The 72,089-nt window shown below is 37.4% G+C and overlaps 2 protein-coding genes across 2 annotated transcripts; both read left to right on the top strand.

Moving 5' to 3' along the window:
- Nucleotides 1-51,979: 51,979 nt before the first annotated feature.
- Nucleotides 51,980-53,469, top strand: LOC149265951 (toll/interleukin-1 receptor-like protein). The gene is made up of 2 exons (XM_089429884.1): nt 51,980-52,794; nt 53,142-53,469. Exons 1-2 carry the CDS (start codon nt 52,244-52,246, stop codon nt 53,467-53,469), a joined length of 879 nt encoding a protein of 292 aa, XP_089286010.1. The 5' UTR covers nt 51,980-52,243.
- LOC149265952 (uncharacterized) lies at nt 53,451-56,757 on the top strand. Its single transcript, XM_089429879.1, has 3 exons — nt 53,451-54,251; nt 54,361-54,711; nt 54,822-56,757. The coding sequence occupies exons 1-3, from the start codon at nt 53,451-53,453 to the stop codon at nt 56,538-56,540; spliced, it is 2,871 nt and encodes a 956-aa protein (XP_089286005.1). The 3' UTR covers nt 56,541-56,757.
- The last annotated feature ends 15,332 nt before the right edge of the window (nt 56,758-72,089 follow it).

A 72,089-nucleotide genomic window follows, 5' to 3' on the forward strand; every position in this document is an offset into this window, starting at 1 on the left:
TACGATATTGGCCCTTGGTATTGTAACAAAGTCTAAATTATTATGAACCATGGTGAATATAATTTTTTACACTTTATCGATATGAGTTCTTAACAAAAGCCTAACATTAACCAATGTTCACATGTAACTAGTAGAAATCAAACCCATAACACTCTATATATAGAATTATAAAAAACATATAACTATCATGTGAAATTAAATTGAATTTCTACCAAATACTTTTAATATAATTTTTAACTTGAACATTTGAAAAATGTATTACATTGTTAAAAAAAATTCAACCAAATGAGAGCCTATGTAGAGCTATAGTTATAATGACACATAAAAACAAGAATTAAAAAAAAATAGTAAAAGTAAGTATTTAATACTAAACCAAGACATTTAAAAATAAATACTTCATCATTTAAAAAACATTATGTTGTACATGTTAGAGCTTCTTCAATTCTAAAATTATATATGGTACCATATATTAGTTTCATTAATTTATTGTTGGATGTTTAATATATTATATAGTTTGTATAATTTTATTGATGAAGATATAAAATTTGTTTTAAATAAATCTATTACTTAAAAGTAAGAAAATTTTCTATAAAAAATTGCATTAATAGTGTTTTGTCAAACCATAGTGTGGTTCATCGTCAGGATAAGATGAAGAACAAGATCTTCACATCAAGTTAAATAAATGAAGAGAATTAAATTTGTCTAAATAAATAATATTTTCATATAAAGAAAACAGTTAGACTAAATAAATAATATTTTCAGATAAAGAAAACAGTTAGACTAAATAAATAATATTTTAATATAAAAAAAATATTATAATTAAAATATACTTGTTAATATTGAATTAAGGAAAAAAATTAATCAAAAGGAAAATTTTAATGAAATGAATATCTAAAAAAATAAAAAATAAAAATATTTAGATCAAATATAAATAATCAAAACAATAAAACAACTAATAAAATCAATATAATAATATAATAAAATAAGAATATTAGTTGGGTTAAACTTAAATAATCAAGACAACTAATTCTAAAAAAAAACAAAATAATAAATGATCTCACACCCTGTCAGAACTGCGTGATCCTCAAGGAACCTTGTTCCTTTTGCATGCATGAGTTTTCTTTATAGGAAAACGCATGCAATGGATAGTACATTGTTCTTGACATTTAGCTCAACTGGGTCTTTCTCAGAATAGACATACATGAGTTTCTAATGAGGGAATCTTCACTTAACTAAAGAACACTTGTTGAGTGCATGCATGCATCAACTGACTGTTAACTCTCTATTAGTTCCTCAAATAGTTTGGAACTAATTTAATTGGACTTAACTCAATAAATTGAGCTAACTCATTACAACTCAAATATAACTCAATCTTATCTCCTTAATTAAGGGATAATCTCTCCCGGATGCGGGTGTGTAACATTGCGTTCTGTATGTGGGCGGCTTGGTGGGTTGGTGTGTGGCTTATTACCACAGCCATCCAGCCTCGCATGATGCCAGTCTTTAAGTCTTCTGCTAACATCTTCAATGTTGCGTTAATGCAGCTCGTCCCTCCACACCAGCCTGCAAGTTCATCTGTCATGGCACCCCTCCAAGAATTTATTCATGCTCCTCCCCTGCGCTCGTGTTGTTCCCTTGCTGCCACAGAGCCTCGCTCTCGGACCAACCCAGGGAAACGTTGTGCTCTGGAATGCTGTGTTGATTTATCGCCGGGATTTCATGTTTCACAAAGCCCATTCTGCAAATTCAGTGGTCGCTCATTCTTATTCTTTCCCAGTACTCCTCTGCGAGCTAAAGCTAGGCCCCTTTCAGTCCCCCTTGCCTTCACAGTACTGCTGTGTTTTCAGCACCTCCTGCTCTTTTCATTATGCCTAGATTGCGCCAGAGAATGCGCTACAGGAGGGGAAGTTCCCGTGGGCGAGTTATCCTCCAGCCCTCCTCCTCTACTTCGGACTCCTTGTCTTATTCCTCGGACTTCTGCTCTGATCGCTATCCCATTACCAGGAGTGCTCATGGACGGGGTCGAGGGTAGCATAATTCAGCAGCGCGCTCTCATAATTCTCAATCTCACACCGCTCGTTTTCAGTTCCCCTGTACACTCAATAATTTCTCCTTCATAGCTTCAGTCACCATTGAGCTTCTAAAGGATACTTCTGGTCTAGTTGTTGTGACACCAGGGGTGATTCTGGAGATGAGGGCGAAAGATAAACATGGAACGTCTCATATTGACAACAAGCAGAGTAAGGATCCTGGTGGCACTGCAACCCAGGACATGAACATTCAAGCTGGTCCGAGCGTCCCTACTGGTGGCGGTTCTTCAGGCAAAGAGGGCCATCCCTCTGAGGATGAAGATCCCTACAAATATGGGTGTCGCATCATTGAAGAGTCGCCTTCCACCTCTCATGAAGCTTAATCAGGTCTGCGTTCAATGGTTTTTGATTCTCTGTTGCTCGAAGGTGCTCAATTCCCTCCTGTTTTATAGTCATTATATGCTCTACAGTTCTCATGCTCAGACCTTTTTTCTAAAGTTAAATTGCCAGTTTCCCCTGCGTGGGCGGCATTCTTCTGACTGTGTCTTTGGGTCTCAGTTACGGTTACAGTTGTTTAATGGGTCAGATTTCAGTTTTGAATTGGGCAGCGCTTCCCTGTTTATTTGTATGGGCCCAGTCAACCTGTTTTGGTCTTTGAATTACCTCTGGTCAGTCTTCAGTTTCGATATTGGCATATTCTGTTTCTATGAACTAGTCATGGTCATGGTCCTAGAAGCTCTTCTGGTCAGTCTTCAGCAAGTCTTTTTGGTCAGTGTTCAGCTATGTAATGTGAGCATGCCGCATCTCTGGGCTAGACTTCTCGAGGCCACTGCCTCTTTGTAAAAATATTTTTGTATCAATATAGGAGTAGACAAATTCAGGCAAAAAAAAAGAGGATAATCTCCTTAATTTAAGGGCTAACTCTTGAATGACTTCAGAAAGGCTTCTAACTTGAATTTCTCCAACTCATTGAGTTAAAATAACTTAATTAATTATTTCCAAGCAGCTGGTGAGACTAAATTCGATTTTAATTCACAATTTTAATTCAAGAACAAATTAAAATTGGAATTTATGGATTCTATTTTTATCATTTCTTGTTGCTATTTTCAACAAATAATAATAATAATAATAATTATTATTATTATTATTAATTAAATAATTTAATAATGAAAAGAGTAATTAATAGTATATTAGTAGCTAATATAAAAATCCAAATAAATAATAAAAATTAAAGAATTAGATATGATCTTGATAAGCAACTTAGAATTCTTAAAGATTTGTGCTCTACCATGGGTATGATTCTTAACACTGACAAAACAAAAGTTATGATTATCAAATCCAAGAAGGACACTTAGGCTATATTTATGTATGACAATTGCTATATTTATGTATGTCAATAGTAACTTGGAGGAAGCGTCTTTTTACAAATACTTAGGAATTGATATTCATCACAAGCTCAACTGGAACTATAACATTGAGAAAATGATTAATGTGGGGTCGAAAGCTTATTTTGGTCTTGAAAATAATTGTAAACCCACAAACCTCATAATGTGGGATAGAAAGAAGTTCCTCTTTGAAACTTTAGTCACTCTTGTTATCTTATATGGATGTGAGGTTTGGGGTTGCAGCATCTCTAGAGAATCCTGGAGAAAGAATGAGCAAATCCAAAAGCGTTTTATAACGTATAACCTAAAAATTAAAAGCAATACACCCTATCATATTCTCCTTATAGAAGTGGGTATTTCCCGTATCGAGAGCCTAGCTATGACTAGGCTTCTATTGTACAAACACAAACTCAATAGCATAGGAGACCATAGACTTCCTAAGCTAGCTTTAAATCCCAGCCAAAACCACCTAAGGCTAAAATGAGGTTGGTATAAAGACACCAGGGCCTGGTTAAACCATTGGGAGATCGACAAGAATGTTGCATTGCAAAACATTAATAACATTAAAAATATTGTTACTTCTAAGTTTAAAGAAAAAATGTGGTGTGAGAAAGATTTAGTAGCTAAAAGAAAATTAAGATATTATAAGGAGCTCATCAACCCCACCCTAGAAGATCAAAAGTATCTCTCTGTTTTAACTAGCTCAAAGAAAAAAATTAATATAGCTAAGATTAGAACGAACTCTCATGAGCTCCATAGTGAAACGGGTCATCGAGCAGTTCCTAAAACACCATGGATGGAAAGGTTCTCCCATCTTTGTGAGAATACGAACATCGAGGATGAAAATCACTTCTTCTTAGAGTGCTCTGCGTACAACCACATTAGATCTCGTTTTCAAAATCTTTGTTGCAAAATTGACCTTCCTAGCCTTTTACCTTGTCAAAATTACAATGAGCTCGGGAGGCTTCTCTCCAAGCTTTTTGAGTATAGGAATAAAATCTTAAATCAAACTAAATAATTTGTTTCTTTAGGTCCAAATTACCAAAGTTCAGTCTCAGTAGATGTTAATCATCATCATCATCAACAAATTAAAAGAGACTAAATCATATTTAAATAATAAAAAATTATTATTATTACTACTATTTCATTTTTAATGTAATAAAATTATTATAATTTTTTTATTTTTATGTAAATATTTGACTATTAAAATTTTAAAAAAATATACATATTTAATCTATAACTTTAAAAACAAATACCATTGATTATTATGTTGTTTAAACTATATACATTAAAATAATAAAATCATTATTAAATTGTTTAAACTATATATATTAACATAACAAAATCAATAAATTATAAGCATTTATTTATAATTATATTTTACGAATTTATTTTGAATAAAATAAAATAAATTTACAACTACTAATATTCCTTAATGATTCCCGGCAAAGAATGGTGATTCCAAACACATACATAATAATAATAATAATAATAATAACACACCTTGCTCCAAACACATACATGTATCAATCTAAACACCAACCACAACATGAACACATCAACCCCTTCCCAATCTAATCTTGTGAAGCACCTTCACAACACAAATGTTCAATTTAAAAAAACTAAACCCTGCAACAACATATTGGAATTGCAGCGCATCGATCCATACAAATGTGAAAGGTGGTTTCCATTCTACAAGTGAGTGAGGAGCAGCAGTATTCATGGTTTCGTTTATCGTGGCAACCTGCCCACGCGTCTCCACTTGACTCCGTTATAGAGGTGAGGAGCCCATGTGTTGATGACATCATTGTGGTGACCCTACCACCGCTCAATTCTCCACTTTAATATACAAATTGTAAGAATTGGATTGACTACATTATGGAGGTGAGGACGAAGAAAAAGCTCAATTTCTGTAAAAGAAACGTCTTGGATTTGTACATCTTCCCTTCTTGGAAGGCCAGAAAAATCTAAAGAAAAAGGTGCACATCTTCCCGTGTTGAACGGCAAGTAAAAGGCCAACAGCTTCGCGTGTCTGACCATTGTTGCTTGCTCACACTCTGATACTGTTTACCTGAGCTCAAAGCTTATGCAATACCAGACTTTCTGCTATGCTTCGAGGCAGTCCATTCCCTTTTGTTTGCAAAGACGAAGTATTCCTCTAGAAATCGCTGCTTGTTGGGCCTGCTGCAGTTATTGCAGTAGCTATTATTCCATCAGAAAACGGCACGGAAAAATCTTTGTGAATGGAGATATTAGGTCCTTGAACGTTGTTGGAATCCTTGGGGGAGAGTATAATGATCAGAGCTCCCACAAAGCCATTCAAAACACATACAAATAATAACGCTAATGCCAAAGAGTACAATGCACAACACAACGAATGTGCCTACTCAAAGACACAAGGCCATTCACCCTCTATAGACTTTTTCTCTCATCCTGTGGCACTTCCAAGCTCTGCTCACTTTGATTTGATGGTGTAAGGCGGAAGGGGATTGAGTGATGAGCTTGGGGACCAAACAAAAGTATTTATAACCAAGCTTCCTTTAAGCTTTTGTTGGCTATGTGTCAAATGTTCTACAAAACATGGTAAAGAATTGTAGAGGGAGTAATGGACCACTCCAAGAGCTCCCAACAAAAAATTAATCAATGGCAAATGATTTCTGTAATTATTGGAATCAGTGGCAGATAGTTTCCAAATCATCGACGACTGTAAAGGGAGCTGTAAAGGGAGCTAACATTCTCCCACTTGGTCCATACTTCCAATATAAAGTTTCATCTTAAAACCCATTGGTAATCTGTATTAAGTAATAAATACATGAATCATAGTGATAAGTCCTCTGATAACGAGTATTATCTTCCATGTATTACTATGTATTTATTTCTATTATAATTTATGTGGCAACAATTTCTTAATGAATAAACTTTATGTTTATTCTTGGTCCTACACAGATGAATTCTCTCAAATCAAATTAAGGTGCACATAAATATGAGGAAAACATCATAATAATTAAGGATTTCATTAAAATAACATTGTCTATACAATGAGAAACTACATAATGGAACCAAGTTCCATATTCATTACATGATCCTTGAATTTCAATTGTGGCATGCCCTTAGTCAAAGAATCAGCTATCATCAACTCAGTGCTGACGTGCTCAATGACCATTTTCTTTTCTTTAACATGTTCTCTTATAAGTAAATACGTAATGTCGATGTGTTTATTTCGACTCCCACTTTTGTTGTTTTTAGCGATAAAAACAACAGCTGAATTGTCGCAATACATTCTCAATGTCTTAGAGATAGAATCCATAATTCTAAGCCCATAAATGAAACTCTTAAGCCATACACCATGTAAAGTAGCCTCAAAATAGGAGATGAACTTGGCTTCCAGAGTGGAAGTAGTAATCAAGGTCTGTTTGGCACTCCTCCATGATACAGCTCTACTAGCCATCATAAAAATGTATCTTGATGTTGATTTGCATGAATCAGCACATCCAGCAAAGTCAAAACCTGAGTAGCCAATTACTTCCAAATTGTCTGTCCGTCTATACATAAGCATGTAGTTTTTAGTTCTTTGAATGTACCTCATTACTTTCTTTGCAACTCTCCAGTGGTCTGAACCTGGATCACTTTGATATCGTCCCAACATTCCCACAACAAATGCAATGTTAGGTCTTGTGCAGACCTGAGCATACATTAGGATTCTGATAGCAGAAGCATATGAAATGTTCTTCATTTGTTCCCTTTCAAAGTTGTTCTTCGGGCATTGGTTCAAATTGAACCTATCACCCTTCACAATGGGAGCTACACTTGGTGAACAATCCTTCATCCGAAATCTCTCTAAAATTTTATTAATATAGGTTTCCTGTGTATCAATTTTTAATAATATGACACTTATTCACAGAGATTATCCCGATTATACACTATTGTGGAATACATGCATAATACATAACCTCCTCTACGTTGATCATCAATTTAGCAGCATCAAAAACAATGAAACATCAATAGCATGCACACATTAACACAATATGTAACCCGGGGAAAGGTTACAGCTGAAAACCCCACACTATCTGTATATTAATGATTGAGAACATGTAACAATACATAGTACAATACTCCTCTCAAGTACTCAGCACTATCTCCACCTGTTACACACAAAACTAGATCAGATCCGAACAAGTCACAGGTTCAAATCTTCTTCGCTGCTTTGCCTGCCTCCACTGCACAACCCTGAAAGATAATCACTCACTCTGGAAATCACGTGAGCTCAAGCTATAATACTGGGCAAATACTGCGCAATACTTATTGGCATAACTCAATCCATGCTTGTGCAAAGTCTCATGCACAACTGATAGTCACAACTCACCCTTTCACTTACCTCTAACACCTGTCTCTGTTGAATTGTCCATGCACTGAGTTAACTGATGTATTCTTCAGTTACTTTATGAGTTAATAATTAGTGAATTAATTAAAAATCAATTCACACAACTCATCACTGTGTATTCTCCAGTTACACTGAATATAACTAGTTCAACTGAACACAACTCCATCAACTCCACATCCAACTCCACAGAACTCACATGCATGAGTTCTGACTGAAGTCCTCCATGCAATAGCTCAACTAACACATAAGAAAAACGTATTTCCTTCTATCAGTTGCATGTGCCACATCCGTAGCTCGAACTAAAGTGCTCCAAGAGAATAAGATAAAGTTTATAGTCTAAATATTACTAAGGGCTAATAATATTTGATTGTTTCTATTTTTAGCCTGGTAGTCTAAAAATAGACTTTGATCACTCCTGCTGTGAACCAGAAATAGAAGTCCATCTATTTTTCCCAACATAACCAATCATCCATTAACAGCATTCTACAACTCATAGACCATGATCCATATGTCTAAAAATAGACTTTGCACCGTAATTTGCCTGCGCGCCCACTTAGTGAAGGCGACTCCTTTCCACTAAGCTCCATCATCTTGTTGCATTCTCAACACTCCCTCTCAACAAGATATGGATTATCAACAACCCCTATCCTGCCTCGGTGGTATTCGAATTTTCTCCTGGTGAGCGCCTTCGTCAAGATATCAGCATCCTGATCCTCTGTTGGAATGTATGAAAGTAACATGATTCTCCATTGTACACAATCTCTGATATGATGGTACCTGATGTCAATATGCTTATATCTATCATGAAATACAGGATTAGCCGAGAGTTTAATGCAACTCTGGTTATCACAGTAAATCATAGTAGGCTCCAAGTGAGAACCGAACAAATCGACCAGAATCTTCCTCATCCATATAGCCTCGCATGCAGCCAAACTTGCTACCATATACTCGGCCTCTGCTGAACTGAGTGCCGCGGATCTCTACTTCCTGTTGTACCAAGAAACTATTGTCGACCCGATACTGAAGACCCCTCCTGATGTGCTCTTTCTGTCCGTTGGGCTCCCTGCCCAATCTACATCCGTGAAGCTACATAGCTTCACCTCATCCTCTTGTCTGTACCACAATCCATATCCCGATGTGCCTCTCAAATAACACAATACATGCTTGCCTGCTTCCAGAAGAGCTTGGTAGGCTTAACCATAGCTTGTGAAAGCTGGTTAACAGTATAGCATATATCGGGTCGTGTATTGACCAGATACATAAGCGACCCCACCAACTGTCGATAAACAGTGGCATCCACTTCTTCTACCGAAGTGGAATCCTCCTTCCTCCAACCTCCTGGAAGAGGAGTATCTTGAACCCACCACTGATTTCCCTTCCGGTCTTGGGACAATCTCCCATGCACTGTTTCTGACAATTGAATCATACTCTTCCACCATGGCGTCTACCCAGGCGAGATCCTCCACAGCTTCCTCGAAAGAGGATGGCTCAGTCACAACACATTTGCTCACAAGAGCCATGTATCCAGTTTATTGATTAGGTGACTGCCTCTGCCTGCATTGGGGTGTAGGTGGTCCTACAACTTTCTCTGCATCTTGAGCCTGTCGCTCAGCTTCTGTCAAGGTCTTTCGCCCTCTGATGGTTGGCGCTGCATGAGCGGTCTCTTCCACTCCATGAAATTCATCCTGTGGTTGATTCACGTCCTTAAGCTCATCCTTACGAACTAATAGTTCATCATCTGCATGCAAGTGTGGCTCCCTCTCAAGTGAACACTTCATGGTTTTCTCCTCCTGAAATTTTATATCCCGTCGCACAACAGTCTTACCACTGTCTAGAGAATACACACGATAGTTGTGGGGCGTATCAGTGTACCCCACAAATATCCCAACCTCTGTGGTTGGCTCCAACTTCTTCCTGACATCCTTCGTCACATGCATGTAAACGTTAGCACCAAAAATCCTCAAATAAGAAATATCAGGCCTCTTACCAGAATAAGCCTCCTCGGGTATACTCATGCCAAGTATCCTGTGAGGACAACGGTTCTGGACATATACTACAGTATTGCATGCTTCTGCCCACAAGTGAAGGGGTAGGCTCTGATCATGCAAGGGTAGGCTCTGATCATGCAACATCGCCTGTGCAGCACCCACAATCGTTCTGTTCTTCCGCTCAGCAACCCCGTTCTGTTGTGGGTTATGGGGAGCTATGAGCTCTCTTCGAAGCCCTTCTGCACTATAGAAATCCTTGAACTCGCCAGAGATGTATTCACCACCATTATCGATCCTAAGAGCCTTCACCTTCTTCCCTGACTCCTTTTCGACTAGTGCTTTGAACTCATAGAATTTTGAGTATGTCTCACTCTTCTTCTACATGAAGAAGATCCAGCACTTACGAGAGAAATCATCAACAAAAATCGCATAATACCTATGTTTTTCTGTCGAAGCAACTGAGAAAGGTCCACACACGTCTGTGTGAATTCTCTCAAGGATCGTCATGGCGCGACTATCCTTCTCGTGAAAGATGGCTTTCACAAACTTTCCCAAATTACACCCCTTGCACTGATCTAACTGCGCAAGTGTGCCTTTAAGAAGCCCTGTAGTGATCTGCTGCAGTATCTTCAAGGCTCCATGATGAAGGTGACCTAATCTCCTGTGCCATAGCTCGCCATCATCCCGGCTCACCAATTCTTCTGCCTTGCATGCCATTGCTACACAACCATCTACATGCAACTGATAAAGGTTCCTTACTTGAACCCCTATCTTCCGGGTTTCTCCAGTTGTCTTACTGCGCAGGAACACCTTTCCCTCGCTGAAAACAACATCATATCCCTTGTATTCTAACATCGCCACAGAGATAAGATTCTTCTTCAATCCTGGAACATGCATTACTTCCTTCAATACGAAGGGTTTACCAGACTCCCTCCCAAAGGAAATGGTGCCAACACCGGTCGCATTGTATCTACCATCATCGCCCATCTCGATGTGCACTCCGAGATCTTTCTCTTCCAGATCAGAAAACAAATCTCGATCTCCTGTCATGTGAAAAGGCGCACCACTGTCCAAGAACCACACCAATCCCATCACACATGAAACCAAGCATGCGATAAATGAAAAATCAAGCTCAAACTGCGAGGCTAGAGCCTCTCCTGCTACAGATCCAGCAGCTTGCTTGTTCTTCTTCTTCTACGGACAATTAGTGGCATAGTGTCTGTGCTAGTGACAGTGAAAGCACTTCACCTTGGACATGTCCTGCTTCTTGCCTTTCGCACCAGACTGAGAAGCTTTCTTGCTCTTCCCCTTCTTTGCTTTGGCAGCCAAAGCGCAATTTTCTTCATCATGTCCCTTTAATGAATATGCGTCCCTGGTATTCCGCCTAATCTCCTCCTGCACAAGATCTGACCAAAGTCTCTCCCATCCTGGCAATTTCTCTCGACCATTGATAGAGTCCTGATAGGAATGCCAACTCTTTGGAAGACCAAGGAGAGCTAAGCTCACCAAGTCCTCATCATTGACAGCCACCCCCACACTTCCCAGCTCATCTCTGCACTGAGTGAACTTCGTGAGGTACTTGGGCATACTGTCTCCCTTCTCACGTTTGATGTTTCTGAGTTTATCCTTGAGTGCCAGCTTCCTCTGATCGCTCTTGCTTTGGAATAGATCTGTCAAAGCTTTCCACATCAAGTATGGAGAAGTCTTACCATGCAGGCTGGACACAATGTGATCCTTCACACCCTCCAACAGAATCCTTCGACACTTTGTTGTCTTCTTTTGCCAAGCATCAACTTGCGCAACATTAGTAGGCTTTGGGACATCAGCCTCTATGAACTCCTTCAGCCCGTTATCATCCAATACTACCTCCATCCTATCCTTCCATGCAACATAGTTCGAGCTGCCCTCAAGAGCATACTCCAATCGCAATCTGTTGAAAGACTTTGCCTCGTTGATACCAAGAAAACACTGCTGCAAATTCGAATTCCACCAGCTCCAAACTCAACTGCCTCCGATCTAGAATTTGTGAGAACAAAGTATTTCTCATACAGAGATTGACTGTATGGGCTTTTACTGGATATCTCACCTTCCAAAGGAAGGGTGAATCCAAAGGCTACCTGGTCCGATTACAGACTCTGCCTGAAGAAATAAGATGTAAACACTTTCTAAATAATAGATCTGATGATCAACAGCGCTGATACCATGTAGAAATTTTGAATAATATGAGACTTATTCACAGAGATTATCCCAATTATACACTATTGCGGAATACATGCATAATACATAACCTCTTCTACGTTGATCATCAACTTAGCAGCATCAAAAACAATGAAACATCAATAACATGCACACATTAACATAGTATGTCACCCGGGGAAAGCTTACAGCTGAAAACCCCACACTATCTGTATATTAATGATTGAGAACATGTAACAATACATAGTACAATACTCCTCTCAAGTACTCAGCACTATCTCCACCTGTTACACACAAAACTAGCTCAGATCCGAACAAGTCACAGGTTCAAATCTTCTCCGTTGCTTTGCTTGCCTCCACTGCACAACCCTGCAAGATAAACACTCACTCTAGAAATCACGTGATCTCAAGTTATAATACTTGGCAAATACTGCGCAATACTCATTGGCATAACTCAATCCATGCTTGTGAAAAGTCTCATGCACAACTGACAGTCACAACTCACCCTTTCACTTACCTCTAACACCTGTCTCTGTTGAACTGTCCATGCACTGAGTTAACTGATGTATTCTTCAGTTACTTTATGAGTTAATAATTAGTGAATTAATTAACAATCAATTCACACAACTCATCATTAGTGTATTCTCCAGTTAGACTGAATACAACTAGTTCAACTGAACACAACTCCATCAACTCCATATCCAACTCCACAGAACTCACATGCATGAGTTCTAACTGAAGTCCTACATTCAATAGCTCAACTAACACATAAGAAAAGCGTATTTCCTTCTGTCAGCTGCATGTGCCACATCCGTAGCTCAAACTGAAGTGCTCCAAGAGAATAAGATAAAGTTTATAGTCCAAATATTACTAAGGGCTAATAATATTTGACTGTTTCTATTTTTAGCCTAGCAGTCTAAAAATAGACTTTGATCACTCCTGCTGTGAACCAGAAATAGAAGTCCATCTATTTTTCCCAACATGACCAATCATCCATAAACAGCATTCTGCAACTTATAAACCATGATCCATATGTCTAAAAATAGACATAGTCTAAAAATAGACTTTGCATCATAATTTGCCTGCGGGCCCACTTAGTGAAGGCAACTCCTTTCCACTAAGTTCCATCATCTTGTTGCATTCTCAACATCCTGAGACAGACCCAAGATGCCTCGAAATCTGTCTCTATGGATCTTAATGCCAATGACATAAGATGTCTCACCCATATCCTTCATATCGAAATTTTTAGAGAGGAATTGTTTCACCTCATGCAACAAACCCTTATCATTGGTTGCTAGCAAAATGTCATCCACATATAAAACAAGAAAACAGATTTTACTCCCACTGACTTTCAGGTATATACATTGATCCATAATGTTTTCTACAAAACCGAATGAAGAAATTACATTATGGAATTTCAAATACCATTGGCGGGATGCTTGTTTTAAACCGTATAAGGATTTCTTGAGCTTGCAAACCAATTGCTCACCATCACTAAAGGGGAATCCTTCAGGTTGTTTCATGTAAACCTCCTCCTCTAGATCTCCATTGAGAAATGTTGTTTTCACATTCATTTGTTGCAACTCCAAGTCAAAATGGGCTACTAATGCCATAATAACGTGTAAGGAATCTTTCTTAGATACAGGAGAGAAAGTCTCCGTGTAGTCGATTCCTTCTTTCTGAGTGAATCCCTTAGCAACAAGTCTTGCCTTGTATCTCTCAATGTTGCCCAATGAGTCTTTCTTTGTCTTAAAGACCCATTTACATCCAATGGCTTTTGCACCATTAGGCAACTCAACAAGATCCCAGACTTCGTTACTCTTTATAGAATTCATCTCTTCCTTCATGGCATCATACCATAATTCTGATTCTTTGCAACTCATGGCTTGTGAAAAAGACTCGGGATCATTTTCGGCTCCAATGTTGTAGTGATATTCTTGCAGATACACAACTTAATCATCAGGAATTATTGATCTCTTTGGTCTAATGGATCTTCTTAATGTTGTACCATCATCTTCCTGAGAAGTATGTGGTTCAACTCGTTGTTCAAAAATTCTTGGCAACTCTTGAACTACCTAATCTACTAAAATGTCGTCAGTAGCTTGTGGAACTTCAACAATTGGGTGTTCAACACCAATTTGTACTTGAGGGGTGTTGTGACCAATAACCAATCTATCACTTGAGGTGGAAGGTTGAGATTCTGAATTATCCTTCTCAGAAACTATGTTCTTGGTTTGATCGCTCCCACTAATCAAGTCATTTTCAAGAAACTTTGCATTTCTTGATTCCACAATCGTAGTGCTGTGAGATGAACAATAAAATTTGTAACCTTTAGACCTTTCATCATATCCCATGAAATACCCGCTAATGGTCCTTGGGTCTAGCTTCTTCTCTTGTGGATTATATATTCTTACTTCAGACGGGCATCCCCAAACGCGCATATGTCGCAAACTCAGTTTCCAACCTTTCCATAATTCAAATGGCGTTTTAGGAACAAACTTGGTTGGAACTCAGTTTAATATATACATTGCCATCTTAAGTGCTTCAATCCACAAGGATTAAGGAAGATTGGCGCTGCTAAGCATGCTCCGCACCATGTCCAATAATGTTCAGTTTCTTCTTTCTGCTACACCGTTCTGGTCGGGTGAACCAGGCATGGTGTATTGGGCAACAATCCCATGCTCTTGAAGAAATTTTGCAAATGGCCCAAGTGCTTGTCCATCTTCTGTGTATCTACCATAATATTCTCCACCTCTATCTGATCTCACGTTCTTCATTTGCTTGCCACATTGTTTCTCTACTTCAGCCTCAAAGATGTTAAAGGCATCTAATGCTTCGTTCTTTTTATGAAGCATGTAGAGATACATATATCGTGAGTAATCATCTATAAAAGAGATGAAATATCTCTGACCATGTGAGTCCATGTCTAGACTACATATATTAGTATGTATGATCTCTAATATGTTTGAACTCCTATTGGAACCTTTCTTTGACTTATTGGTCTGCTTTCCTTTAATGCAGTCCACACAAGTCTTAGAATCAGTAAAATTCAAAGTATTAAGTACCCCTTCATTTACCAATCTTTTAATTCTTTCTATGGAGATATGACCTAATCTCTGGTGCCATAATTTAGAGGAATCTTCATTAATAACACATCTTTTAGTGTCAGTGTGAACATGCATTGAATCATAAGTGACATTGTTTTGTAAATTAATGCAGTAAAGACCATTAGATAAAATACCATTCCCAACACAATCAAATGTATAGAATAAACCAAAGGATGTTTCTGAAAAGTTAAAGGACTATCCAAAAGGTACAAGCCTTGAAATTGAAATCAAGTTCCTAGAAAAACTTGGAACATAAAAAGTCTTTTCTAATTCTAAAACAAAGCCACTACTTAAATTTAAATAGCATGTTCCTATAGTTTCCACATGCGAGCCCATCGTGTTTTTTGATAAGATGCTTTGCTCACTTCTCACTGGGTTCCTTAGGTTTTGTAAACCCTGCAAGGAATTTGAAATGTGAATTGTTGATCCAGAATCAATCCACTAGGTGTTAATATTGACATTAACCATATTAGATTCATAACAAACAAACGAGATTGGATTACCTTTGTCCGCAAGCCATTTCTGAAATTTGGCGCATTCCTTCTTCATGTGTCCCTTCTTTTTACAGAAGAAACACTTGGAATCCTTCTTGATATCGGCTTGGGGAGGTACTTTACCTTTCCCTTTATGATTGGCTTGAGATTTGCCCTTTCCTCGCGTTGCTAGCATTGCACTTTCTCCCAGTTCCATCACCAGTCTCCCTTCCTCTTGAACACACATGGTCATGAGTTCATTAATTGACCATTTATCCTTATGTGTGTTGTATGAGATTTTGAAGGGTCCGTATTGGTGCGGAAGGGTGTTCAGGATGTAGTGCACCAGGAAGGACTCCGATATTTCAACCTTGAGTTTCTTCAATTGAGACACAATGTCTCTCATTTGCATGATGTGCTCGCGTACACCTTTCACACTGGTGAGCCTTAGGGATGAGAACTTCATAATTAGGGTGCTTGCTAGTGCCTTGTTTGAAGTGACAAATTGATCATCAATGGCTTTCAGCAAGTCTCGAACTTTTTCATGTTGATTAATGAAACCACGAATACCAGCTGAAATTTTAGTCTTAATGAACATCATGCTTAGGTGATTAGATCGCTCCCATCGTTCATAAAGTGTGATGTCCGTTGTAGTGCTGGTATTAGTGAGTGTCGGTGGTTCATCTTTCCTAATAGCATAGTCTATGTCCATCCACCCCAAATGAAGGAGAACTCTCTCCTTCCAGACCTTATAGTTATCTCCCTTAAGTTCAGGGATATCACAACGAATATCAGAGAAATTTGCAGGTTGTACAACTGCATAAAATTAAAAATCACATACTTATGTTAAAATTGAGGCCTAAAAATAAAATTTCATGCTTTACCAATGTAAATCATGCTTAAAATTGAATCTAATGACATAAAAATTGTCTGTGGACTAAATTTTCAATTCAAGCAGATTCAATTATTCTTTATGATAGAATTTTTCAAATTATTCACTTAATTCATAATTCTAAAGGGTATATTATGATTATAATTCGATATAAGTTCTATCTTAGATTTGAACTTTATGATAAACTATTAATTCATAATTCCTGTGGGTAAGTTATGAACAATTTGATATTTTATCCTAATTAATTATATAAATATAATAAAAATTCTTTTGGGATAAAATTTATTATATTTAGTATAATTAATTACAATTAATGTCTAAATATTCTTTATGTGATCCTACTCAATATATAATATTATTTAATTAGAGATGTTGTGGCTATTCTCTAATTAAAAATTATATGGATCATTCAGACATTCCTTCTTTTATGCATACAAATTAACTTGATATGTGAATAATTATAAATTGCATAAATAAAACTATAATATTCATGCATAACATTCAACGATGGGTCTCGTATACTCATCCAAAATAGCATGTATTTAGAGCAGAAATAATCAATTCATACAAATTAAATATGAGCATAATTAATAAATTTGCACAACAATTATCCAAATTGCATATAATTAAACCAAATAAATATTATAAGCATAAAAATTGAGCAAAAGTTACACATATTTTCAAATAAATGCCTTAATTCAGAAAATCCTCTAAATATGGCATTGAACCAAATAGAGCATGTCTATAAACACCAAGGCAAAGATAAAATTTGCTCTGATACCAAATGTAAGCATAATAACGATTCTATAATGCGGAATAAACACTTAAAAGAATCGAAAACTTGAATACCCAAGAAATCATACCTCCGGCCATTGATGCTTGCTCACACTCTGATATTGTTTACCTGAGCTCAAAGCTCACGCAGTACCAGACTTTCTGCTACGCTTCGAGGCAGTCCCTTCCTTTTTGTTTGCAAAGACGAAGTATTCCTCTAGAAATCGTTGCTTGCTGGGCCTGCTACAGTTATTGTAGTAGCTATTATTCCATCAGAAAATGGCACGGAAAAATATTTTTGAATGGAGATATTGGGTCCTTGAACATTGCTGGAATCCTTGGGGGAGAGTATAATGATCAAAGCTCCCGCAAAGTCATTCAAAACGCATACAAATAATAACGCTAATTCCAAACATTATAGTGCACAACACAACGGATTTGGCTACTCAAAGGCACAAGGCCATTCACCCTCTGCAAACTTTTTCTCTCACCCACATGGAACTTCCAAGCTCTGCTCACTCTGATTTGATGGTTTAACATTGAAGGGGATTGAGTGATGAGCTTGGGGACCAAACAGAAGTATTTATAACCAAGTTTCCATCAAGCTTTTGTTGGCTATGTGTCAAGTGTTCCACAGAACATGGTAGAGAACTGCAGAGGGAGTAATGAACCACTGCAGGAGCTCCCAACAAGAAATTAATCAACGGCATATGGTTTCCGTAATTATTGGAATTGGTGGCAAACGATTTCCAAATCATCGACGACACACGGTTTCCAAATCATCGGCAGCCGTAAAGGGAGCTAACATTAATACAATTTAATATAACTAGTTAGCTTCATTTTAACCCAGGATTTATAAAAGCCAATAGAGATCACTTTATTTTAGAAAGAGAAAATTGAAAAAAAATAGTAATAATTTTAGGTATTATGTAAAAAAAATTATTGTTTAAATTTTATTTTTAAATAATTTATTATTATTATTATTATTTTATATTAAAAATTAAATGAATTATTTTTATTTGGGGTAGCTCAATTGGCTATGACTGTGGAAATGAAGTTGGGATAGTTTAATTGGTGATGGTTGTGGAAATGAAGTCTCAAAATTGAATGAATTACACGTTTATGAAAATGTAATTAAAATATTTTACTTTTTATTATTTTTTCTTTCTAACTATTAAAATATTTGGTCAACATATATATGTATATTATTTAAAAATATTACTATCCCTAGGGCCTTATTGAGAAATGCGTTGACTTTAAAATTAAATTAAGGTTGACTAAAAATCAAATGAACAATGGAGTTGTCTATAGTGCAACTTTTTGGAGTTTCCTGTGGTGCAAAAATTTGAGGTGAAATCTTAATTTGTGTTATTTAAACTAGGTTTTTTACTATATATATGAATTCAACACCATGAAAAACCTTAGGGCACTTTTATTGTGCAGAGGTTACCATCAATTTTGTAATTTCGATGAATTCTTGCTGGATTTTAGAGAAATTAAACCAAAAAAATCCACCAAACACTTTTCCAAAAAATTGCACTAAAAACAATTCCATGAATTATATACAAAGATTACTTTATATAAAAAAGTAATTTATTTTTCTTTTAAATTTTATTTATCTATATTTTAATTGGTTCGGAGAGCTTGCATCTTATTACGCAATGATGAATTCTGCAATTGGATTTCGCAACGATGAATTCTACGATTAAATTGTTATTTCGCTTGGATTGTAAATTTATAATTGTGCAGTTTGCAATAGTGTACATTTACAGTGATTTACCTCCATTGCCTTAGTCTTAGTTATGACGACCCCTCCGGAGATACAATATGATTGGACGGACGACCCCACTAGAGATACAGTATGGTACTCACGCCTTGCAACTTGTGCTGCAGCTGGTGAAGTGATTCGCCTATCCCCATCGAGAAATAGATAAATATGGTTTCACGTATGACGTTCGTACTTGTTTGAGTAAATTTGAAGTTAAACGAGGTAAAAAGTTAAAAATATTAAGTTACATAAAGAAAATTGTTATATATATACAGGGGTTAAATTTGACGCCCGTATGCCCGTATTTAGCGTTTTTACACGTAAAATACTTTCAAGTTTCAAATCTCCACGTCAGGGGTAACTTGCTAATAATTTTTAAGACCGTCAATATGACGGGCATATTTAAAAATCAAAAGTTTTAAAAATTATATATATATATATATATATATATATATATAATATATATATATATATATATATATATATATATATATATATATATATATATATATATATATATAGATATATATTAACCTTGAGCTAATAGCGATTCATTAACATTTTTAATATCTAATTTAATAATCCGTGACCTGTATCGCAATTTGCCAATTTGCCAAGTGATTGCTATCCGGATTCCGGACTAAGTCCACTGTCCGAAATATCAATTTCTAATTTTCGTATCAGGTATGGTATTATTGGTAATTAATTCCCAGCGACCCACTGCTGAGTTATGGTGATTCCGACTAAGTCATAATATCAATTCCTAATTTTCAACAGTTAAATGGTATGGTATTATTGGCAATTAATTCCCAGCTACCACTGCCGAGTTATGTTACTAATTTACTTTCAAGTTCCAAGTTCCAATTCGTGTCCAATTCCAATGAACAACAATCTGTGAGTTATTCATTGAACAACAATCTGTGAGTTATTCATTGTTGAATGTGGTGACTTTGGTGAGGAGCAGGGCATAAGAAAAACTCTGCAAACTCTGGAACTTCTTCGAATGCTACAAAACCAGAACTCAGCCGACCAAGTAACCAGTGAGTGATAACCTATTAGGCATAGATAGTAAGAGATTCTCTACTCTATTTTCTATGCATGCTTGTTGGATATCTGTATTCATTTTTCTATGTATATATTCGACATATTCAACTCGTTAAATTTTTTCGCTGCCTTTGGAATCTCCATTACCTGCAGAAAAACCAAGTTCAGTTTGTTGTTTTATCTACAGGAAAACCAAGTTGAATTTGCAGTTCGTTGTTTTATCTACAGAAAAACCAAGTTGAATTTGTTGTTTTATCTATAGAAAGTAAACAGTTTGGCAAGACTGTTATGAAAAACTTACCTCGTTTGGGTGCTTGTTTCCCTAGTCCATAGTTTGGCAAGACTGTTATGAAAAACTTACCTCGTTTGGGTGCTTGTTTCCCCAGTCCACGGCAAACTGTATAGAGTCACATTTTCTATGGACACTTATAGGCCAGTAATGGTGTTGGGGAACAAGCCCTCTGCTATAAAAGTCATAGTATTGTGGTGTTACCAAAAGAGTTGGTGAGTCACACGCCAATACTACTATAAAATAAATTGGCTAGGGTTGTAAAGTCCATGCCTGGAGACTATTACCCTATGTTGAATTGGTAAATGCATCGTTCTTCTTTGGAAGAGGTGCAAGCTTCAAAATCTCGTGTGAAGTTAGGGTTTACAGGTCTGCAGAGATCAATTAAAAGCTTAATGATTAAAAAACTAAAAGCTTAATACAGACCTTAAGAATCTTATTTTAATATACTTTACCAAGAATTATTTGCAACTCTTATAGCGCTTAATGTAGCTTACATATCAAGGGCTACTTGGCAGAACCCTATATCTTGTTATAAATGACCTTAGGACTTCGAAATAGATTAAATTCTGGTTACATGCCAAAGCTTGAAACTTGAAAGTAGATTGCCAGATACTGCAGAAAAGCAGAGCGCATAGACATTAATGAAATTGAATTAGTGTTACATATCTTCAGAAAAATTTCAACATAACCCTGTGTGAAATGGATAGTTACTCCGATAACATCTAGTTTAATAAGCAACGAAAAATGGCTCCACCAGATTTCAGCTTTCAGATTGCACAAGTATAATACACCGGCCAAAGAAAATAGATGGAGAGGCAACAATGTGAAGGAGAATCTGAATAATTGTTACCAAAATTTTTAGGGATGGCTCTTGATCAAACTTAAATAAAAACACACATTAATACAGTACCTGTAAGCCACCCAAAATGAGGTCCACAAAGAATACAGGCATATTCTCCAGAGATTTCTGATGTCCTCGTTGTAACCACACAATCAATAATTGGTCAAACATAAAAATACGCGGTTAATATTAACATTATCCAGCCCTAAGAATTATCTGATGTCCTCGCTTAAGAATTGTAACTTGCCCCATTAATAGAGTATTTTTAGTTGGCTCTTTCTTCAAAGTTTGGGCATCAACAGGGTCGAATTTTTTGTCACCGGCTTTATGAATTCTGTTAATAGCCCTTTTACCTACCTTGGGAAACGATGCGTCCTAGGGTTTGGTCTTCAAGGGCCGTTTCTACTCAGGATTTCCACCCCTAACCTTAGACTTCTGAGGAGAAAAGCCATGAGCGTGACCAGATTTCCTCTTGAACTGCGGATGTTGGTGTGATTTCTTGGGATAAATCAAACCCTTGAAATCACTGATCGGATAGCTCTGATAATGAGCCAGAAAACCCGGGGTTGGAAGGAGAGCAGATCCCATATCTATCCAGCGCCTCAAAACTAAACAAAATGAAGGTAAGAACTGAGAAGGAAGCGAAAGCTTGCAGAACGATGTGAAGGGAGGGCAAAGAGGTAAAGAAATAGGCGTCCTGTCATTGCGCGTCCCGGCGATCTTCCCATGAAAAACCTTGGAAAGGGTGAGGTGTCTCATCCCTTTTATAAAATTTAAAAAAACACGTAAAGCCCTGGAAATATACGTGAAACTACGTTTATGAAAACTTTCCGTAACTGAGGACTGAGGAGATCATTCCCTGAACAGTTTGTGCATTGAGCCTCCCATGAAAGTTCCAAACACAGGCAAAGAATCTAGTGCAGACACAGGAAATAAAACATAGAAGCGAACTGTTACAACAAGAAGAAATCTCTGTTCAATAGTGCTTCACAGATTCGACATGGAGTTTTACCCAACGCGAAAAAGAGAAATTGCTTCTAGTTTCATTCATATACAGAAAATCGCTAGCCCAATACATTACACACGTGGCTTTGATATAGCCAGCTGGAGTCTTTATTTGAGTAGCTATTATAATCAATGACACATATTCGAAAATCAATTGTCTTGTGTAAAACCTTATAGTTCATGGAATTTTCCATGTGGCGGAGATACATAGCCGGGCCGTGAGCATTCTCCTACAGTTTGTGTTAGTGGTTAGGAACAAGGCCCCTATCTTATGAAATGCCCTCCAGTTTCCATTCTCGTCCACCAGTGTTCGCGGTTAGGTACATGAGTCTGATAAAGAATTAAAAATAAAAATAAAAACGGTTGTTTGCTTGCTACCATACTTGGGTTTCACTCTGGTAGAACAAAATTAGTATTTTTTACCTGATGCTCCAGCTTTGCAAGGCCAATTATGAAATTAGAATGAAAATAACTAGTAATTTCTTCTGCTATAAGGATTTACTTGCCATGAATACCAGCATTGAATATCAACATTATTTCACAAAAATTACTATCTGTGGTATCCTGCATATTATTTTCCTCTAAACTCGTGTTAGTTGATTTTTTTTTTATCAGATATCTCTTCTAACCTGGAACAATCTGGAAAATTTGCAGAAAAATTTGATTAGCAGGTCTCAAAACAAAGTGTAGCAATAAGACTTGAGCCGAATGGTACAACAAAGAATGGAAAATTTGAACAATTATGAGTACAATTTGAAATTATATGAAACTTGTCCAAATAAATTTTAAAAGTCATATGATGGGCAGTTTAAAAATAAAAACATCACAAAAAAATTCCTTGACGGGTAGGGTCACTTGTCAAATCTAACCCCTGTATATATATAATAATTTTTTTACACAGTGTAAATTTTTAATATTTTTATGATTTGAAATTCAAATTTATATTTATGAAAACTTAAATTTATATTTAATTAAATATAATTTTAAATTTTAATTACCATTAATAATTAATTTTAATTTTGAAATATATAAAATATTGATTTCTATTTTAATTATTAATATAAAAAAAATTTAACAAATTTTTTTTTTTTAATTGTATTCATTTTAAATATAGTCTAAATAATACTAATAATCAAGTTGAAATTTTTAATTGTATTCATTTTAAATATAGTCCAAATAATACTAATAATCAAGTTTATTTTTTTATTTAAAAAATATACCATATTTATATGTGAAAATTTTGATATTTGGTATCCAAAGTTAATGATGTTTACCTTTTATAATATTTCCATTTGATTTCCATCTATATGTCAACATTATTCTAGATGGTTGGCATTATTTCTATTCATATGTTAACATTATCTTAGGATTTCAATAATTTTTGCTGGCTTTTAGAGAAATTAGACAAGAAAAATCCACCGAAGAAATTTCCAAAAAATCTCACTAAAGACAACTCGCTAGATAATTGTTGGTCATAGGCAGTCTGTGGGAAAAATACAAAGGCCACATATATACATAAAAGATGTGATTCTAATAGAATATTATTGTTTGGCTTGGATGATAGGTTTATTTGTAATTATTGATGAAAACAATGAATGATATTTTTATTTATTTATTTCAAAAAAATAAAAAAGAGATAGAGAAACTTAACTAAGATTTTACTATTTAATAGAAATAGAGATTTACTTGAATTTAGGGTGGTTGTTGATACAAGTTTTCTTTTTAAATAATTACTTGTAAATATTATATATATATATATATATATATATATATAGATAACCAAACATTTTGAATAAAGGCGTGTTTGACTTTATTCGTGCTCTAATTTTCAAGTCACAATCCTTCATGCATAAGATAAAATGGTCATTCGATATACTAGATAACAATTATCCCAAAACTCCAAAATGTCTTTGTGTGAGACTTTAAATCTATGAATTAATTGTAAATAATTATTATTATTATTTTAAATATATATATATATATATATATATATATATATATATATATATATATATATATATATATAATTGTTTTGTTACTCAAAGTATGTTTTTTAAGATAGACATGTAATTTCCCCATAAAATTAATTAAAAAAAAATTATATTTTAATATGTTTTATAAAATTATAACTTAATATGTTTTATTATGATATATGTTTTATATAGGTATTATTTACGAAGGATTTATGCAATCTTTTTTTTAATGTAAAATTAATATGTTCAAAAATAAGGAGTAAAGTTTCTTTAAATATTTTAAAATAATGATTGAAAATTGTAATTCAACCATATATAATTCAATTATAATTCGGTGCATTGCTATAGTAGTAAGTCGAAGCGGAGCTCTGCAACTCAAACCCTCATGGCGGCAAAGCGGTGAAACCTAAGACAGTCATGAAGGAAGGGCGGAAAACTGACACAGCCCAGTCCAACAACAACTGACAGCGGCCAAAGCAACAAAGGCATGACAAAAAATGGCAGGAGGGGAGAGATCCCCTCCTACAGAGACACGGCGGCAGGAGACGGACAAAGCAGCCAGAAGTCAGAGGAATGGAAGAACACGGGCCCGGTGCTAGGAGCGGCCTGGCAATCAGGCCGCAGAGGAAAGTGCCTGCCATGTACAACAGAAAAACCTAGATACGTGATCCCAGCGAACAAGCTGGAAAAGTACCGAAGTTACATGAGGGACCATGCCCTTATCTGCAAGTTTGTCGGAGTCTGGCCATCGGAAAGAGACCTCACCAAGTGGATACAGCAGAAATGGCAGCCGCAAGGCCACACTGAGTTCAAGCTGGGAGCGCAAGGCTTCTTTACGGTAATCTTCTTTAACCTGAAAGATAGAGAAAAGGTCTTTGATAATGGCCCGTATTTTTATAATAATGCTGGTCTGTTCATGCGCTTCTGGGAAGACTGCTATAACCCTGACAAGGAAACCTTTCTGGCCGCTCCTGTCTGGGTCCGCTTATTCGGGTTCCCCACAGACTTCTGGGACCCGGACATCCTAGAAGGAATAGGCAACTCTATAGGCAACTTTGTGAAAATAGCAGAAACTACAAAGAAGGGCAGATACACTGTGTATGCCAGGATCTGTGTCTACATGAACCTAGCAAACCCCATTCCTGACACCATAGAGCTTGAATACCATGAAGAAGTTTGGCAGCAGAACATAGACTATGAACACATCCCATTTAGGTGTCGTAGGTGCCATACCCACGGTCATCTAGCAAAAGAATGCCCAATAACCAGGGAGGAGGAAGAAAACAGAGAGCCCCCAAAAAAAAAGAGAGAGTCGGACCAGGAAGACTTCCAAGAGGTGAGAAATAAAAGGAAAACCAACAAGGAGCACCCCCAGAAAGATATGACAGGCAAACAAACTGACGCAGTGAAACCAAACAGTTTCGCTATATTGCAGGTAGAGGATGATGAGGAAGATCAGGCCATGGAAAATCAGGAAGACAAAGGCTCAGACTGTAGTGAAACCAGCGAAAGGAACCTAGCCAAAAGAAAAGCCCCAAGTGAAACACCAGAATAGGATAAGGAAAAATACGAACAAACTGATTGGATGGAGACAGATCATGAGTCCAGTAAGGAAGACCTAAGCCAAGAAGAGGAAGTGCTGGAAAACCTGTTGCATGAATGGAAGAACCTGGATGAGAGGTTCATTCCGGAAGAACAAAAGAAGTTGTATACTGAAACCTTTCAGCAATACAAATCTAAATTAGAGAAAGGCAAAGCCTCATCAACAGAAAACCAAGAGACTCAAAAGGAAAGCAAATCTGAGCAGAATGGATCAAATAAAGGGGAAAAAAAGAGGAAGAAGAAACATAAAGGACTCCATACAACTCATGGGAGAAACGTTAGTCAATACAGGAAAAGTAGTCCCGCTTTCAGCGGTGTTCCAAACCCTCTCCCAAGTTAACCAATGATTTTGACATCATGGAATATCTGAGGCTTAAATAGCAAAGGTAAACAGAGACATCTGGTAGCATGACTCAAAAAAGACAAACCTCAGATTATGCTTCTCCAAGAAACCAAAATCCCAGGTCAGAAAATGGATGAAATCCTCAATAAAATAAAGCCAAGATACGAACATGTCACTATAGATCCCAAAGGAAGTGCAGGAGGGATGGCCATTCTTTGGAACCCAGCTGAGGTCCTCACCGACTGGTGGATAGGAATGCCAAGAATCCTCACTGGGAGTTTCAGACTAATAGGACAAAGCGAATGGGTGGTGATCTCGGCTGTTTATGGTCCCCACACCCGAGCAGACAGAGACCTTTTCCTCGCCTAGTTGACAAAGCTTCGAAGTTTGCACCAGGAGCAGGGATGGATCCTGGCTGGAAAATTCAACTTAATCGCTTCCCAAGAAGAGAAAAAAGGTGGAATAAGCAGGGAGGACCCAGAAATGGAACGATTCAAAGAAGTGCAGACTGAAATAAGAGTGGTTGATATCCCAACCATAAACGGAAAATTTACTTGGAATAACAGAAGAGGCGGGTCCAAACAGACCGCAACAAGACTGGACATATTCCTCATCTCAGAGCATATAATCGGGCTGGATATCTTCTACGAAGCCTCTATCCTACCCTCATTAGGGTCGGACCACTGGCCAATCAAGTTGGAAATAGCCCTAAACAATCAGAACAAAAAGAGACCCTTCACGTTCGAGTCCTTTTGGCTCAGAGCCCTTGACTTCCTTGACAAAGTAAAAGGTTGGTGGTAGGACAACAAAAATGGAAAGGAGGGCCGCAGCAAAATGCACTCATTTCAGCTAAGGCTCAAAGAAATTAAAAGCAAAATCAAAAAGTGGAACAAGGAAGAATTTAGCAATATCCAACAGGAGCAGGGCAAGCTCCAAGCCCGAATGGAAAGAATCCAGCAACAAATCATCTTGGAAGGTCGAAGTCAGGATCTGGCAGAGGAGGAAGGTAGAGTAATAACACAATTAGAGGAAAGACGAAAACAGGAGGAAATCCTGTCGAAGCAGAAATCCCGAACCCAATGGCTCAAAGAAGGAGACAAAAACTCAAAATTTTTCCACAAAGCCATGTTAAACCATCGCCATCATAACAGAATCTTCTCCTTGAAAGACAAGGATGGAAACAGAGTGACTCAGCAGGACGAAATTGAGCATCTCTTGGTGGAGCACTTCAAAGGTATCCTCTCCGAACCAAACATCACCAGAGCTGAGGACATAGACAAAATCAGCCTCCAAATTCCCAAGAAAGTTACTAGAGACCAAAACCTGGCACTTCTCTGGTTATCTCCAAGGAAGAACTAGAGGAAACAATAAATAAAATGGCTAAAAATAAGGCCCCGGGGCCCGATGGCTTGACCATCGAATTTTATCAGGAAGCTTGGAGCTTCATGGGAAATGACTTGCTTGATCTCGTGGAGGATTCCAGGTGTTCCAAGCGCATGCACCAAGGTTTGAATGTTACCTTCCTGGCGTTAATCTCAAAGTCTGGATGCTCAGATGAACCGCAGGGCTTCAGGCCCATCTCCCTATGCAACGTTGTCTACAAAATCCTTGCAACTATCATAGTCAACAGGCTCAAGCCGATCCTTCCGGATCTCATAGCCCCGGAGCAAACCGGCTTCGTCAAAGGAAGATAGACTACAGATGGAATAATAATTGCCTAGGAAGTGATCCATTCCCTGAAAATCTCCCACTCCCCCGGCATGCTAATTAAACTGGACCTGGCCAAGGCATTTGATCGGCTTTGCTGGAACTATCTAGTGGGTATCCTAACAGCCTATGGTTTCGATCAACGATGGATAAAATGGATCCTATCTATGGTAAGCTCCCCATCATGTCAATTCTTCTAAATGGCACCCCCTCTGAAGCCTTCACTCCCTCCCGGGGACTAAGGCAGGGAGACCCCCTGTCTCCCTTCCTCTTCATCCTAGCTGCAGAAGGCCTAGGTAGATTGATTAAGGCTCCAAGGAACAGATTAAAGGACTCCGAATCTGCGGAGATGACATTCTGGTCTCCCACCAGCAATTTGTAGATGACGTGATGCTTTATGGACAAGCCACCCTAAAGGAGGCCCAAAGATTTATCAAATCCCTTTCCCAATTCAGCAAAGCTTCCGGGATGGAGATCAACAAAGACAAATCGAAGTGTTTTTCTTTAACACCTCCTTGGCTGTCCAAAGATTTATGGCTCGTACTCTAGGCTTCAACAGGGGAACCTTTCCTTCCAAATACCTGGGTATCATGCTACATGAGCACCAATTCCGATCAGCCAACTGGAACCTTCTCATAAAGAAAATCCGAAATAGAATGGAGAACTAGACCCACCGCTCATTGAATGCTCCAAGCAGGATAACCTTATTGAAAGCTGTCCTACAGGCCATGCCAAATTACCAGCTCTCATGTCAAGCGATACCAAAGGCTGCAAGCCAAAAGCTGGTCTCCCTGTTCACAAATTTCCTCTGGCAGGGAACCAGCAAAACAAGAAAGTGGGTCGTCATCTCCTGGGAGGGGCTTTGCCGGATCCCTAACGATGGCGGTATAGGACTCCGCGACCCCTTCGTCCTAAACCAAGTTATGGGTGCGAAGCTCTGGTGGAGGTGGCTTCAGGGCGGCCCTGACTTGTGGAAGGTGTTGTGGGAAAGAAAATACGACGAGGCAGGGGAAATCGAAGGAAAACTGAGAAGCACGACAGATTCCAGAGGCTCTGCAATCTGGAACCTGGCAAGAGGCAGCAAGGACCTAATAAGGGAACACTGTTTCTGGGAGATTCGGGCAGGGGACAAAGCCAGATTCTGGGAGGAATCTTGGCAGCAACGAGACCGGCTCATCCAAAAAGATAATCTCCATGTCATCTTTGCCTTTTCGTCCCAGGTCGGGGCTTCAACGGTCAGCAACTTCTGGAAGCCCGACGAGGTTGGCTACTGGTGAAAGTGGAAATCTAAAGAGGACTGGGAAGGAGCACCAGAAACCGACAGATGGCAAGACTTCTATACAGAGATGGATTCTCGGAGAATAGCAAAGAAAACAGGGTCCGACATTCTCAGATGGGGCCATCGCATTCAAGGAAACTTCACCATAGCATAAGCCTACCACTATCATAGCAACCTAAATCGTCAACAGGAAACAAAACAATGGAAAAACCTGTGGGAAATTAAACACTGGCCTAAAATCTCTTTTTTCATCTAGACCATTCTACACGGTAGAGCGCTCACCTGGGATCAGATTTTGCAGAGAGGAAGCCAAGGACCATCCCGCTATGCTCTATGCTGCTCCCAAGAGGAAACCATGGAACATCTGATGAACTGCTGCTCTGTCAGCTCCTCCCTGTGGGAAAACCACCGCAAGTTGTTTGAGCGCCAACACAGAAACCAGCGAAGCATCATTAACACAATTGTCAACTGGCCGAAAAAGCCTTACCTGAACCCGGTGGTTAACCGCGCCTAGCTCATCTCCGCTGGCTTCCTCCTCTGGAATATCTGGAAAGCTCGGAATGGGGCCATCTTCAAGTCAGAATCCCGAACCTCCGCAGCAATCTGGGAGCAATTCATCAAAAATATTCGGGAAACAATCTTATCGGAAAGCTGGCGGGACGAAGATTGGCAGGTCACGACTTCGGAAGGAATAATCCTGAATAAACTAGAGGTCAGACAGAGCATGGTCACCGGCGGGGGCTCACGAAAAGAACTGGCCAAAGCAGGGGCAGAAAGCTCCCAGTACAGACCCCCCCCCACAAGGATTCGTTAAATTAAACTTCGACAGACCTGCAAAGCACAACCCAGGAGAGGCTGGCATAGGAGAAGTCTTTAGAGACGCAGAGGGTAACACTCTAAGAACCTTCACGATGGACTGTGGGGAAGCCTCGAATAACGAAGCCAAACTCCATGCCCTGAAACGGGGCCTGGAGATAGCTCTTCGGGACAACTTCAAACGTCTCCAAGTCGAGGGGGACTCGAAGTTGGTAATCGACATGGTTAGGAAGCTCCAGCAACAAATACCAGTGGAAAGGATAAGCAAAAGCTGGAGAACAGCTTGGCTGGTTGGCGAAATTGGGAAACTCCTCCCCAAAACAGACTACCTCCTCCCGACTCAGACCAGGTGCACAGGTAACAAACCAGCGGATTGGCTTGCAAATTGGGGCAGCCGGAACCGGGGCAAAGAAATTGACAGCGTCGGTCTACCGCATCTGAACCAGGAGGAAAAAGCCCAACTCCAACAACTGCTAAGAGTTGACGAAGGAGGGAATGGCATGAACGAGATGAACGGTCAGGATCAAGCGGCACGCAGCGGAGGCGGGGATAATCTCGAACAACAGGGATCAGACAGACCATCCGTGGGAAGAGGCAGAGGTGTTAGGCAGGCACATGTTGGGCAAGTGACGGGGCATGACAGAAATGGTTGCACAAACAGAAGGGACGTGCGAGTTGTGACTTCACCAAGGAATGATCTAGAGCCAGCTCGGGATTCGAGAGATCGGACAGGGAAAGGACGACAGGTGGCACCAAGAGTAAAGTAAGGCTACGACAAGAGCATCCGGATGGAGCCTGGAGTAATGAGCCATAAATCGGAAAGGACAAGCCACGCCACTTCCCGAGATGGGGAAGCCAGAATGCGTGATGGAAAAATAAACGCCCAAGCGGAGGCCGGAAATTCAACCAGCCAAGTGGCGGCCCATTTGACACGACAAAGAGTTAATAAGCCTGAGGTAACAGATGGCAGGCTCATTCAACTTGGCAAGAACGATGACAAAGAACAGAAAGGCGCCTGCTCACCTCTGTGACCAGCCCACCTCCTCGGCCTCGACAAGAAAAGGTGGTATGTTTCCTTTAGTCCTCGTCCTTCAGACATGCATGCTTGTTTCTCTGTTCTCTTGGTCCGGCTGGATATGCACTGGTCTTGCATGCAGACTCCCTGCTGCTGCAAAGCTAAGGGCCCGAGCTCTTACTGGTTTCTCCCTTCCCGCCCCGATGTCCGAAACGTTTTGTTGTATGATAGAGCTATGTCCTGCTCCGAGAGTCAGGCTGTGTGGGGGTCTTCGACGAGCTTCGTCGCGATTCTGGTGGGTCCTCGTACCCCTGATCTTTTCTTCTCTCTGGCCTACTCCTGTGGTTGGCTCCTCTTCTGCTTCTCCCTTCTGCTGGCCAAGGCCGTCAGGTTTCGCCGCTTCGCTGCTCGGGGGGTTCTTCGAATCCCTGTGAGATGGTGGTGGGTCTTCAACCGTCGTGCCCTCAATGAAACTGCCCCTTGGTCTCGGGCGGCCTTTCATGCTAAGTCTGACGTTACAATGGCTCAGACCCCGCTGGTGCTCCATTCCTCTCGCACTGACCTTTGGTTTTCCATTGTGGCAGGACGGAAAGCCTCCTCTTCTCCCAAGCACCAGACCAGAGGAAAGATGGCTCCAAGAAAGACCAGCTCCGATATGAAAAGGGAGGCTGGCACCAGTAGTCAACCGAACAAAAGGGGCAGAAAGCCCGACCTCGACAAGCTCCTCCACCTGATTGATGGCTACATGACTGGCATCTCTCCCGCGGTCCGTTCTCTTATCCATGAATGGGAGCGCGAGCTGAGGGAAATAAGCGCGAACAAGGAGATTCCCCACGAGGACTGGGAAATAATCACAGACCCGGGCACCAGCAGAGGCAGGAACACGCTCTTTAACAAAACGTTACAATTCTATTGGATAATGAAGCATGTGGTCGGAGGGCCATGGAAGTCAACCAGGCAGTTCACGAAGAGGAGGATGAAGAGCGTAAAGCTGCTGAAGAACTCCTCAAAAGCCAACTGGCGGAAGAATCAGCCTCCATAAAGAACACCCTCCTCAAAGAACTTGCGGCAGTCCAAGTCCAGGTCTCCAGAAACCATTTGTTGCTCAAGGACATGGAGCAAATGTTGCGGGAGCTCAAATGGGCCATTGAACAGAAGATTCTGAAGCCGGGTGCTAACGACTCTAAGCCTGACCCGGTGAACCTATCAGATGAAGACTAATGGTGTGCCTTCTCTTCTTTTTGTTGAATATGCACTACATCTGGGTACTGTATTTTGTTAATGCAGTTAGTCTCGTTGTCAATAAGCAGAACAATGGTTATGATAGGAAGAAAGAACTAAACATGTTTAAATTTTGGTCTGGCTTTAAAGCCAAAAGGTGGCGGTCTGGTTTCCTTCGGGCAGACCAGCCACCCGAACTCTAGTTGGATGTATTTTGCTGTTTTGGAATGAAGAACGCCTAACCTTACAAAAAATAAAAAATAAAAAAATTCAATTATAATTCAATCATTTAATTTATATAGTCAAACTAATTCATATTCTCAATCGTCCATCTTTTACTTCTTTACCTCATAAACTCATAACGATACTCTTACTCTTACTTCTTTAATTGAGATACTTGATAACTTCAACATTGTCATGTAGTCCCTATCTATTTTCCTATGGTCTCCATTATTAATTATTATTGTCCACGCCTTGCCTATTTGTCTTTTTCACCAGTGAAAAACAAAATCAAATTCTCTCATGAATCCATTCTAATTTGCTAGAAATGAATTAGGCACACTATTATATTAATTTTTCTACCAATATCCTGTGATATTTTACGTTTATTTTTAAATTTTTTAAATAAAAATAATTTTATTATCATAAAAATAAATTATACAATTAATCAAATTATAATAACTTTTATTGCTTGAAATTTAAGGTAAAAATAGTATTTTGATTCAAGTTTTTTAAACAATGATTGATTCTAAGTTTTATTAATTTCTATGACTATGTGAATTAAATTATAAATAAATATGAAAAATATTTTGAGGAGTGTATTCGTACATTATAACTAGCATATGGTTGTTCCAACTACAAGACACTTGACTTTACCACATTAAATACAAGTATCAAAATGTTTCAATTTAACAACATAATAGTTTTACATTGTGATTGTTCTACTTCGAAACCTTTGTGATTTTGTAAAATGATTTGGTCAAACTAATTTTAACTATGAAACAACGAACTTAAAACAAAGATTAACTAAAGGTTAATACAATCAAACTCAATGCTTTAAGTACGTAAAATGCTTATAATATGCCCATTATTATGAGTACATTTTTCTCAATCACTCTTAATGAAAGTTTCTTTTTTTACTCTAATTTAACTATATTTAAATTAAGCTCTAGTATCTACAGTATAGCCCTTGTTCAAATATGGTAGTTGGTTTATACTTTTCAAAGTTCAATAATTAAACTAAGTTGTTATACACCTTTCAAAGTTCAATAAGCTATGCAGCTTTGTTTATAAAAGAAATAAATATTTAAAAAAAATTACTTTATTTCTATAAAGTTATATTATTTAATATGGACATAGAAATACTTTATTTAGATTTATATTATTTAATATAGATATAACTTTTTTTTATTTATAACTACAAAGGTAAAAGCGAAATATTTTTACTACATATTTTTATTCTAGATTGTAATATTAACAAGAAGCCATAGGAATGTGATTATTGATATTTTATACTGCTTTTAATTAAAACTAATCAAATATACATAACTATTTAAGTTTTTATTATAACATAGGTTTTTTTATTTAAAATATATTTTTTGAAACAGGCGAGGACTAAATTAAATTATTAAAAAATGAATGAAATTATAAGATCATGTAATATAAAAAAAAAAAAATACATTTATTTAAGGAGTTGTTTATGGAAGCTACAATTTTGCTAGGACGATAAAATTCTTGTTATAATCACGCTATTTTTTTTTAAAATCTAATCTTAGGAGTTTTTGATAGTTTTTTTAATGATGGAAATATATTCAATGCTATCAAAAACCCCTAAATTACCCAAAATTGCATATCTTAAAAAATTTCCATTATTTTCTAAACAAAATTATGGCCCCATTAAACTACAACCTTTTTTATTTAATATAATAAAAAAATTAACAAAATTAAAATTAAATTAATGAGGAAAAATTAACCAAAATATGATATAGGCAATTATCAAAAAGAAAAAGAAAAATAACACTGCAGCCAAAGCATCATATCCACACTTTTGACATACACGAGGACTAGGATTATATAACTCACCGATAGAAATTAAATGCGATTTAGAAATTATGCATGCATGCGACCCCACACGTCATTTAATGCCATACCGCGGGGTTGTACTTCCATTCACGGAAACTCTTATTTTCATTTTTATAGGTTTATTAATGCACTCTTTAATGCGCTCTGACGTACAGTGATGTGTGGTTTGACGGTAAGTCATATGGGCGATGCCCAGGCAGACCGGAGTTCAAATCTCATTGAGTACAATGACCTGTTGTGGTGGTGGCTAGAGGGGCGAATTCCCCTTTCCCGTTGAGTCTGCTCTTGCTAAAATCATAGGAACTTAGTATACCCGACTTGCAGGTGGTTGGTTATGCTCTTGGTGTTATAGTGGCAGTGTTAAGGTTTGATCTTGGGTCTCCCCTAGATTAGGCCAGGCAGTTACCGATTCACCATGTGGTTAAAAAAAAAAATGTGCTCTGACATGCGCTTTTGATAGCCCCATGTAACATCGCATTATTTTTTTTCCATCTCTATAACCGTGCGCGTGTTATATCTGGCTATCAGAAGCGCATGTCAAGGCGCATCAATAAACCTATAGAGTTGGAAATAGGAGTTTCTTCCAGTCACTGGCTTCTGGAATTATACAATGTACTCTGATTTTCTGCTTACATTGCGTATCCTTTTGTCAATTATTTTATGATTTCATTTAACGTGGCGACCCTACCGCCTGACCACTCTCCACTTGAAGTACAAAAGTAAAAGTAAAAGTTAGATTCCATCCATTACAGATAGAGGTGCGACTCATCAACTAGTGTTTGTAATTATCTGGGTGATAATTTTGTTTTTTATTGGAATTTAATATTTTTTAGTTTGTTTTAGTGTTTCAATTAAATTTTTTTACACTCAAATGGGTTTAGCTTTATTAAAAATCATGAGATAATTTAAATTTTATAATTTTTTTTAATTAAATTTAACAAAAAAAATCTATCTAAAAAATTAGTATTTTTTTTAAGTAAAAATGTAGCATGATTAATCTATGCATAAATAAACACTATTGGATTGTAAATCTTCATTTGTTTGATAGCTAGAAAAACAAAACTCTCTTAGACAAGACATCATATCTAAGGATGGATTTAATATTGGTCGTCGTGTCATTCTATGTAATTGTTTGATAGAAAGTTTAACAATTTGGTGGAAATATTTGAAAATGTCAAGATTTGGGTGTCCAATTTTTCGAGGTAGTATTGAATCTGTTTTCACTATAATTTTTTTATTTATTTAAACAATCCAACACTCCAAATCTTTAAAAAAAAAAGGAAAAAAAACAAAATGCCATGGGAGGTTTGAGGTCCTGCCATGGTGGAAATTTTTGAAAATGTCAAGCTTCAAGATTTTGGGTGTCCAATTTTTCCAAGTAGTATTGAATCCATTTTCACTATAAAAAAATTATCTAAACAATCCGACACTCCAAATCTTAAAAAAAAGAGAGAGAAAAGAAAAAAAAAACAAAATGCCATGGCAGGACCTCAAACCTGCCCACTATCAAAAATTTGTGATTTTTGCAGGTTTTTGAAGGAAACAAATGACACAGAGTTCAGGGGACAACAAGGCAAGCATCACCCCGTTCTTCCTCCATTCACTTCATATCTCCCATGCCTACTATGTCTCCATCATCCATCCTCACTTCCACGCATCAAAAACTAGTTTTTATGTAGTTTTTTTTACTTCTATAGGTTTTCTTATAGTTACTACAAGAGTTTCATGTAGTACTATAGGATATCCTGAAACACTACAGGAATGAAATTCCAATTGGGAAATGATGATGTAGGCCTATTCTAGGTTGAAAGAAGGGACCATACACCTCACCATCTCTCACCTAATACCAACTCATGACCATACCAACCTATGTGTCCATCAAAAACCACCCAGAAAAATGAAAAAAATACAAAAAAAAAAAGAAAAAAGAAGAAAGAGAATCAAGGGCCATTCCATCATTGGCCTCACTCACCTATCCCTCCATCTCCTCCATTGTCATCCTTGCACTCCTACATCACCAACCATTCCTCCCCCAAGTGAAAAAAAAAAAGGAAAAAAATGATGGAAAAGACAACTACATGATTTCCTAAACTAACTACAAGAAACCATGTAGCAGCCCGTTTTCTCACAACAACAGTCTCTCCATGCATTCTCCTTCAACATCCATGCAAGTAAAGAGCTCCAACACCCCTACAAACACTATGACTCTTATCCAAAGCTCAGCAGTAGCAGCAGAGGTCAAACATCTGCACACAATAACGACAAAAGACAACCACATCAACAAGAAGAAATATACAGAAAAGTGACCAAGGAAAAGCACTTCCCTGAACAAAAGGAAGCACAGCAGAGTCACCCTCTAGCATGCATCAACCAAGCGAAGGAAGGCATAGGTATGGCACCTCATCCGAATTCTTCCCTAACTACGATATCATAAAAATGTAGGAATATGAAAAAGTTCAATTTTATAAGCTAGAGGTGGCCAGTTAACTTGGCCACCATCAGCGCAAAAACAAAAAGTGAACTCGTAGTCAGCATGACACTTGGAAATTTCACATCAAGGAGAATGAGTTGAAAAGGTGGTCGATTTAAGTTGTGTGAGAGTGGGTGATGATTACGAGGGGAGGCTGCATGATAACTAATGGTGGGCCAATGGTCCCAAAGAGGAAATCACGTACATTGCCAACCAATACAGTGCTCCAAGGAATTGACCATAAATAGAAAACATTCCAAACTCTCATGCACCATTTGTTCATTTCAATATCAGAGAAGACTGGGACCACCTTGGAGAGCCATGGAGAGGTAAACATGTTTCAGCCATCCTACAGAAACAAAACTATAGGAACAACTACAGGAAACATTGGAAATTCACAGAGAATGTTGAAAGGGGGTGCCTAGGGTCCAACTGTTAAGAAATTCTCCTCATCCAAACCATCACAGTGAAAGGTAGGTGGCCCATATCTCCTATGCTTTGAATTGATAGCTAGGGAAAGAAAAATCTGAGTTTTCTAAGTGATTACAATGGGCCTGGGGATTTAAAAGAATTGTGTGAAGTTTAAAAGTGTGTGGAGATAGAAAGAAATTGCAGCCACCCACCAATATTATAAACTCTTAGTCACCCTAAAAACTAAGGCTAGCCTACCAAACTCCCTATAGTCAGCCAACCAGAGAAGAGACATGACAAGAGGGTTTAACAAAAGGGAACCCACAGAGAGATCTAGGATACACCCCCATCCCCTTGTGGTAGAAATATTTAGAAGACATAATTGATTGGATTCTTTGAGCTGCTCAAAGGGTATGATGATGATGTAGCTCAAGAATTTTCCATGGCACTTAACCCTCATGTTAGAATCAATGCTACTATTGTGGTAAGAGGACTTTCAATTACAATTACTCCTCAGGTAATTAGCATAATCACTACACTTCCTCAAGGGATGCCATGGAGAAAGGAGGATAAGATTGCAAGCACTTTTGCAAAGAAAAACTTATTCTTAAGGGGTTAGGAGCCAATTGAGGACAAAAATGGGATAAGAAGGGAAAGCCTCCCCTATCCTTTGAATGAGTTGAGCTATCATATTCTCAAATATATCTCTTGTGAGGGGAGGCTTAGTATAATCTTTGACTACCAATTTAGACTCCTCCATGACTTGAGATTTGGAAAGGAGATACCCATTGATAGAAGACTAAATGTACCCTACTTCTTGCTACAATCGGTAATAGACACGAGCATGAAGGTCCAAGAGGGAAAACATCAACAATTGGCACACCATGGACTTATTAAGCTAATATTAGAAGATGCCTTGAGCTAGCTAGGAATACCCATTCAATGGTCCACATTTAGAGACATGGACAAAGAGGCTATGATTGAAATACAAGCCCTTGAATATGATAGGGACAATACCTCTAGTGGTGAAGAGGAGGTAGAAAAATATGAAGAAGAACTTGAAGAGGAAGTAGAAGAACCAGAGGAGGAAGAGGAGGTAGAAACAGAGAAAACAAAGGAAGAAGAAGGAGAAGAGGAGAAAAGTGAAGAAAAGGAACAGAAGGAAGAAGCAAGCCCTGAGGAACACACCAAGGAAAGGGAGGAAACTCCAAGATTGTCTCCTGAACCCATTGAGAGGGAAGCAGTGCTGCCTTGACTGCCCTAAGCACACCTGTCAAGTCAAAAGGAAAAGATAGAGGAAGACTCCCCTCTATTTCAAAACAAGGAGGAGCATTAGGATCAAATAAGGGAAACAACAAACACCCACCAGGACAACAATGATAATTGAGGACTCACCAAAAGAGAAAGAAAAGCTAGTTTCCCTAGAAATAAAAGGTGAAGAGGGCACATCAAAACAAGCTTCTGCAAAGTCTCCCATCACTTATGTTAGGAGGTCTTTCACCGAGCCAGAATCAGAAAAACAAGACAAGGCACATTTGACCCCATTTCAGAAAGGAAAAAACCTTCTACAGGATCCTCAGACTTATGTTAGGAGGTCTTTCACCGAGCCAGAATAAAAAAAACAAGACAAGGCACATTTGACCCCATTTCAGAAAGGAAAAACCCTTCTACAGGATCCTCAGACAGTCCTACAGGAAACTCTGTTAGCACTATAGGAAACACAGAAAAAGCTACAGGGAGGACAACAGGGACAAAGGGAAGGCAAGGAAGCAGTAACAAAAGTGCAAGAGGGGGCAACTTCTCCAAAGACATATGAGGGAGAGTCCCAAGAGATGCAAGAACCTAGCCCACAACCCAATTTGATCTCTTATTACAGATTCATTGAGAGAGGCAAAGTAATGCCACATAAAATTTCCATCTCTCTCTTCTTTGAGCTTGAGAAAGAGAGAGGAAGGACACATCGTTGCATGAAATTTTCCAAATCAAAGAAGGTAGGGGATGTGGGCCATATGGAAGAGAAGTCATTAGATATGGGCAGAGAGTTGAGTAAGATAAGAGACAAGGAACAAATTATGAGATCTCAACTAGAGGTAGAAAAAACATGGCTAAGGAGGTAGTTACAGAAAAAAAAGAACCAATTGGCCACCATGGCAAGCCTCTCCATGGAGGCACTCCAGTGCAGAACTCCACCAAAATCGTATTGTACCTCAAATATCAATGGCTGCAATTTCAAATAAAGGCACTAGCACAACAGGAATTATGCCTTTCCAAGACTATAGGTAGTTCATTGAACTATGTGACAAGAGCACCCTAGAGGATAAGGCCAATATATATAAATTCTACTTTCTCAACTTGGCCTTAACATACTTTAATGTGTGGGACCCCAATGCAAAGTTGGGGGACTTACAACTAATGGTCCTTGCATCTTGGATGAGTCATGAAAAGGCCAGGGCTAAGGAAGTGAAGAGGGTTGGAAAGAGAAGAAAGGGAGCCCATTTACATCAGAGAAGAACAAATACATTCGATGGTTGTCATTAGCACCCTATTGTGGCCAGCGAAAACCCCCCTTCTTATTTGGTGTTATTACTAATACTAAATAAGTGGGGACCCTTAGTCAAAAATTTAAAAAATCAACTAGTGCTTATATTTCCTTTTTCAATAAAACTTACCATCTTAAACTTAGGAGAAAACCCTTAAAAAATAAAAAATCCTAAGTTTTATCATAAAGTAGGATTATTCTTTAGGAAATATCGCATTGCAAAAGGATCATGAATACCCCCTTGCAAGCCGAATTCTAAAATTGCGAAATCGCGATACGGGACTACGGACATATATCGCATCGCATGCATCAAACACCGCTTACATTGAAAAACTTTAAACTGCCGATATGTGACGGCGCATATCGCAAATCGCAGGAAACAGATTAACGAAAATTGTCATATGCCACGCTCCCGCGATATCAGATATTGCGATATTGCGATAGAGAAATTCTGCGATATTGCGATAAAAGCGGCAATGTGATAGAACGATTATGCGATAATGCGATATTGTGAGTTTGTGATATAGCAAGAAAGCGATGTCGTGATTCTGCAATGTTGCGATCTGCGATATTGCGAAGCAAATCGCAAAATCGCTTCATCACAGATCTTGTGGGCTCGTGGTTCAAAAAAGTAGTTTCCATAAACCAAGACCTGGTTATGTGCTTTAATGCCAATTAATGAGTTAGTTGCCAGTAATTAATGGAATAGGGTTTCGTGCTTATCAAAAAATCATTTCACGTAAGGTGGTGTATTTTATATGTCTTTGGCATTTAAAGCTTTCCCGTCACCTTTCCTTATCATTATTCTCACTTCACTTGTAAATTGCAGGAATGAAGAACAGAGAACGATACAAAGCAGTACACAGGATACTATGGGAAAGAAAGGCAAAGCCCCGAGCTCTGAAGAGAAGGAAATGGCGCCCTTGTATATAGACACCACCTGCAACCGAGATGCTGGTATTGCTACCTGGGAAGGCATGTACAATCTACTTGAGGAAGAGAATCCCAGAGTAATGGAGGTCGAGGCTACTGTAGGCTCACATAGTTCCTCCGAAGCATCCCTTACAGAGCTAGCTTGTTCGTTCTTACACCGAATAGTAGCGAGGCCCAAAATTCTTCCATACACAGACATGGTTAAATGGATACTAGACAACGTGGATATCAGAAACAGACAGGTTAAGACTTAGGGTCAAGAACTTACGGAATCATTATTTTTACAAATTTTGAGCTTTATACCAAAAGAAAAAGCGCAAAAGACGAAAAAGGCACCAAGGAAGTCCGGATCAAGAAACAGAGGTAGTTTCCGATGCATGCATCGCTAAGCAAAACTTCTTGAAAAGGAAAGCTTCTAATTGCTCAGTCACCTGCAAGCCCAAGAATTTGCAAGAAAGCAACGATAGAGGTAAAATGTAAAACTTGAATCCTAGACCATTGGTATTTGTTATAAATATTTTCAAAATGGTATCTACCAAAGGCGCAACAACTATAGGCAGAGTGGAAACAGAAGTCTCAAGAAAAGGCAGAATCAATCCAAAGGTTAACCAAGTTGAATTGGGATTCTTAATAATGGAAATTGAAGAAAATAGAGGCCTCATTAATAAAAAGGCATATGAGGATCAGTGGGAAAGACTTGGTCAGTTCAGTTTTGGAGCTCTCTCATTATTCTCTCTCTCTCTCATACTCTTGGATACTTAGAGTTTTCTTGGAGAACTCTTTGAGGGTGTGGCATACTTGGATTCTTGGAGCAAGAAGGAAAAGGAAGAGAAGGAAAGCGCAAGAAGGCATTGACATCAGCAACTACACCAAATTTTCTTGCAGGTATCGAGTTGCATGTATGATTTCTTCACTAGTTTTGGCATGCATGGCACATGCATGTGGTTTCTTGGTTATGATTTGTCATTAGCATGGAGGATGGTCAAGATTGACAGTGGATTGCCTAGCCTTGCCATTTCCTGGATAGGCATGGTGATTGTGGGTTTACTTTCATTGCTTTGTTTTGGTTGGTTCTCATTTTTCCATAGCTTGGGTTGAGTTACTAGTCCTGGAAGCCCTAGTTGAACAAACGCTTTGGAAGCCCTGTAATAGCTTGGGTTGAGTTACTAGTACTGGAAGCCCTGGTTGGACAAAATATCTGGAAGCCCTTGGCGGATTGAGTTATTAGTCCTGGAAGCCTTGGTTGGATAAATGCTCTAGAAGTCCTGTATAAGCTATGGGTTGAGTTACTAGTTCTGGAAGCCTTGGTTGGACAAACACTCTGGAAGCCCTGGAAGGCTTGGATGGAGACCAATCTGATGATGGTTTTTGGTGATGTCCGATTGTGAGGTGGAATCATTGTTTGATGGGTTGATGTGGGTGGCCTCTAGAATCCCTGAATGAGTTTTGATTGATGTGTTCTATGAGATCCCACATTCATGCTTGGAATATGGCACGGGGGTGATTAGCTAAAGAGCGACTTGGCTCAGCCAATCTATGGTCGGGTGGAATGTGGTAGTCCCATCATCGGTTGGTTCATTGTATTATTAATGAAAAATTCATTCCCTTGATTTTCATGTGCAAATGTACTAATGTATATATGGATTTTAATGGCTAATATGTTTATTGTATTTTTGTTCCTATTATGTCTTTTATATGCACATTTAACACAGAGGGTGTTACAATATGATTGGTTTCGATAAAGCTACAATGGCATCCAATGTCAGCATGACGTGGTAGTACGATAGGACACATGGAAGGTAGTTTTGGCGTTTTGAGGGGCTTGGGGGGAAAATATGGGTGACACATGTCGCCACTCAGGAAGTGTCACGTGGTGTGATGATTTCATATCGGTGGTCGGAAAATGTTGGCACTTTGTAATAGTTAGCAATTGAAAATGTGTCGATAAGGGGCTTTGATATTAGGGTTGGTACATGGTCAAGAATAACTTATGGAACCAAGGGTACTAAGCTCTTAACAAAGGAAAAAGGGTCCCCGGGTAGGAAAAAAATTCCCTAGCGCCTTAAGGCTAAGCCTCCGGTCACCACACCCAGTCCCATGGAGGAAAATAGAAAGGGGCTAAACAAAAGGGGCCAAGGACATCGATTATTTGTTTTTGTAATGTCTGTAAGAATAAAAGTCCCCAATGGGTAAAAGCTCTGATATAACACTATTGCAATAATACAAGACATATTGGAATCTGATAGTGTAATATTGAGAGTTATGAGATGGATGAGTCGGAGATGTGATTCTGTGACACCACTAAGGCCACCACAACTGATCGCTCCCAACTCTAGAAAGTAGGAAATTCAAGTTGTTAAGGGAAAAACGACAGGAGAACCAGTTGAATAGCCAAAGAGGAAGATTATGGCATAGACGTGGCCTGATCGGAGACCATCACAGGAATGGAAGAGAGATATTTTTCTCAACCATCATTCATTTTTCCTTATTTCTTTTATTTGGTAATTTCTGGATTTTAAAGAAAATAATCAAATCATTTGTAATGATTTGGGAAATAAACCTTCGCACGTCGAGACAGCGAGTCGATTAGACAACTAGAGCTCGATTGAGATATTTTGTAACTACTTTCAAATCTCCCCCTCTCCTTATAAAAAGAGGGGAGAAACACTTAACAGAGGTTCTAGAATTCTGCACCCAAGAGGCCTGAATTTTGTGGTTCCAATTTGGTACAATTTACTTGTTCATAAGCTCTTAGAGTTGATACAATTGCTAAATGTAATGGACTAGTGATTTGGACTCCATCTTCAAGGATTAATGAAACTATTTTGTTGATTCCAATTAGAGCAATGTGCAGTATGTTTCCCCTTTTTTTATCACTTCATGTATGTCTTTCCTCCTCTGAAATAGTGTAATGAAGTTGTTGGTATCACTTGCCTTATGGTTGTATGTTTTCTCCTAATTAGTAAAAGGTACCTATTTGTGTTATTTAATAGCCTACAGTACCTGTATGTGCACATATTTACTTATTGTTATTTGGTGACAAATGTATTCATGAGGCATAGAGTATGAGACCTTAATTCATGCTCCACTCTTTCTGCATTTTCATCTCCTCACTCTTCCATATTTCTGCTGGATATTATTGCTTAGGATTCTGTGTTCTGTCCAGCCTTCTGCACCAATTCCCCTCCTTTCCTTCCACTTATTCATTTATACTACAACAACAATGTTAATATGATTATTGTTGTGTGTCAGCCACCACAACTAAGATTTTTCTCTTTGAGATTAGCCATATTTACCCTCTAAGTATTTATATCTATGTGTTTGCTTGACTTTACCTTGATGAAGGGTTATTGAACCAATCCCTGAATTATCCCTTTTACAATTATGTGACATATGGAGCGTAGCAGAAAGCCCTTAGACAATCTTCAAAAGAACTCCTCTCGGATGCCCTAAGCACTGGTCTCCTATCAACCTAGAGGATATCTCTAGGAGGCTTCTATATCTTCTGAAGCAATTGTGTGACAGGGAATAGAAAAAACTATAACAGGGAGCTTGATGTTAAAAACACCTTCGTTATCCATCTCGACAAGAGCCTTTGTGAACATGGATTGTGGGTGTTTCTTGACAAGCTTGAACTAGAGGTTGGACACAACAACAAGTCTAAAATAAAATCGATTATTTAAGTGGCTTTTGTTGACATAGCCATTTTTTCTTTGACTTATGCGGAATCGACATGGTGCCTCAATGAACTAGTTCTTGTGCTCAAGTCCGAGGATCCCATTATTTTGAAAATTTTGAGTCGAGAGGATCATTGAACCAAGAGGTTCATTCTACAACCTAATATGAAGGAGATGTGTAAGTTCGACTGTCTGTCCGTTCCTCTTTAAAATAAAAATAAAAGTTAAAAATTATGTTCTAAATAGAAAAATAATGTCAACTATAATATATATATATATATATATATATATATATATATATATATATATATATATATATATATATATATTGTAAAGTAATTAGAAGTAAAAGAAATGTGTAAGTAAAATGTTTAAATCTTGTAAATTGGTTATTGATAAAATATTTTAATACGAATTAATATTGACATATACTTAAAAATATGTTAATAATAAAAAACCATTTTAATTAGCATCATAAAATGTCTCGATGTACATGTTATGTATAATATTTTAATGTTTATTGCGTATACATTATATGTCATTTAAAAAAAAATATCTATATATCATGAAAATTTTAAGCTTTTATGGTTAAAACGTTTATTTGATCCTATATATACTCTATTTAGCATTCAAAAATACAATTTAAATAATGAAAAATAAAACATTGTATTTTACACTCTAAAGAAGTTTACACGTGAAGAAATTTGATCCCTCTCGGCTCATGTCCTTATCCTATACGCACTCTAAATTGGTTGCCACACCTGAAAAACACACAGTTCCTTCGTTTCTCTTCAATCACGTACACATACACACAGTGTACATCACAATGCATACATCCACACATGACATACAACACCATACCATACATACACCCATGCAAAGCATACAACACCACACAATACATACACCTACACCCAATGTATAACACAACACATACACCTACACCCGATGTACAACACACCACATACACCTGCACCCGATGGACACACAACACATACACCTACACCCAATGTGCAACCCAACACATACACCTATGCCTGGTGTACACACAACACATACACCTACACCCGGTGTACAACAACACATACACCTACATCCAGTGTACAACACAACACAATAAATATATGTACACAAAGTACAACATAATGAATACACATGTCATGATACCACAACTTCACAATGTACATACATAGTACCACATGTACACAACACAACATGTACAACATGCACATAATACGCCATGTACACCAGTACCACATGTAAAACATGTACACAGTACCACATATACACAACACCACTTGCATAACATGTACACAGCATCACATGTACATGGCACCACCTGCACAACATGTACACAATGCTACATGTACACCGCATCACTTGTACAACGTGTACACAATGCTAGACGTACATAACACCACATGTACACAACAACATATGCACGACATGTACACAACACCACATGTACACAACAACATATGCACAACATGTACACAACATCACTGACACATAAAACCCTATGTACAACATGTACACGGCACCATATGTTCACAGCACCACTTGTACAATCATGCACACAACACCATATGCACATAGCACTGCATATACAACATGCACACAGCACCATATGTATGCAACATTGCATATCCAACATGTGCACAACACAATATGCACACAACACCGCATATCCATCATGCAAACAATACAATATGTACACAACACTACATATCTAACATGTACATAGCACCATGTATACCCAACACTACATATGCAATATTTACACAACACTATTTGTACCACACTATACCTAACATTACATAAACAACATGTACACACACTATATATACACTGCACCGCATGCACAAAACGTCACATATGCAACATGTACAAAATATACAACATATGCACAATCATAGTACCACACCTCCAAAACCACACTGTCTCTACCAAGCAACCTTTTTTCATTGTCTCTCCATGTTTTTCCTAGCATGTCGCAACCCACACTGCTTTCATTTCGTTGATGTATCCCTCGATATAGCATGTCCATAACATAGACATAATATAATCACATAATATCAACTCATAACCACATGACACTGACCTTATAGATTTGTCATGACTACTCTCCCCACTTGATTCCCCATAAGACCAGGAACTTCGTCATGTCATTCACCTATGTAAGCAATCACTCCTCCACAAGAATGATTCCTAACATCCCTGGCATACAACAACATACATACATACATACATACATACATACATACATACATACATACATATATATATTAGCATTAATAATCATGATCCATGATGACCGTGTCAAACATGACATACATACATACCTACATGTATACACATATAGACAACATAATCATGATCACAAAATAATTACTAGATACCATATGGTCAAAGTTAAGAGAACTCCCTTTATGCGTGCAACACATGCGCAACATCGAGAAAAAAAAATCCCAACATAGCCAAGGCATATGACACTTCAAATCCATTCACCTCACCTTTTGGATTAACTTTCCCATGCATGTCTTGCCATCATCCATTTACACTAATGGACCCAACTAGTCCAACTAGTTGTGATACTCTTTCCTTCAACTACCCTTATACATGCACCGAGATTCATCGGGGTATTACCTTACTTGTTGAGTACCACACAACTCTCCTGGAGCTCCATTAACTTCCTCCTTCCCAAACTAATTCCAAGACTCTCAAAACAATAAAGGGAAGACTGAGAAGCAAACAAGAGGAAAACCAACAACAATATGACACAATAAACAAAGTGGCATGGCCATGCACATGACACAAACAAAACCGCAATCAAGCACACAGAGTCACTAAAAGACCAAAAGCACAAAACTAACAAAAGACATTATGACTCAATCCCCATGGTCCCCAATCCTTCTAAGGGAAAATTCAACCTGAACCTTCTTCAATATTTCATGGCAATCTCCTTGCCATGTAATCCCTTGCATCATACTGCCATTAACGCATAACTATCAGTGCATAAATAAACATAACAATACACTAGTTACCTTACCTTTTTGTGCAAAACACATCCATGCCATCTCTCAAGGGAATCCAATTCCCTTCAAAGATCCACTTGTAACTAGAGACTAGCTAACATATTTGTCAAGCACATGTTCATGAATCTAGCATATATCCACATAATGTCAAACAAGATTAAGGTTAAGAAGACTTCCTGTATGCAAAGCACTTATTTGTTTACAATTAGGGTTTCCAAACATAGCCAAAGGAATTCTTGTCCAATTCCTTTATGTTACATTTTTACCCAATTGTAATTGAGGCTTACTATGTGCTGTCACATCACCCAACTGTTAGTTATTTAAACACATCAATTGTTACCTTGTTAGACTAATACCAAGCATGTTTCCTACAACTGTTTACATATATCAACCACATGTTCAAAATAACAAGACAATCATATTTGTCAATTTGAAATCAACCTTTACAAATACTAACAATCATGTCATAATCCATAGTCAACAACCAACTCACATTCATCAGTCATAATACATAATGCTACAATTATCACCTACTAAAATTTAGTACATATCAATTATATCAAAACATACGTGTTAGTGAAACCATCTTAAAACAAGATCATTTGAACACATACTCATATTATACAATTCATCAAACATTCAACCAACTATAAACGTACCATGTTAGATAAATCAACTAGACAACATAATAGACACCAAATACTCAAATATCAAATAGACGATATAATCAAATAGTTAAGCACCAAATATATGACATAAGGAAACTCATACCTTAATTTATCTCAGGGGAGGTTATCCTGTCTACACAATCAATCTAGATTAGCATGATATAACTCCATGACATATCAACTCAAACATAAATAAGGTTATGATATCCATAATATTCACTAGCTAACATGTTCACATCATAAACTCATAAACAATTATCATTCATACATAATAATTACATATGCACAATCAGTCTAGATTAGTATGACATAATATCACAACATATTAACTCATACCTAAATGTCATAACCCTAATCATTTGCATAGACCAATCCAACTTAGTATGATACATATAACATCAAGACCTTAAATGCAATAACCCTAATCATCAAGTTACTAGCATCTAACAACAAAAAGTTATATATCATGCTCATCAACAACATATAACATAATCACCAAGTTATCTAACCTAAAACAACAATAGCAATGCATACAACCACAAGTTACTATCATTCATGACTATCCGACGCATGTGCATATGATTACACTAATCAACTAGCATCTATCATACTTGTAACGATAATATCAATAGAATGAAACACATACACATAACCATAATGCATATAACAATCCTTAACCTACATACCTGCATGGCCAAAATACAACCTGTAGGATGACATACTCTTGCCTCAAGGTCTAGTGTTGCAGCTTCACTTTGATGATCTACATCTCCTACTATATCTCAGCCAACACATTAGCATTATAACATACCAACAACATCATGATGATCTAATTGCATACAATGACTTCACACTACATGTATGACCTACCATACATGCATAACCATAACCATGACAATGCATGTATAACAACATATAAACACTGATATGCATAGCAAATGCATATACAACCCTACACTCATGACGACACATCCCAAAACAACATCATCAACCTTCACCTGGCAATATTACTACCACCATGATCAACACCATGCAAATGAAACAAGCACATGGACTACAAGCATAAGGAACACATATGCAATCGACATGAATGCATTACCAACAAAAAACTCATCTAGTCAGGGTGAACCATGCTCTGATACCACTCTGCAACACCCTCCTCTCACATCTACCCAAGTAACTAGCCAACTGGGGTAAAGAAGTGACGAGAGGCTACTATGATTGGATTCATCCAAGGTGACATTAAGGAAATGGAATCGACGGAAACACATCATATATAACTTCCACATCAGCTACAGGACCCCTACGAATCACCCCAACACTTATGGTAACCAACCCCTATGTCCCACTGAGGTTTTAGGCCTCTTGACCTCTAGACACTCCCATGCTATGGGCCTAACAACGTCTAGAAGGCTTTGGACGTTGTCATGACAAGGCATGCCAATGTCTAGGGACTATTTTTCTCAGTGTTGTGCTAGCGTCCCCGAGATTTGAGCCACTTTTTAAGGCCCAGAGCCCAGGTCACTGCCCAGAATTGAATGACACCTTAAGAACATAAAGATAACAATGATGCAAATGCAAATACTTGAACAAGCCCTTAACTAGACCCCTACTATCCATCACAGGAATTTCATCAAACATATCACAAACATGTAATCTACAAGTGTAAACAACATATCTAAGCATAAGGGTCTCATACTCATCTTCCACTCGACTATAGAATGGCTGAGCCAAATATCTCTTCAGCCATTCACTCATGTGCCATATTTCAAGCATGAATGTGGGATCTCATAAAACACATTAATATAAAGCCATCCAAGGCTTCTGGAGGCCAACCACTTCAACCCATCAAACAATGATTCCACCTCATGGTCAGACATCAAAAAATTATCATCATATTGTTCTTTATCCAAGCCTTCCAAGGCTCAATATTTTTTATTCCAACCAAGGCTCTAGGACTAGTAACTCAACCCACAGCTTATGCCGGGCTCCAGAGTATTTGTCCAACCAAAGCTCCAAGACTAGTAACTCAACCCACATCATGTACTAGGCTCCAGAGCGTTTGTCCAACCAAGGCTCTATGACTAGTAACTCAACCCACCTAAGGCTCCAGAGCGTTTTTCCAACCAAGGTTCCAGGAACTAGTAACTCAACCCAAGCTAAGGAACATGAGAACCAACCAAAAAAACAAAGAAACGAACCCACAAAATGATGGTTATCCAAGAAATGGCAAAGCTAGGAAAATCCACTATCAATCTAGGCAATCCTCCATGCCAATGACATAATTAAGAAACCACATGCATGTGCCATGCATGCCGAAACTAGTGAAGAAAACATACATGCAACTGGATACCTACAAGAAAAACCCGTTGTAGCAGCCGATCCAAATGTCCTCTTGTGCTTTCCTGCTCTTCCCTTGTCTTCTTGATCCAAAACTCCAAGTATACCACACTCTCTAAGAGTGCTCCAAGAAAAGTCTAAGTATCCAAGAGTATGAGAGAGAGAGAATGGAGAGAGAGCTCCAAAATTGAAGTGACTAAGCTTGCCCACTGATCCTCAGAAGCCTTTTTATTAATGAGGCTTATATTTTCTTCATTTTCCATTATTTTCCATCATTTTCCTCCTCACATGCAACCTGTGACCTTTCACCTCCCTTTTCTCATATTTTCCTTTATTTTCATAAATAAATGTGCCAAAAATGCCTTTTTGCCTTTTTAATGCATTTGCCTTTGCCAATTTCCTTAGCCATAATAACCAAAATGAACACCCACTAGGATGTTTTGCTCACCGTGGTCTTATATATTTTTACATGGATTTTTAACCAGGGTTACAAATTTTGCCCGATAACATTTATTTCTTCTTTGATATGAATATTGGGCCAATCAATGTAAAATAAGATTAAAGAAAATGAGCATCCATTAACTACATTTCTTTGTAATATTAGATGTATGTTTTCTAATATTGGATTCTTAAGCTATTGGAGAAGAAACAATAAATAGAAGTGGCTATAACCATAAAAGAGGACCACCTATCGTAAAACAAAAATAAATAAAATTAAAGAAAATAAACATTCATGACGTTTCTTTGTAATATTAGATTTCTTACTCTAATAATGACATTATGTAAGAAGAAACATCCAATAATGACATTTATGTGTGATATTAGATTTCTAACCTTTTTAATAATTGCTTTTTGTGCTATTAACTTTATATTAAGAAATCAAATAAAATTAATTATATATTAAAAATCAAGAAATCAAATAAAATTAATTATATATTAAAAAATCAACTAAAATTAAATAAATTTTGTTGTAAGAAATCAAATAAAATTTACTGAATTGTGTTTCAATGTAAGTAAGAAGAAATATCTATTAATAACATTTTTTATTAACATTGAATTTATTGATTCGTGGGCAATTGCTTTTTTGGGTTTTTGAATTTATTAATAAAAATCAATTTACAAATTAATATGTAAATAAGATAATAAAGGGTGTTGGGCCTGGAGTATGCCCTAAAACTGCTTCTACTTGGCTAAGAGCTCGTCTTCCTCGGACGTAAGGAAACAGGTTAACGGCCCAAGACCCAGAGGCATCTGGCAAGAGTGAAACCCTGCTCCCTTACGGACCACCAGCGGGTTATTTCAGGTGGCGTGGTTTTCCTTGATAACAGTGATGTGTCAACTGACATTCGCGGATAGCAGCCAGAGATGGCTGTCCTCACTGTTGGTTTGACAAACTGAGTTTGATAGGTTTTTCCACCTTTTGAAAAAAAAAAAAAAAAAAAAAAAGAAAAAAGATAATAAAGGGTGTCCCGAGAAACCAAAAGATAAAAACTACCCGAAACCCTAGTAATAATGTTCCATCATGAACCAAGAAAAATCAACAATAAATTTGTTTATAATAATGCCTCTAACACGTATGCACTTTCCGTGTTTCGCGTGACAAAAGTGAAAGGAAGAAACTTCCTGGAATGTGCCAAGCAAGAAAAAGAGTCTCATGATGGTGGAACTTTTAATTATTTCGAATATATTTCAATTAAGAAACCTCCGGGAATGTTCCGAGCAAGAAACCTCTTACCTTGCTCCTTTTTTTGGGGTTGTAAAATAACATTACAATACTGGTTGAGATACAGCACATCCTTTCCACCCATAGTGAGATACAATACTCGTTTGGCTCGGATTCGGCTGCAGCTTCTTGCTTCCAGTTTTGGATAACCGCCTCAGCTATTCATCTTATTCATTGTGTCAGCGGTTCTTCTTATTTTCAGTCCATCCATTCATCCCATTCCGCCTTCTGCAATGGCAAACCTATCCACCCCACCGCAACAGAAGGGCGATGCTTCATCGTCTTCTGCCTCCACCTCTTGTCCCCGATATGATGTTTTCATCAATCATCGGGGACCCGATGTTAAAAACACCTTCGTTAGCCATCTCGACAAGCGCCTTCGTGAACATGGATTGTGGCCGTTTCTTGACAGGCCTGAACTGCAGGCCGGACACGACATCAAGTCTCAAATCGAAGCCGCTATTCGAGTGGCTTCTGTGCACATCGCGATTTTTTCTCCGACTTATGCGGAATCGACATGGTGCCTCGACGAACTAGTCCTTATGCTCAAGTCCGGGGCTCCCATTGTTCCAATATTTTTCAATGTCGAGCCTTCTGAGGTCAGGTGGAACGACAAAAAGGGAGCATACGCTGAAGCCCTGAAAAAACTCGAGCAGAAGACAAGCAGCGACCCTGAAACTAATGGAGAGAAGCCACGCCACGACTCCGCTACCATTCAAGGCTGGAGAGCTGCTCTTTCTCATGTCGCAAATCTGAAGGGTTGCGAACTGAAGGGCTTTAATGGGTAAACATTTTTAACTATTTCGTGTCCGTTTTAGTTCCTTGATTGGTATTTGATATTAATTAAATTTGATTAAGTGAAGGAGTTAAAGTTATTAGGTTAACAGTTGTAGTTTCGGGTACTTTGAATCAGTGAGAGACCTGTGGTATTGAGTATATCCTATTACATGTGACCAAATTTGGGGATTTCCCATGTCACAAGTTTTGGGGATGTTCTGATGTTTCCACCATGTGGTTTTTCAGAATAAATCATAGTGCATATGCGTTGTTCTTAGATGTATGATTGTTATCCTTATTGCTCTACCAACACTTCATATTTACCCAAGCGTTTCTCATTGGTTACTCATCCAGGAACGAGCAGGAGCTCCTGGATGAAGTTGTGCGAAACGTATTGAAAAAACTTCCAAAAACACCACTTTTTGTGGCTAAATATCCAACTGGTTTGGATGATAAGCTACAAGACTTTGAAAGTACAGTGCTGTCGCAGCAGGGGCAGGAGCGTGACGTCCAGGCCAGGGTTGTGGGAATTATAGGTGTTGGTGGTATTGGGAAAACCACTTTGGTGAAACAGATCTTCAACCGTAGGTGCTCTGAGTACGATGGATCCTCCTTTCTATCTGATGTTAGTGAAACTGCAGCTAGAAAATCTCTGGTTGCAAAATGGTTGATTTGCAAATGAAGCTCATTAAGGACTTGACACACAGGGATATTAAAATTGAGATTGTGGACCAAGGTGTGATAATCCTTAAACGTTACCTAGCTTGTTGTAATGCAATGATAGTTTTAGATAATGTAGAGAAGGCCGATCAATTGGATGCATTCTTACCAATTAGGGATGTTCTTAGTTCCAATAGCTTGATAATAGTTACCTCTCGGGACAAGCATGCTCTCCTATGTTCAGAAATAGCAGATTCATCAATTTATAAGCTCAGCGGGATGAATAGAGCACACTCCCAAGAGTTGTTCTGCTCATATGCCTTCAATCGGCCACATCCACCACCAGGATTTGTAGATCTGGTGGAACGGTTTGTAAGGGCCTGTGATGGATTCCCGTTGTCATTGAAAGTTACTGGGGCTCTTCTTTGTGGAAGAGATGACACATATTGGAAAGAGCTATTGAATGATTTTCACAAGATACCACCCGCGGACATACGGGAAACGCTCAAAATTAGTTATAATTCACTCGACCAAGAGTACCAGCAAATATTCTTAGATATGGCCTGCTTTTCTATAGGAGAAGATATGGATACAGCAAAAAGAATATGGGGAGCGGTGGGGATTTCAAATTTAGAGAGCAAGTGTCTTCTGGAACTGGACAGCGGAAAGCGGATAACAATGCATGATCAGGTTAGAGATATGGGAAGATATACTGCTGCGGAAAGAACAATGCCCCATCGTCTTTGGTGTCACGCCACCAACAATAACAATGTTGATAAGTTATTTGAAGAATCGTCGTGGTCTGTAAGTGATTCAAACATTCCTCTCTGGTTCAAAATTTTTAAAGTTGTTTTGTTCAACGCAAGATCTGTGCCCTGGATACTATCTATCTTTTATTTTTATGATTGAATAGGTCACAACCGAAGTTCGCGGGATTTCGACGGTTCATCGTGTAGACGGTTTTCATTATGGATTCGGTGTCCGTTCAGAAATGTCATGGTACAAAAGGCGTAGTCAGGAGCTGTTGGAAAACTGTAAGTGGGCACTGTTCAATACAGACCGTTATCATGGTTTGCGAATTCTTGCAAGTGAAGATTATTATGTAGAAGCTATATTGAGGAGGGTGCGGTCACCACATCTCATATGGCTCCGCTGGTATAAATGCCCCTATTCTTCCCTGCCTTCTTGGGTTCCCCTGGAACATTTAAGAGTTTTAGAAGTGAGAGGAAGCAGATTGAAGACCTTGTGGCAACAGGAATCTCAGGTACGCAATTTTGCGTGTTTATACTTATTCTTTTATTTCGATTTCAATCTCAGTTTGTAGATGAGAATCATCTCGAAATCTTTCTTACAGTGGACATGTGGACATTGCAGCCGCCTCTCGAGTTGCGAGAGTTAAACATCTACGCTCCCTTTTCAGATTTTCCGAAGTCTATTGGACAACTGAAGTACCTTGAAAAGATTGTTGTGGATTATGATGGGACTGTCCAAATCAAAACTTTGCGAGAGGAATTTTGTTATATGCACTCTTTGACATGCCTGGTCTTAAGACAATTCACAAGAATGAGATCGTTGCCTGATTCGCTGGGAAAGCTAACAAATCTTCAGCACATCGATTTGTCTTATGCTACCAGTTTGGAGATGCTGCCTGATTCCATCGGAAAGCTATCAAACCTCCAGTCCATTGATTTGTCTTATTGTTCCCGCCTGGCGATGCTGCCAAATTCTTTTGGGAATTTGACTCGACTCAAACGTCTGTCTTTGAAAGAATGTAGGAATGTGACCATTTTCAAAGAGACACTTGGAAATATTACCACGCTGGAATTCTTGGATCTTTCATGTTGTTCCGAGTTGAAAGAATTGCCTCCCCAGGTCGCACATCAACGATTCCTGGAAAAATTATATTTGTTGGATGCCGAGTTAAAAGAATTGCCAAGCGGTATTGGAGATCTATGCAACTTGGAGGTTCTGCATTTAGGGGACCATTTGTTGGAAGTGCTGCCATCTTGCCTCGGTTCCCTCAATAGCTTGAAGGATTTGCGGGCGGGCAATTGCCCGCGATTGAAATGCTTGCCGGATACTTTTGGACGGTTGACTCAACTGACAGATTTGAGGTTGGTTTCTTGTGGGGTACAAAAGTTACCACAGGATATTCTCCTGCTGAACAATCTCGAATACTTTCTCATAAAAGATTGTCCATTGGGCGAACTTCCATTTAAAACAGCAGAACGAGAAAAAGAAACAGTAGCAGCGTTGAATGAATTGGACGACTCCAATGGCAAATGTATCTTTGGTTTGGAGAGGCTCCGGGAATTTGAACTGGTTAGAGTACAGATAAGGGAGGTAAGCTTTCCTGAAGGAGTTTGCCGAAACCTTAAAACACTTAATTTGTATGACTGTGAGGAATTGAGGCAGATAGGAAGGCTTTCTGGTATCTATGATTGTGAAAATGTAAAGGAGCTCACCAGTCTTGAAACGTGGACATCATCTTTGGATTACTTGTGTGTGAGTGGATGTAGCAAACTCAAGAGCATACAAGCTTTGGAACACCTCCCAAACCTTGGAGTACTAGATGTCAGTGATTGTGATGAGATAGAAGTGTTGCCATCTCTGGAACATCTGAAACATCTGACACATTTGTATGTCTCTGGATGTAGTAAACTAAAGACCATACAAGGGTTGGAACACCTTACAATGCTTCACTGGCTATTTGTTGCTGATCTCGCCGAGATAGAAGAGTTGCCAGCTTTGGAAAATTTATGGTTGTTGAGCGTTATTCGATGTCCCAAGTTCAAGTGCATGCAAGGGTTGGAGCACTTCAGAAAGCTTAAATATTTATCTGTTGAAGAATGCGCTGAGATAGAAGAGCTGCGAGGTGTGGAACATTTAATGTCCTTGCGAAGACTTAGAGTAAGGTACTGTCCCAAACTGCAGTGGCGCGGGAGAGTAGTGGAGCAGTTGCGCCAACGATTGAAGGAAGAAGATTTCATATATGTAAAAGAAAGCAAAATGAAGAGGCTGTGGTCCGCTATTTGTGGAGCGAGAGAGTGTGAGGGGGATAGAAAAACAGGAAAAAGAATGAAGAGCATGTGAAATTAAGAGCATGGGAAAGTATGTATATTTTAATATTTTTATGTTAAGGCTTATTGCATTTGTCTCTTTGTTTTGGTGACGTTGGTCTTGGTTGGTAGTAAGTGGGTTAGTATTGGGTTCATTTAATTTAGTTGTTAGATGCGGTGGAAGACACATTGTTGATATTAGATAGATAGATGGCAAAACTTCAAAACTCCAACCATTCGAACACTTCGTGGTTGTCAAATTCTGTTTTGGTGAGAGGTGTTATTTTAAAAGAGAAACATATTTTAATAACCAAATCTTTACATAAAATTATTTTTATTTTAAAATTTTATTTTCTTTCTTGAAAAACATTATATAAGTAAGCCGGTGCTCATGTTAAATTTAAAAAATGAAAATAGTTTATTTTTTAATTCAAAAATATTTATTTATTAATGATAATGTAAATGAGCATGAAATTAGTTTATTTTTTAATTGAAAATTATTTTCTTATTAGTAAGTTGATTAGTTTTAGACCAAGGTTTTATTAATATTATTAGTTAATCATTTAAGTTGGTTTGTAACTAATTTTATTATCAATGTGGAGTCATTTTTTAAGACATAAATAAGTTATAAAACTCACTTTTTAAGAAATAAGTTATAAAACTCATAAAAATAGTATTTTGCAATTTAATGTTATCAAATGAAATAAGTTAATTTTTTTGTAATTTGGCAGGACCACATCTATGACTTCATATTAAGAAGTGTTTTAGCAAAACACTTGATCACCATCTATCCAAAACCCCATAGACATCAAATGAAAAAGTTAAAAATTATTAAAATAAATAAATTTTGATGAAAACTTTTAACTCAATTTTAATAAAAATTGCGATTTTATTTTATTTTTTCTCCAATAATATTTCATTTATTTTCAAATCAATTCAAAATATTCAAAAATAATTCTTTCATTAAATTTTAATATCTCTTTTACTTTTTTTAACATTAAAAAAATTATATTAAACATAATTTAATTTACAATATATAAAATTTAATTAAAAATAAATAAATGAGTTCTATTTCCATAATTTTATTTACAATATATAAATTTATATAAAAAAAGAATGAGTTCTATTTCCATACAATTTCATGGCTAGAAACACAAATAGGATGCCTTTTGGAAATGAAAGCATTTGAAATAATCTTTGTTTGTGAAAAGTAATGATCATATTATGCATTGAATAAACAAGTTTTATGATTAATATTCTAATATGGAATTGAGCCTTATAACTTGTCTATGTTATTTTAGATATAAATGTTAAGCTAAATTGACAAATGTAATATATTGGTGTAGAAATCAAGAGCAGATGAAGTAAAGAAGTAAAATTATTGTTAAGATGGAATATTGATTTATATATAGAGAGGGGGGGGGCATGTTAGTGTAGTTCTTAGTTAAGTTAGGGGGGGGGCGAGGGGCGCCATGTTAGTGTAGTTCTTAGTTAAGTTAGAAAAAACATGATGAATATTCAATACGATTAATTACATTTTGTTTAAAGGTAATTATTCAATTATAATTATTAAAAAGAGGGATTAAATTGTGTATTTTTAAAATAAAAAGAGATTTAAATCCACTCAAAATCAAGTTCATGTGAATAGATAGTGTTGTTAATTTTTTTTTAATAATTAGCTTTAAAGAAAACAATTGAAAAAGAAGTAGACACAGACGGAGATTTGAATATGGAGTGCCCTAACAATACACTCATTCACTCTCAATTCAAAGTTCTATGGGCATTGTTTTTTCCTCTTTGAATTTTATTGTTTTTTATTTTTTGACTTTTATCCCATAAAAATTTGATATAAACATAAAATTTGAATATATTACAAAAATAAAAATAAAAATATATTTATCTCATATTATAAATTAACAAATAAGTAAATATTTATATAACTAACTCAAAATAATGATCAAATTGATTGGTATAGCCTTGGCCATTGATAGGGACTAATAATAATAGAGGAGACATAAAGATTGTGATTTCATATGTAAATTGATGAATTATTAAAAAATTAATAATAATTTCTTTGTTTTTTAACCGTTTAAACTAATTATTTTTGTATTAGTTGATATCAAAGCTAGCTTCCTTAGTTGTCATAAGGGATATGTTCTCTATTTTTTAGGTTTCCAAATCTATTATATGGATATGTTCTCTCTTTTTTTTCGAATTTATACTTCTATCACATGGGAACTATTGTCTTCAATTAAGGGAATTTTGAGGTCTAAAATGGGTCTCCCATTAAAAATAATAAAATAACAATTTAAATAATAAAATAAGAGATGAAATTTTAAAGAAAAAGAGAGTTTTTTTTAAATCATATTTTCAACATATCCCTTTATAAGTTTACTCAAATTTCAAGTGCATCCTTGAATACCCACTTTGCATATTTTTGTAGTAGACCCACGCTTTTTTAAAATGCATGTAAAAAATGTGTTTTCACACACCATTTTGACCTCAAAATTCTCCTAGTGCTTTTCCAAGCCTCCATAGCCATTATAGGGATCTCTTCTCTTCTTCTAGAGTTTATATACTTATTAGAAAGATTCATCATATTATTTTGATGAAGGGGAAACATAAAGAAGGGTTGACTAAACTTTTCTCAAGGATGGTATTCATGTCATAGGATATCCACTAGATGGGTTGATCGAGCCTTCCTCACGCATAATATTTCCATCAAGACAATGAATGGGGATATGTTAGCTAATAACCCTTTTTTAGGAATAATATTGTAATCTAAGGGCTCATAGGGAAGGGTTGTTTAGGGTATGATCCTCTTTTTAACCAATATCCTAGGTCCTTGACCATAATATTTTCACTATGTGGGGGTACTAAGGGTGTTCAACTAACTCTTCCTCAAATTCAGTATTGTCATTGAGGGAGACCCAAGGGAAGATTGCATTGACCATTAAGCATAATACTGATGTCATAGAAAATTTGAAGGAATGATCATCAAACCTTTTTTGATGCATAATATACACTAAAGGGGAACTCAAGGAAGGATCAACCAAATTTTTCTTGATCATAGTATTTACATCACGAGGGAGCACGAGAGAAAGGGTCAATTGGCCCTTTTTAAAGCCTTAGTCATTTCATTGGGGGAGATTGTAAGGAGGGGATGACCAACCCAACCTTGTGCATGGCATCATGTCATAAAGGATCCCAATGTAACTATCGGCCAACTTCTTTTGAGGAATAGTATTCATTGTTGAAGGGGACTATGTTGAAGGTTTGATCAATCCTTCCACAAGCATAGATTTTTCCCAATGGGGAAGTATTGAGAATAGATATTTGAACCATCCTCAAGCATTGTAGTCTCATCAAGGGAGTACTAAGGGAAGGGTCAGTCTATTAATCTCCTAATCCTAATGTTCTAGAAGTCTAAATTAATTGTTTTAGGATTTAGTTTATTCTAGCATATTTGTCAATTTGTTGAGAGCATCCCTTAGGGTCCTATAATTTAAAGGATCTCAAGGTATTTGAGTATTTTATCTGAGTCTTATACTATAAATAATTGTCAATCCTCCAATGATTTCCAAATAAAAGAAAAATAGAATAAAAAATGAAAAGAGGGTATAAGTAAAAAAAGGAAAAACAAAAATATTGAAAAAGAATGAAAAATTGAACCCCATTAAAATAATAACAAAAAGAAATAATATTGAAAGTGTTGCAAGTCTAAATGCCACTACTGATAGTTAGTTTTCTTCATCATTGCTAAATAAAGGTTGTGTGCAACTTGTTCAAAATGCCACAATGACTAGCTATTTTTTTAATCATACAATGTAATCATGGTTAGACTTGTTTAAATTTCTATAAATTAGGTTAAAGAATAAAGATTTCCAAACAATATAATCTTGGTAAATCAATAGTTAGGTATAAAATGACATTGATTCAATTGTTTAATATGAATCAATAGGAGAAATAAGTGATAGAATTTGGATAGTTTTTCTTTGTCTATAAAAGAAAATAATGTGGGTTTGCTAGTCCAAGTGCACCCCTTAGAAGAATAAAATGTTAGTTTAGTTAAGGGGAGGATAAATAGTTGTTTTTATAAATATATGTTTATGCCATTTATATCCTAAGTTTTAATGATAATGAAAAAAGGCAAAGGAGTAGGATGGAATAAAGCGTTTTTTACATGTCTTTATTCCTAACGTTTATCCTAAGTCCAAAATATAAAATCAAAGGCGCATGTCAACAAAGCCTTCTTTGTCGTATTTTTTTAAAGGACAACTCTTTTCGAGAGTCGAGATTCTCTCCCCCTCATGATCCACGGTCCATATCGTTCTTCGGTCCCCTCTCTCCATCTTGCCTTTACCGCCCAGGGGGGTCCGAAAAAGTTGTTTCTCCCACTCGGCCCCATCCCTACGGGTGCTCCGCATTTCGCACCCCCCCCCGGGCCGATACTTCTTACCACTTTATACCCCCTCCAAAACCGCCTTCCCCTCGCCCTCTTTACTGTGTCCCCACCACGACATTTCTGTCACTCACCTCCCGCCACGTCACCTAGCCCTTATCCACTTAATTGGTCTCCCGAAAAAAATAACCGTTCAACATTAAACAACGACCATTTTCAGAGTATTTCCTCGAACTGAACCTGATCCAAATTGTCAACATTTTGTTTCTATTCCCTTAACAATTCATTCAACTTGAGCTGATTCTTGGTAATCCATCCTTCCTCTTACTGTTATTAATGTTAAGATTATTACCAAAATTAATGTTATATTTATTACCCACATTTGAATAAAAGTAAAGTTTGTATTAAAAAAAAAAAGAAAATTAATAAATTAGTTGTCCAATTATAATTAAATAAATAAATGGTTAGTAAATTATCATGGAAGTTACTTTTTTGTTATATTATTACCAAAAACTGTAATCACTAAATCAAACATTAACCATTAAGGCAAGGAATTTTGCCAAAAGGTATGTAGGACCATCATCTTTGTAATAGTGGAAGCTACAAGAAGCTCTCCAAGAATCCCTTCAAAAAGATCTGAAAGGATACCATATCAATACCATTGGTGGTCCTACATACCTTCTGGAAAAATTCCTTGCCTTAAAGCTTAGACCCCTGGTTGGCCTCACAGAGTCTTTTGTCAAAGACTCTTCGTCTTTCGTCGAAGAGCTTAAGGGCATAAAGCTTGACCTTGTGGACATGCTTATGAGTTTTGATGTGGTATCCATTTACACTTGCATCCCTATAAAAGAGGTCATCGATGTCATCAACCGCCTCACAGACCCTGATATCGCTCGTTTAATAGAGATCTCTCTCACTTCCACTTTTTTCAGCTTTGAGGGTGAGTTCTTTGAGTAGACCTATGGTGTTTCCATGGGCTTCCCCCATCCCCGGTTGTTGCTAATACTTTTATGGAAGATTTTGAATCCAAGGATTTGGCCTCTGCTCGGCTCCTTCCCAAGCTTTGGAAGAGATTTGTGGATGACACGAGTGTCATCTAGTCCCATGGCCAAGAAGAGTTGGATCTTTTCTTCAATCATCTCAACAATCAATCCCCCTCTATAAAGTTCACTATGGAGTAGGAAGTTGATGGGAACTTACCCTTCCTTGATGTTCTCATTTCAAGGAATGATGATGGTTCGGTCTCCCACCAAGTGTTTCAGAGAAAAACTCATACTGAGTAGTATCTTCATGCCAATTCCCATCATTTCCCCGCTCAAAAGTTAGATGTTCTCAACGCACTAGCTACTCGTGCACTTAGGATCTCTCATGAAAAGAGCATTGATAAAGAAAAGGTTCATCTCTTTAATGTTTTTTCCAACAATGGTTATAGTTGGCACCTCGGTGAGAAAGCTTTTGTCAAAGCCAGCAAGGATTCATTGGTCAAGAAAGACCCTGAGCGAGTCTTAGGGGTTCATCTCCCTTTCATCCAAGTTACGATTGATAAGATTGCCCGAATTCTTAGGAAGCATAATGTTCCCTCTACCTTTAGACCCCTTAACACCATCCGTAGCTCCCTTAGATCGATAAAAGACTCAGTTGACCCCAAGGACATGGAAGATGTGTATGTTATTCCATGTTCCTATGGGACCCCATATGTTGGTGAGACTAGTCACTCTATTAATCAAAGGATTAATAAGCACTCAGCCAACATAAAACATAGGAGAACCCGGTCTTTTGCCCTCGCCAAACATGTATGCATTGAGGAGGTCCGTGTTATTGCCAAGGTGGCACATTTCCATCATCAGAAATTTAGAGAAGCCATAGAAATAAAAAAAATGCCGAGAAACCTCAATAGAGATGATGGTTGGAAAATTAGTAGTTGTTGGATCCCTGCACTCTCCTCCTAGCCGCTTCCCCATTTTTTCACTCCCTCCCCCCGTCCCCAGCCCGGTTTCCTTGTTTTTCCGCCTCCTTTCCTTGTTTGATAGTTGTCCTTTTTTTTTCCCTTCTCGTCTCTCTATTTTCCTTCACTCCCTCCAGATATATATATATATATATATCTGTATATATATATATATATATATATATATATATATGTATGTATGTATGTATATCCATTCTTATAATTGGTTTTTGTTTTCATTCTGGATAGGTATATTAATAGATTAAGGTCATGTGAGTCAATTCTTACCAGAAACTAATTTGCATAATAACTAATTAACTATTTATTTATATATTTTAATTCAGAAAAGTATATATTAAGATTTTTGATATAGAGCTATTTCATAATATACATATATATTTATTTAGTACTTCATATATATATATATCTATATATATATCAATGATTTTTGTTTTATTTTAGATAGGTCTATTAATAGGTTAGAGTCTTGTGAGTTAATTCTTACAATTTCTGTCTATGGTATTAATAATAAAAGAAACTATCTTTCCGGATGCGGGTGATTGATAGGCATAGAGGTACGATGGAGGCGCGCAAAGTGGGCAAGTGGCAGGCCAAATGCATCAGGTGTAAGTATCATGGGCTGGAAAGTTGGCCTCGTACAAACCCATTAATGGCAGCATTAACACTGCCTTCCCTGCTTCTGGTTGTTGGCGCGATGCGCTCAGTTTAATCCTCATTGCTGCTGTTCCAACGCATGCATTCGGCTCCATCAAGGTTGCAGTCCTGGGTGACTCTCCGAGCGATAGCTTGTCCACCTGCTTCCCGTCGACTCTGGTGTAGGCTGAGAGTTCTTCCCTGTTGGTCTGTCTCTGCTGGGCTATATGCGCCTTCACCATCTCTGGCCTCCATTCAGCTCTGGTTCTTGACGCTCACCGCTTTTCTCGAGCTCAGTCTTCGGCTCTCTCGGTTCACACGCCCCTCAGTCGTTTCTCCCCCTCTCCTCCTCCGTTTATCAGTCCTCATCCCATAAAAATGCCAAGAGAAAGGCTAAGAATGGTAAGCAGGCACGGCGGTTCATGTGGTCGAGCCACCCACCAGCACTCCTCCACCACTCTGGACCCCTTTGAGGATGCATCGGTCTTTCCAGCCACCAAAAGTGGTAGGGGTAGGGGAAGGGGGCAAGCTAGAGGCAGAGCCTGTATGCATCACGCGCATCCCACAGCCCGCTTCCGCAAATCCCACAGCCCACTTCCGCATTCCTTGTTCTCTGGCAAATTCCTCCTTCATCGTCTCTGTGACAATCGAAAGGTGTGAGAATACCATGGATTCAAGAGCAGTTCAACATGGGGTTACTGCGAAACAGAGGTTGGCAAGTCAAATTTCCACCCCGTGCCATGTCACCGGAGGCATGCCTACTATGCACTCTGAAGCCAATGTTGGCCCAAGCGAACCTACGAGAGGAGAGCCTTCAAGCTCTGCGGTCCATTCTTCTGACTCCATGGACTCAGGTCAATTTGGGTGCCGAATTTTGGAGGAACAACCGTCAACCACAGATGAAGATTGAACCAGTCAGCACCTCTGGTTTTTTAATTATACCTCCGAAGACGAAGCTCACCTCCTTTTTGATTCACAGTGTTCATGCATGTTTTAGGCTTTTGTCTATGATATAGGTCGGGGTCTGTTTATGTTTCTGTTTATGTAAAAATCGGTTCTTGAAACAACAGTGTTTAACTCAGTCCGGTATCGCTGTATGGGTCAGTTTTTTGAGTCTCTCTGGAATGTTCAATGTTCCTTGAAACTAACTTCTCTGATGTAAGTCATTTTGCCGTTCCACAGTCAGGATACCAAGTTTTTTTTTGCTCTATGCCAACTTCATGGCACGAATTCTCGAGGCACTGGCCTCACTGTAACTTTTTTGTATGAATATAGGAGTAGACTAACTGAGAAAAAAAAATAAAAGAAACTATCTTACATAATAACTAATTAACTATTTATTTATATATTTATATTAAATTCGGACGGTATATATTTACATATCTTTCCATATTATATTATTAATGTAATGTTTTTGATTTATAGCTATTTCATGATATATTACAGTTTTTGGTAATAATATAATAAAAAACTAACTTCCATGATAATTTACTAACCATTTATTTATTTAACTATAATTGGACAACTAATTTATTAATTTTCTTAATTTTTTGAATACAAACTTTGCTTTTATTCAAATGTTGGTAACAAATATAATAATAATTTTGGTAATAATATTAACATTAATAACTTGTATAGCTCTTTCCTAGTCAGATATAACCGTTGGAAGATCTGCTCTCCATATTTAACATAATGTAATTTTCACCGAAAAATCTTCTCATTAAAGTTTAATTTTTAATTAATTATTTATTAATGATAATGTGAATAAACACTAGTTTAAGCACAAAGAAACTAGTTTATTTTTTAATTGAAAATTAGTTTCTTATTAATAATTAGTTTTATGTTGTAAAACAAAGAAGTTGATTAGTTTGAAACAAAGTTTTTATTATTCTCATTATTTAATCACTTAAGTTGGTTCATCAATGCGGATCCACTTTTTGAGAAATAGGTAACTTATAAAACTTATAGAAATGGTATGTTGCAATTTAATGTTATCGAATCAAATAAGGTAAGAATTATAAAAATAAATAATTTTTAATGAAATTTTTTAATGAAATTTTAATGAAAATTATGATGTTTATTTTTTTCTCTAATAATATTTCATTTATTTTGAAATCAATTCAAAATATTTAAAAATATTTTTTTCATAAATTTCAATAGGTTTCTTTTCCTTGTTCTTTCTTTTTCTTTTTTTCTATCTTTTACTTTTTTAGAAATTAAAAAAATTATGTTAAACATAATTTTATTTACCACATGTAAAATTTATTAAAAAAAATAGATGAGTTCTATTTTCATACAATTCCATGGCTAAAAACACAAATATCTTGCTATTTGGAAATGAAAGCATTTGAAATAGTCTTTTTTCCCTGAAATGTAATGATGATATTGTGGATTGAATAAACAATTTCTGAGATTGATATTCTAAACATGGAATTGAGCATTATAACATGTCTATGTTATTTTAGATATAAATGTTAAGATAAATTGACAAAAGTAATATATTGGTGTAAAAATTAAGAGAAGATGAATTAAAGAATTAAAATTATTGTCAATATTGAATGGTTTTATATATATATATATATATATATATATATATATATATATATATATATATATATATATATATAGATATAAGTAAGTTAAAAAAACATAATGAATAACCAATATGATTAAGTATATTTTGTTTAAAGGTAATTATTCATTTATAAAGAGGGATTAAATAGTGTATTGTCAAAATAAAAAGAGATTTAAATTTTCTCAAAATCAAGTTTATGTAAATAGATAATGTTGTAAAAAAAAATAGTTCATGTATATAATGTTGTTAAAAACTTTTCAAATAATTAGTTTTAAAGAAAACAATAATTGGAAAATGAGTAGACAACCAAGTGAGTTTTAAGTATGGAGTGCCTTAACAATTCACCCCTCTATCAATTCAAAGTTCTAGGGGCCTTGTTTTTCCTCTTTCAGTTTTATTGTTTTTTTATTTTTTTGAATTTTTTGTTTTATAATTTTTGTTTCCAATTTAGTAATCACCATTGTATCCAACAATAAATTGATATAAACATAAAATTTGAACATATTACGAAGATAAAAATAATGTGTTTTCTCTATAATATTATAAATTAGCAAATAGATAAATATTTATATAACTAATGCAAAGTAATGATCAAAGTGATTGCTATAGTCTTTCCCATGGATAGGGACTAATAATAATAGAGGAGACATAAAGATTGTGATTTCATACATAAAGTGATGAATTAATTTTTTTTCTCTGTAAAACTAGTTCTATTAAAAGGAAAGAAAAATATATTTACAATGAGGCAGTTGAGAATATCCGAGTTCCTTCTGAATAACAAAACTGACCCAGATTTGGGAAAACCAGTTAACCTTTGCAAAAAACCATGCCGAAGCTCAGGAGCACAACGATAAAACCAGAGAAAAGATTTGAGACAGCATCATTTGAAGCAGATGAGTGACAAAACAGAAAAGCTGAACAAGTATGAGAGAAACAAAACCACCGATTACAAAACCTAACCAGTCAGCAACATAACTCTGATTTGGCACTTGCAGGCCCACGTGGCATCACATAGGGATATCTTGGTCCATAGTCTCCTCGACGAAGGGGCAAGCGTTCCGTCCCAAAGCTCGCCCTCCTTTGCCACAACGCTGTCCTCCTTGCCACCTGGAGGTTCCAACACCTGGAGGGTGCCGCTCGAGCTGCCAGCGATTTCTCTTGAAGTTGTGGCTCCATGAGAGCTGCCACCTGTTTGTCGAGTGTCCCCTATGGTATCACCTTCTTCATGTTGGCCACCACGCCGAGCTGCTCTGCCTTCTTCCGCTGGGGGCTGCTAAGAGCCCTAACTACCAACGATTTTGCGAGTGTCTTGAGGATGCTCTGCAAGGTTTCACTCTGATGCCCTGTTCTGTTCTTCTTCTTCAGAGAAAATGATGGTAATATTAGCAGTGATAATGGGCCGGTTCAAGTTGCTCTGGAACCTGAAATGAGTCGACTGGAAAGCGTTGTGGGGAAAGAGTCTGCGAGGAGGACTAGGAGGTGGAGAATTGACTTGAGACAGAGGCGGAGAGGCATGAGGAGGAGGTTGTTCAACGCTTTGCGCTGCCTGAGAGCGAGTGCTACCACCACAATTACCTCCATGGTGGCTTCTCATGCGGCGACGCACCATGATTATGCGGCGGAAAAGAAGCTCAAGAGAATTGGGAACCTGGAAGGGTAGCAGAGAATGCGCAGAGGGCTTGTGAATGGGATTCAACAGACAAAGCTGGGAGTGGGGGTAATGAAACCCAATACCATAGTCAAGATAGCTAGAAAGCCAACATCTTTTTCCTGTAACCATCCTACAGCAGGGGTATCCAGCTTGAAGCGGGCAGAGGCTGAAGGAAGGAGGCCAGGCAAAGTAGCTGATGTGTGCCATGTTAAAACGAGCAGCATCCTTGTCTCGGCGGGAGCAACCATTTAAGATATCCTGCAGGCGGACCTGCTCTCGCCTTAGGTGAATCTGCAGGTTAGGGAGTCGGTCAACAACCACAAGCATTTTATCCTTTCCATTTGACGTGGGTAGCCCATCAATGAAGTCCAGTGTCATAATTGAGCATGGGTATGAGCGCTTGCAAGCAGCTAGCAGAGCCAAGTGCTGTCACTCCTTCGTAACTCCATTAATAACTTTGAATTTCACCCACATCCAGGTATAAAGTGATGAATTAAAAAATATAATAATAATTTATTTGTTTTTCAACCATTTAGACTAGTTATTTTTGTATTAATTGATATCAAAGCTGGTTTCCTTATAAGGGATATGTTCTATCATTTTTTAGGTTTCCAAATCTATTATATAGATATGTTCTCTTATTTTTCAAACTTATATTTCTATTACATGGGAACCATTGTCTTCAATTAAGGGAATTTTGAGGTCTAAAATGGGTCTCCCAATAAAAATAATAAAATATGATTTATGAAATTTTAAATAAATATAGAGTTTTTTTTTTTTTAATCATATTTTCAACTTATCTCTTTATAAGTTTACTCAAATGTGAATCGCATCCTATGAGTGCCAAATTTGCAATTTTTTAGTGGACCCATAATTTTTTTTTGAAAATGCAAGTAAAAAACGTGTTTTCAGACAATTTTTTGACCTCAAAATTCTCCTAATTCTTTTTCAAGCTTCCATAATCATTATAGGGATATGTTGTCGTTCTTCTAGAGTTTCTATACTTATCACAAAGATTTGTCATATTATTTTAATGAAGGGAAAACATAAATAGGGTTAACTAAACTTTTCTCAAATATGGTATCCATGTCATAGAATATCGACTGGATAGGTTGATCGACCCTTCCTCACACATAGTATTTCTATCAAGATGATGAATGGGGATATGTTAACCAATAACCCTTCGTTAGGCATAATAGTGTAATCTAAGGGGTCATGGGGAAGGGTTATTTAGGGGATGATTTTATTTTTAACCAATATCCTAGGTCCTTGACCAAAATATTTTCATTATGTGGGTGCACTAAGAGTGTTCAACTACCTCTTATTCAATTTTAGTATTTTCATTAAGGGAGGCCCAAGGGAAGATCTCATTGACCATTAAACATAATATTGATGTCATAGAAAATTTGAAGGAATGATCATCAAACCATTTTTATGCATAATATAAACTAAATGGGAACTCAAGGAAGGATCAAACAACTTTTCTTGATCATCGTATTTATGTCATGAGGGAGCACGAGAGAAAGGGCCAATTGGCCCTTTTTAAATCCTTAGTCATTTCATTAGGGGAGATTGTAAGGAGGGGTTGACCAACCCACCCTTGTGTATGGTATTGTGTCATAGAGGATCCCAAGGTAACCATCAGCCAACCCTTTTTGAGGAATGGTATTCATTGTTGAGGAGGACTATGTTGAAGGCTTGATTAATCCTTCCACAAGCTTAGATTTTTCCTTGTGGGGAAGTATCAAGAATGGACGATTGAACCATCCTTAAGCATTATATTCTCATCAAGGGAGTACTAAGGGAAGGGTCAGTCTATTAATCTCCTAATCCTAATGTTCTCGAAATCTAAATTAATTATTTTAGGATTTAGTTTATTCTAAGATATTTGTCAATTTGTTGAGAGGATCTATAGCTTAATATGTAAATGAGACTTATCACACTCACTGGAGTATAAGATTGGTTGCTCTCTAAGAATTTAATTTAGAGTTAAGAAATATCAATTATTTCTATTTTCATGTGTCGTTCATAGGCTTTTAGCCTTCTATTTTCTTTGCAGCTATTTTTTTCCTTATTTTATAAAATTTTTCATGAAGGAAAATTTTCAACATGATATCAATTTCAAAGCCATTCAATAATATGGGAAGGATTAGTGATGTATTGAGGAAGTAGGAAAATATCCACAACATCATCCTACATCTCTCCAAATTCAAAAGTAGTATTGAAATGATAAAGAAGGATAATAATTTTTAGTAGTTAAAATTATCCTATCAAATATATTTTGATCTTGAATCTTAATAGATAGTGTTTTTTTATTAGATTTACCTTGTTTGACAAGTAAATTAGTTGTAATCTAATTTTTATTTGTAAAATATATGATCTTTATATTGTAGATTTCATTAAAAGTGTATGTTGCAATTGTCATAATTAATGATAGGGTCGGCTACTATCATTCCCATTCCATCTATCTCATAACTCTATTTATTCATTCCAATGTGATCTGCCCTACACACTTACTGATCTATCCTGATGATGAGCCATGCTGGATGGCTCAAAACATCGAGACAAACAATTATAGATGCGAGAACTCCGGAAGATAACTCTACACAAAGTACAAATTGCAGAAGCCTTAAAACAATAATATCAATATGTTGTCAAGATTGAGCAAAAGTTTAAACAAAAGAAGCAAGACTTTGGATCTGTGAATCTGAAGCAAGGGAAGGGCACCCCAAAACCGTAGAACAAAGGACAAAGTCAAGGTAGGGCGACCCAGAACAACTCGTCGAAGTTGAAAGCAAAGAAAAACGCCATGAAGACAAAGAAGGACACAAGAAAGTGGTTTGAGTTCCATAAGAGCCTCACTCATAACATGAGTGAGTGTCAAGCCAAGCAGTCGTTTGTGGCCAAGCTGAAGGCTTCCAAATCAGATGCATGTTCTAATTATGAGTCAAAACCTGATAAGGGGAAGAAAATTATTGATGTGGAGCCCAGTGCCACCATTGCCACCACCAAGATACAAAAGATTGAGGCCAAAGATCCAGAGGAGTGGGGGCTCCTCTTCCACTCACAAATGTGAGTGAAGGGTTCCCCGCTACAGTTCACTATTGATAGCAAGAGCCAAAAGAACCTCATTTCAGCAAAGGTCCTAAAGTGGTTGTGCCTACCGACCACACCACACAGGTGGCTTCACCAAGGACGAGATTGTTGCGTCGGCCAGTAGTGTCGCCTCCCCTACAACGTCAAACCCTTTACATATGAGGTATTGTGTAATGTTGCTCCTCTTGAAGTTTGTGATGTATTATTAGGCCAACCATACTTCTGGAAGTTTTATGTTGTGTATGAGTCTAGGCCTCACACTATTATTATTAGTTTGGGAAATAAGTTGTATTAAATACCAGGGGTAGCGTAACCTACTGCTATCTCTTTGATCTTTACAAAGAAATGCAGTAATATCATTTCTTAGCAAATGAAATATGTCTTCCTCGTGTTTTTCCCTTAAGGCAAGAAGAAGATTATGGCCACCTCCACAACCTCCAAATAGGGCTCCACTGCACAACAACAAAAAATGGACAAGGTCATTGAGGAATACAGGGACAACTTGACCTCACCTACAGGGGTACCCCTACACTGTCAAGTCAAGCACTCCATCGACTTCACTCCGAGTGTGTCGCTACCCAATGGAACAATCTATCAACACTCTGTTATGGAGAACAACGAGATTAGAAGACAGGTTTAGGAGTTGTTGCAAAAAGGGCACATCATGTCGAGTTCATCAGCCAGTGGAAGCTCGACCGTGTTGGTATAGAAGAAAGATGGAGCGTGGAGGCTCTGTATTAACTATCCAAAGCTGAATAAGATCACTTTCCAAAATAGGTATCCAATCCCACGGATTGATAACCTTTTGGACCATCTCAAGGGTTTCAAATACTTTAGCAAGATTGACCTAAATTCCAGTTTTCACCATGTACCTTTTGAACCCTCTAATGTATTGAAGACCACCTTCAAATCCAAGGAGGGCCTTTTTTATGGTTGGTCATGCCTTTCAGGTTAGTGAATGCCCCTTCAACCTTTATGCAGATGTGGACAACATCTTGCGACCCTTCACCAACTTGTTCTTAGTAGTGTACGGACGACATCCTGGTCTTTAGCCGGAGCTAGGAAGAGCACATACGCCATATCTGATAAGTCCTCCAAACCCCGCAACATAACACAATATGTGCCAATTTAGAGAAATGAACTTTTGGTATGACCGAGGTTCAATATATGGGGTACATTATTGATGAACGAGGTGTGCATGTGGACCCAGTCAAGATACAAGTTATTCAGGATTGGCCAGCCCCAACCATTCTAACAAAG

This window comes from Pinus tabuliformis, chromosome 6, assembly GCF_031772625.1.
Source record: "Pinus tabuliformis cultivar Carrire ecotype Pingquan chromosome 6, CPIR1, whole genome shotgun sequence".
Lineage (NCBI taxonomy): Eukaryota > Viridiplantae > Streptophyta > Pinopsida > Pinales > Pinaceae > Pinus > Pinus tabuliformis.

Bases quoted from the DNA above. Each gene is read 5' to 3' on its own strand.
- LOC149265951 (XM_089429884.1), top strand. From the start codon at position 52,244: ATGGCAAACCTATCCACCCCACCGCAACAGAAGGGCGATGCTTCATCG. The intron at 52,795-53,141 runs GTAAACATTTTT...TTACTCATCCAG, and splicing joins GAACTGAAGGGCTTTAATGG to GAACGAGCAGGAGCTCCTGG.
- LOC149265952 (XM_089429879.1), top strand. From the start codon at position 53,451: ATGGTTGATTTGCAAATGAAGCTCATTAAGGACTTGACACACAGGGAT. The intron at 54,252-54,360 runs GTAAGTGATTCA...ATGATTGAATAG, and splicing joins TTGAAGAATCGTCGTGGTCT to GTCACAACCGAAGTTCGCGG. The intron at 54,712-54,821 runs GTACGCAATTTT...TGGACATTGCAG, and splicing joins TGTGGCAACAGGAATCTCAG to CCGCCTCTCGAGTTGCGAGA.